The 66,768-nt window shown below is 33.9% G+C and overlaps 1 protein-coding gene across 1 annotated transcript; it reads left to right on the forward strand.

Annotated features, from left to right (window-relative positions):
- The first annotated feature begins 18,910 nt into the window (after positions 1 to 18,910).
- LOC148944870 (uncharacterized) lies at positions 18,911 to 59,070 on the forward strand. The gene is made up of 5 exons (XM_089098873.1): positions 18,911 to 18,987; positions 48,267 to 48,515; positions 50,516 to 50,660; positions 55,083 to 55,174; positions 58,990 to 59,070. The coding sequence occupies exons 2-5, from the start codon at positions 48,273 to 48,275 to the stop codon at positions 59,068 to 59,070; spliced, it is 561 nt and encodes a 186-aa protein (XP_088954999.1). The 5' UTR covers positions 18,911 to 18,987; positions 48,267 to 48,272.
- Positions 59,071 to 66,768: the final 7,698 nt, after the last annotated feature.

Raw genomic sequence — 66,768 nt, forward strand, 5'->3', positions numbered from 1 at the left:
ATGGTTAGCATGTCTCTTATTATTCATTACTAATTCTTTTTTCTGCCAGGACTAGTGGTTTACCACAAGATTGCAGATAATTTTTTAACACCTCACTTAAAAGCTGTGCCACCTTTTGCCTCCTTTAAGTTTGTCTTAGTAATTCCATTGTGACGTACAACATGTCTCCTTTTGGAGTCAAAAGCCTGGAATACATATTAATTTTACCATTATTACCTCCATGGTGGAAAATCCTTAACTGGATGCTTTAAATCCCCCTCTAGTATGCTCATTCTCTCAGCCGTTTTAGTAAGCAGAAATTAAAAATGCATAATTTAAACAATGGAATTTTTAGCATCAAATGAAAAAACGGAATTTTTAGCTTCAATTGTCAAAGATACCGGTGATAAAACGCCCTTCGGATTCTAATGGAGGTAGGGAATAAAACTTAAATTTATTGCGGTATTTTAAAAAAAAATCATATTCACTTTTTTAGTTTCATCATCTAAATTAAACAAAAATATTTTTGTAAGGCTAATTGTTTTTTTTTTTTTTGTTTTTTAAGAGCAAAAATCACTTTGAAAAATTCTGGGGAGCTTATGGTTAAACAAATTCCCACGTAAAATTAAAATTTCAGATGTCAGTTGAGGCAAAAAAACTCCAGGCCCTGCTGCAAATAGCAAAGTTGAAACTTAAAACTAACAAAAATCATTGTTTCTCAAATACATACAATTTATCAACAAAATTAATCCAAATAAACTACCGATATTAACTACCGAAGGTAAAAATACCTTCCGATATTTGTAGAATTGTACTAACTATTACTGAACTTTAAATTGAGCTTGCTTAATTTTCCAAAAAAATATAAATAGTAAAAGTTATCACAGCCTGCTTAAGTTTACTGAAAGCCTTATGCATTACTGTTTTTATTTGTCTGCAGGCTACTTATGGAATTTTCTACTCCTAAGAGAATATTTGGTTTTTTGGAGGTGGGTTTTGTGCTTTCAATAAGGTTTTAGAAATTAGAATTCCAAATACATAAAAAAATATAACAAGTCAGTCTATTTCAGCTAGTTTTTTAGACATATCTTGCATAATGTACAAAGCAATATGTTTTGTTTGAATAACCTTCAACCTTGCTCTTCAGTCCAGTGAGAAAAAACTTGGTAAAAAACATAAATTAATATCCCATAGGGTTGAATCAGCTTCTGTACTAAAATTAAATACAAAAAAACAAGTTTTTTAAACTGAAAGTAAGGAGCAACATTAAAACTTAAAACGAACAGAAATTATTCAGTATATGAAACGGGCTGTCCCCTCCTCAATGCCTCACTCTTTACGCTAAAGTTTTTTATTGTTTTAAAAAATAAAGTTGTGAGACAGAGTCAAACTTTAGTGTAAAGAGCGAGACGTTGAGGAGGGGAAAGCCCCTTTCATATACGGATTAATGTCTGTTTGTTTTAAGTTTTAATGTCGCTCCTTACTTTCAGTTGAAAAAACTTTTTTTTTATTTAATTTATGATCGTTTTTTAGTTAATGCAGCTTTTATTTTGGCTCGCCATCATTGAATAAGTAAACAAAATTTGCATAAAAATTTTACTTTTCTTTTGCTAAATGGCTGTCTCTAAATTTGGTTCTGACATAATTTACAAATTAACTTATGTAACAAACTTCTATATTCGTATATTTTTCTTCTGGCAAAAAATACAAAGTTGCAGATTTTTGCAGATATGAGCTTGAAACCTATGTTATAGGGTTTTCTGATACGCTGAATCTGACGGTGTGATTTTTATTAAAAATTTTTCACTTTTAGGGGATGTTTCCCCCCTCTTTAAAAAATCAGGTGAGTTTTCTGAGGCTCGTAGCCTTTGATGAGTAATACTAAACTTAATAAAATTCATATATTTAGAATCACTATTATAAACCCATTTTTTTGATACATTTATTAACATCAAAGTTCCATTTTTAAAAGTTTCGATAACTATTGAGCCGTATCGCTTGTTTTTTTTTATTATGTATATGTTATTACGTATATGATGGGGTTCTCCCCTTAGTCAATACCACGCTCTTTACGTTAAAAGTTAAAAAAAATTTTAATTCACAAACCCCTGAATCACAAAGGCCGTTTAATTAGAATAGATAGCTCTTTTAAAAGCACTAAAAAAAAACTGTAGTGTAAAGAGCGAAGTATTGACTTGGGGGAGAACCCCCTCATATACATAATAATTTCTGTTCATTTTAAGTTCTAATGTTGCTTCTTACTTTCAGTTGAAAGTACTTGTTTTTTTTAATTTAATTTCTGATCGTTTTTTAAATAATGCTTGGAAATCCGGTACCCTCTTCATAGAAATGTCCCTTACCCCAATGCAAAATCCTCCACAGAAAGATTCTCCCAAGTAACCCCCTTCTCCGCCCCCCCCACCAGAAAAAAATTCTTCCTGAAAATGTCTGTATACTTCCCAATAACCAATACAATATGAAAGCAAAGTTCATAACTTGCAGCCCTTCCCCTGGGAACTGTGGGGGATTAAGTCATTGTAAAAGACATATTTATTAGGTTTTTGACTATGCTAAACACAATGGCTATCTTAAAATTTTAATTGGGTGACTTTGAGAAAAAAATGAGCATGGGAGGGGGCCTAGTTGCCCTCCAATCTTTTTGGTCACTTAAAAATGGCACTAGAACTTTTAATTTCCATTCGAATGAGCCCTCTTACGATATTCTAGGACCACTGGGTCGATACAATTACCCCTGAAAAAAAAAACAAACAAACAAATAAACATGCACCCGTGATCTTTCTTCTGGCAAAAAATGCAAAATTCCACATTTTTGTAGATAGGAGCTTGAAACATCTACAATAGAGTTTTCTGTTACGCTGAATCTGATGGTGTGAATTTCATTAAGGTTCTATCACTTTTAGGGGGTCTTTCCCCCTTTTTTCGAAAATCAACCAAATTTTCTCAGGCACGTAACTTTTGATGGGTAGGATTAAACTTGATGAAACTTATTTTTTTGAAATCAGAATTAAAATCTGATTCTTTTGATGTATCTATTGGTACCAAAATTCCGTTTTTTAGAGTTTCGGTTACCATTGAGCCAGGTCGCTCCTTACTTACAGTTTGTTACCACGAACTGTTTGAAAGTTACAGACATTCAACATGTGATTTCCTTCTTGGCACCAAACTGTTTATGTACATTTGGCTACAGGGCATAGAGAAAAAGTTTTACAAAGCCTAACTTTTCTAAAACAGACTTGTTCTGGCACAGAGTATGCTCCCAGAAATTCTATTCCTGCAAAATTCATCAGGAGTCTTCTAACCAAACTCAGTCACAGTGTTTGTCAACTAAAAGGTGGCAAACACTATGTAGAGACAGTAACTCACACGAAGGGAACCTTAAATACAAGTTAGGCTGTCTTTTTTGTGGCTTAAAAGGCAGCACAAAAAAAGAAAATGAATGTGAAGCAGATAACAACTCTAGAAAGGCAGAATTCAGAAGCAGGTAGAAAGACTGAAAGATTTGGAACCTCAATTGTGGATGAGGTGTAAAGATGCTCCATTAGTGAGACTTGAGGCAAAGTACCATCAAAAGTGCATGGTGCTCTTCATTAATTGCAGCTGCCCTGGAGAAGCTTAAGTGCACTTCTGCTGCTCTGAATATGAGTCATACAATAGTTACTTGTGACCTTCAAATTTAAGAAATAGTGCTAGCCCTGAAATCAAAAAACTATATCTAGTCTATATCTAGATCTAGGCTATATCCAATAACAATTATAAGCAATTTTTCAATAAACTAATTACAACAGTTTATTCAATTTTTTTTTTTTTTTAATCACTAACTTGCTTACATTTTTGCTCAGTTATGTTGAGTTGCAGCTAAAAGGACCAAAATTTATTGGGCTGCAAGTGAAATTCACTAGATAGTACTGCACCCCTCGGAGGTACCTATTCCCGGGTATAATCACAATCAGCAGGTTTGATATGACTAGAAACTGCTGTCAGATTGCATGAAACAGATGTGTCATGGAGGTGTCACGTTTTTATGTCTTGGCACCTGGACTATAGGACTAAAGTGAATACACCATTTGATGCCTTTTTTTAATGCTTATAACAAATATAATAAGCATTTCTATCAGAAATGAACTACAGCCCCCACCTAAAAATTTCCTTACCGGGTTAGGTTAGGTATACCCGATATAGGGGGGGGGGGGCGGAAATTAATTTCCGAAAGAAATGCTTATTATATTTGTAGGCCTAATCAGCATAAAAAAAGGCATCGAATGGTGTATTCACTTTATTTGAAACTCAATACTATGATTTGGTATATATTAATCAAGATTCCTTCATTGCCATCATTTGGGCTTTATATCTAGGCTAATAGGGTGGAGGTAGGCCTATGTACTCCATTAATATAGCCTATATGTTAATCAAAGAAACAGCATAGGCCTGCAGCTTTTATTTGCTTATTAGCCTAAATTCTGTCAGAAGAGGCCAACAACTATACATTTATTGAAGATAGAAAGAACTAAGTGCTTACTGTTTTTTTCTAATAATATGTTTTCATTTAATAACTTAAAATTATGTTTTAATAACTGTTATCTACTCCTGTCAAATCCTAATGTAAAGAATAGCTTCGGGAAACTCTTAATGAAAATGATGGTACAAGCAGTGTTACTGCCATCACAATAATAAAATCCCGATTTTTCTTCCAAAAAAAATCTGAAATTTCGAAAAAATCCCGGAATACAGTTTTTTGGGTACTGGTGCGTTATATGGGCCTTTACAAGGATATCCGTCTCCTAATACCCGCCAGACGGGTTAATTCAAGAAACCTCTATAGAGCAATGTGATAGTGGTAGTGATATATTTAATTAACAAAAAGTTTAACTACAAAAATCAATATGATTCACCCAAAACCAAACGGTTGACATGGGGTGAAACAAGCAAAAAAAAAAAAAAAAAAAAAATAATACATACATGTAACATCATTCAAATACACTATAATAAGAAAGAAAGATAAAAAGAGACAAAAGAAAAGAGAGAAAAAATAAATAAAGAATAATAATAATAGTACAGGGACAGCAACTACATACCATATTCATGTTGTGGGGTCGCACTCACAAACCAACAAGCAATTACAACTTAATTTAAATTAAATCAAATCAAGTCACCTCCAAAACAAACAAAACTAGAATTCATACTTACTTAATAATTTTTCTTTCAATTTTCCTTTAAAACCACTAAAATTTTCAATTTTCTTCCTATCATTATCCAAATTATTCCATAAATTTATACCCTTTATAATAAAAGAAAATGTGGACCTTGCAGACACTATAGGTGGAGTATAATAATCATTTTTACCCCTAGTATTTTGGTTATGTATATTCCATCAGCTGTAAAACCAACCATTAAAGCACTCCGGCAGCTGCTTCATATTATATCTATGCATAAATACTAATATATAAAAATGATGAAGACCCGCCGCTGGCAGTATCCTAAAATCCCTATAGACTTCTCGAACCGAATCTCTTTCTGATTTTCCTGATAATACTCTAATAGACTTGTTTTGGATAATTCGCACAGGACTAACAATTGAAGAAAATGTACCCGTGTATACAGAAGAACAATACAAAATATAGGGATGGATTAACGAAAAATAAAGAAGCCTAAGTATACTAGTTGGAAACATATATTTAAGTTTACGAATCATCCCCAAATTAAGCGATAGAATCCGGGATAAAGTTTCAATATGGGATCGGAAACTGAGAGTCTCATATATAATAATGCCAAGATACTTTACTGCCTCTTGACGAGCAATCATGCCATCCTCATATGCTATATGCTGTATCCATGGATAATAATTCGATGTCCTCGAAAATATAAGAAAATTACTCTTAGAGGGGTTCACCTTTAGCTGATTCACTCTCAGCCATCTTGAAACCTCATTTAGCGATCCTCGTACACTCTCTAGGAGCAGTCTCTCTGACTTTGCGATCACCACTAAAGAAGTATCATCAGCAAACATAGGCACTGTAGCCGCGCTATCCTTTTTGACGATCTCACTCATTCTTGTTTCCAGTTTACTAACAGACTGTGGAAGATCATTCACAAAAATTAAAAATAATAAGGGTTCAAGTACCGAACCCTGTGGAACTCCACACTCAATACAATTTTCATGAGAATCCATATTACCAATTTGAACATATTGTTTTCTACAAGACAAAAAAGAACGTAAAAACGAAAGAGCTGGACCCCAAATCCCATAAATTTCACACTTCATTAACAGAATATCATGACTGACCATATCAAAAGCCTTTACAATATCTAAAAATACAGTTGCCACTTTATACCCATTATCCAGCGCCATATTAATGATGCTAGTCAAATATATGTTTGCTTGCTCAGTAGTGCAATCTTGACGGAATCCAAATTGTGTAGGAGTAAATATTTTCTGGTCTTCCAGATATTGATAAATTCTGACTGAAAATAATTTTTAGATTATCCTTTAAATATCTTTTAAAATCAAAACGGTTAAATAATTTTACGCAGCACGATTCGTCAATCATTTTTTTTTTTTTATCACTTCCTCTTATTTAAAAAGACTCAGAAACATTCCCTGTTTTAGACCTTAATTAATTATCAAAACAAAATTATAAGGTATCACATCCCAAAGTGTTTTTACTACTCTAATTGAAACAATATTAGAGCCAGAAGTGGTACATTTCATACAATAAACATTGTTTCGAACTTCAGATTCTTGAACTGGTAGTATATTTAAAGATATTTCCAACTTCTTATGATGGTAATTTTGAAAAGCCTGGTCGCCTGGTTTGATTCTAATCGACTCATTCACTCTCCTTCCAACTGTCGAAAAATGGTTAGCAAATTCTTCACAATTTTCCTCTGGATTTTTAAGGCTGGTTCCATCTTTACGGAGTATTTCCTGAGGGATTCCTCCAGATTATTGTCCTAAAGTGCTTCTTATCACATTCAATGTTTTCGACGGATTTCCAGATTCCTTTTCAAATTCCATTTTATAAAAATCTTGTCTAGCTCTTCGCAGGTGTCTGTTTAGGGCATTACAATAACTCTTACAAATTCGCTCATTTATATCGCAGGGATGACGTACCTTTTTCTCATACAAATTATTCTTCTTATTTATCGATCTCAATAAACTCGGAGTAATCCAAGGCTTCTTTGAAGTTTTTCTTCTATTGTTATTAATATTCTTAGAGCATTTTTCCAGAGATTGCTTAATTATTTGGTAAAAGACTCTGAACTTAGAGTCAATATCCGCAGAGATTGAAAACTCTGTATTCCAATCCTTGTTAGCTAGGTCATTTCTACATTTCAGAAGTGCATCTTTATCGAGTAACATCCTCAGCTTGAGACTGCTCTTATTCGTGGAATTTTTATTATCAACGCATACTGAGTAACTTGCAAATACACCAAAATGATCAGAAGTATCACTTATAAGAACGCTTGGACTACCCGACATATAATTTTAAAATATGTTATCCAGACATTTCGATGACGTCCTCGTAACACGAGTACTAATATTAATAGCAGGGATATAACCAAATGAAATCATCAAGTTTAAAAATCGGTCTGTATGTGATCCATTATCCAATAGATCAATGTTAAAATCTCCCATTATAAAAATAGGACTTCGATGTGGGATCTTTTCCAATTGTTCTTCAAGTAATTCATTAAACTCGATAAGAGATCCTGATGGTGGCCTATATACAACCAGAACATAACCACAACGTCCAGACAGCTCTAACTGCAAAATAAAAGACTTAAAACAATTTCTTTATATATTACAATATCCTCTCGGACACTTGCCCGTATATCAGAACCTATATACGCTGCCAGTCCCCCGTTTCGGCGAAGTTGACGATTTTTCGTGTAAAGACTATAACGTGAAATATGTAAAAGTTCCGAATTATAATCATTTAACCAAGTTCCAGTCAGTCCAATTACCTGAAAAAGAGATAAACTGGAAATTTCATTTATAAAATTTAAACTTGAATTCAATCCTTGGCAATTCTAATGGAACACATTAAATCTATTCGAAAAATTACTACATGCCATCTGCATTTGGTTTACGAATAAATATTTAGAATCTTTAAACTCCAACCTATAGTAACCACCAGGCCCACCACTTCCATCAAAAATTTCATTATACCTACTTTCAAAATTTACCTTCTTATTTTCCAGCCCCAATACGTTAATTTGTCCTGGAGGAGACTCCAATCTTTCATCCAACATCAAAGCCAAATCGACAAATTTGAGTACGACTCCACAGAGGACACAATTCAATGCACTCTAAATATAAATTTATTACATGCTGCCCAATAACAATAATAACACCAATAATAATAGTGAGATAAAAAAATAACAACATCAGAAAAAGAAATATTCAAAAAAAACAAAAACAACAACAATGACGCAAAAGGGCACACCTTGCATATTGGGTGCCTTCTCATATTTACATTTCTTCTACGCTACAAACAATCAACTATGAACTATATGAACTCCCTCAATTTCCCGCCAAAATTTACTTTTATCACCAATTAATCACCAGCTACTTCTTAATCAATGGGAACATGAATTCGAACAATTATTTTTCCTCTTAAGCTTCACTAATTACCGCTATGTTGGTTACGAAATGATTGATTATTCGGTGCATAATCAAGTTCAGGAATCAAATCATCTGGCGAATATTTAGCACGTGTTCCACTGGGACGATTGCAAAGTAACACAGACAGAAATGTTTTCGAGATCCAAGCGTCTATTCCTAGTTTGCGTAATTTTACCCTTTTAATCAACAAATCATTTCTTGCTTTGCGACCTTCAGCTGGGACATCATCACTGAGTTAAATATCAAGGAACGACGACACTGCTTTACCTTTTAATTTCTTGGCATTTTTCAAAATATCAATTTTCGATTTTTTATCAGATACTTCAACACGAATAAATTTCTGTTGCTCCCTCACTTGGGTTACCTTGAATGGCGGGACTGGAGCCATTTCGAGTCCTTCCGTAAGAATACTTTTGAAGATATCCTTCGCATTTTTTTCAGATTCACAAGAGACATTTCATACAATAATATTCTTTTCCAGTTTATCAAACTCCAGCCTGGCCAATCTTATACTCAAATTATTTGACTCTTTACTCTGAGCTATACAATCATCAGAAATTATTTTTACTTGGTTCTTTAGAGATTCTTTGACTTGCTCAAGCTGCCTCACTCGCTCATCATTTTCAGCCAGCTGCCTTGCAAATCCCACATGTGATATCTCCAAATTTGCCACTTTATCTTCAATTCCCTTAATCCTATTATCTAAAGAATCTAGCTTTTTTCCATTTTCTGTTACCAAACTGATAACAGTATTTAGACTCTCCACAACTGCTGAAATCGTGAATTTATTTGTAGAATCAGTGCTACTAGTAGTAACTTTGAGATCATATTCCCCTTCTCCCCTCCGAGTGTTTTCTGTATCATCTCCAATATTACGAGGTTGCTTTCTTTTACGTCCCATGATTAATTCCAGACAACAAAATTAAATTTAATTATCTGCTTACCTCATTAAGGACAATTTTTTTTTTTATTCACATGGGTCCATTACGTGCAATTTGCTAAGCCAGCGTTAATTTGGGCACGGCTTTCACCCCTCTTCATAAAAAACTGCTCCAAATAATCCAAATTTCAAATAGAAAAAAAACAATCCGAAGGGCCAATTAGAAAATCGTAAATCCACTTGTCATTAACACTAGGCACCCCAAGCAAGGGCTTAATCAATCAAACGCATAGTCGCAATCAATATGTTAACAGCTGGAATTCTGCACATGTGAAATGTCAAGTTCAAATAAATTTCAATAACTTTCACAAAATAATTTAAATTCCGTCAACTTATAATCCTTAGTTTCCGTTATATATTTAATTTGCTTTAGATGTTCACCTGATAGCAACTGGATAGCAAAAGTCAGCCAAACTGTCCTTAGTAGTGTTTCAAGGTGAACAAAAAGAATTGAAGGAATGCAATGTAAAGCGTGGTTTTCATTGCGTTTACAATTTTTAAATTGTTGTTTTATGGGGTTTATGGGGGGGGGGAAGGTACCGAGGTGAGGTTAGGTTACGTATTTAATTTATGCTATATCCAACACCCCCCTCAATTTGCAAATATTTATCACGATTTTGCTTATATATTAACTATTATATATTCATCCTATTTTTTTATTTCATCGGCAATTGACAAAACTGACTTATTTACAGGGTCGTTGCAAAGCAGCATAGCCTAGTTTGTTTTATATATAAGAGTTGAACAGTAAAGACGTAAAATAAATCCGCGGAATATGAAGTACGATCAAATGGGGTTTCTAGTTGTAACTAACAACTGATTGTCAATATTCCTAGCATTATTTCAACGTGAAAATGTACTGGTGGATTAGTAAAATCTACGACAGACATTTAAGGCCAAAGCAACTAACTAAAGTTCCAAAAAAACGTGTCGACGCATTTGTGTTTCATTTTTATTTGAACTTCCCACCCAAGAATTGAAGTCATGCTTTGCAGCCATATTGTGCGTCCAGACTATCTGGAGAAATGGGACGGAAATCTTTAAGAGGGAATGGTCGTCCTGAATTAGATGTTTTTTCAAAAACCTGGTTGTTTTTTCAAAAAATATTTATAAAAATTTATTAGCTCCAACAACTAAGTTGGCCGTATTAAAAACATATCTATAAAAACGAAAATTCATCATCATCGATATCCTTTGCTTTTTTCTGGTGAGAACAACAGTTTATAACTATTTTTATCTGGTCATTATTTTGTATAATCATTTCATACATTTGGTATTTTCTAGACAAGATATTTCTGCTACCACTTCCTTCCCATTTTCCATTTTCTTACCCTCTGATTATTCCGGCCCAGAAAACGGAAAAATGGAACGGAAGACCTGTCTACATTCCCAGATTTTCGTCCCATCTTTCCAGAAAATGGATAGTCTAGACGCGGTAATATTCAATATGGCTTGACAAGCGGTAAAAGTTGCTTTGTATCACATCTTCAGATGTCCCTTTCCCTTTTACCATGCCTGATTTTCTGTTTAGCAAAAGTCTCGCCAATCAAGAAACGGACAGCGGAACTATCATTCGTCTTACAAAAGCATCCTCTTGAGATCTCAAGGCCCAACTTCACTACCCAGAAAATCTGGATTCCAAACGTACTAAAATATGAGAGAAAATCCAAAGGATATCACTAAAACATTCAGTCTATGGATTCATCAGTGTATAAAAAAAAAGGAATTTGCTCCTTTCACATGAGAGGATCCGGAAGAAAAATATACCCATTTTTCTTGAATATGGGTATTTAGAGTCGAAATTTCTTGGTATGAAACCCGTCATTCTGGTATTTGAATAGAAAACAATAAGGCAACAGTCAGAAAAAACTGTTACTACCGAGTTATTAGTAAAAAGCGCTAAGTGAAGCAACCAACTAAAAAAAACTTGTTTTTTAGATAATTATTGTTACAAATCAGCAATCATTTTCGTAATCAGAGATAAAAATACGATCCTAGGAATCAAGACCAATGAGTATCATTGAATCAAAAGAAACTTGATTTGCACTCACATAAATACTAAGTCTTCTGGAAGAACGTAAGCCTGATAAACATTTTCAATTTTTCTTAGTTTATCTGGATACTCATCTGCGATCTTCAAAGTTTCGAACCTAAATACTGAGTGGAATATCATGAGCATGAAAGTGTCTAAAAATATTAGAAAAGTCTGTGGAATACGCTGATAGCGATCAGAGCGATCTTTTGAACCAATTGATGTACGTTCCTTAAACAGCACAAACTTACGACTACGTATATTGAGCATAAATTATTGGAACTTGCTACAACCTAAGGAAATCACAGAATGCTGGCAGATCATTTGGTCAAGACTTTATAAAACAAATTTTTTGCGAAGTTTCATCTGCAAAACAACGAACTAAAAAGACACTGGAGCTGAGCATAACAAGTTTTCCGATGGTATTTATCGCTTCCGCTACCCTAGATTTCTGAATACATTCGAGGCTCTCGAAATGATGTCAACAACTCCAGTCAATGTTTTTGTTTTGAATTCGCCGCTTGTCGTTACGCTGGCGTTAAATTTTCAGAAGTCAAATCCTAAACTAAAAAATCGTTGCCCCAGTGTAATAGACTAATGGCGCATATCCAGAGGAAACAAACAAAAACTGAGAATATTCGTGACTCCGCGGAGAAAATAAGAGAAGACTATCAGCCACAATCGATGAAAATCTCTTTTTAATCAAAAATCTCGGTTTTAGCAAAAAATCCCGTTTTTTTTAACAAAAAAGTCCCGAAAAACCCGGACACAAAAAAAATCCAAGACCGCATAAAAAAAATCCCGGAATACCTGAATTAATCTCGCCTGGTGATAAACCTCGATATAAGAGACCAGCTCTACCAGCCAATTTAGCCGGCTTTTTAGTGCATTTCATAGAAACTTAAAATACAAACTCTTTGGTGTATGTTCTTTATAAACCTTTTGGTGCATGGCCATCTTCAAATGCCAGAAACTAGTTTAAGCAGAAGAATTATTTTGCAAGGTTTCACTTTTTATAACATACAGATTTTTAAAGGTCATCAAAGGTTAGGACCCTCTAGAGGGATTAGGAATGGAGGTATGTACTTCAAAATACCTTCCCGGGACATACTTTAGCTTGTAAACCCATCCCTGAAAGTTTCATTTTCCTAACCTAACCCCTTTCCAAGACAGCCAAAAGTAGGTAAAGTAGAATTTTACCAATGCAAAGAATATGAAAAGATTATTTCACAGAGAATTTGGAATGTCACTAATCAAAAAAACACAAACCGTAGTGTCTTGTATGTACTACATTATAGTCACACTTGTCGATAAAATCAAAATTACGCACGACTATAGTGTCAATTACGTTTGCCGTTCGTAATTTCTCAAATGTACCATTTCTTAACTTTTAAGTATACATTTCTTTACTAACATATTAAGTTCAAGGTTCTCTGAATACTTATAAAGGAAATTTATAGATGTTTAATAATGAGGTGCATATAGTTAAATGGACTTGTACCCCTTTACATTAAACTAGACAAACATAGAGATGAGAGAAACCCTCTGTCAGGTTGAGCTTACTGTTCGAAAACTAATAAATTGTAATTTAAATATTTTGGTTTTTAAATAAGATTGTGATTTAAAAACAAAAATAATTGCATGTCATGAATGGCTTTTGGGCTGTATGTCTTTATATTTTTGACACTGATATCTCATAGAACGTGAAGTGACTAACATGTATCGACCTTCTGAAGATGTGCGAGTTAATGGACTTTGAACATAAGGTAAATTCAGAAATAAATTTTAAATTTTATATTTATTACATAATACAGAATATTTGATTGCAACTCCACTTTACTTTGCCCCCAACCCCTCCTATTGTGCAAATATGTAGCTCAAATTGTATATTTCCCATGCATGCTGCCAATGCGTCTCTCTTGTTTCAACCTGTGTACCCATAAATTGAATCAACTGAGATGAAATAAAAAAATGTTTTCTTAATTTTTTTTTCTCAATAGCCTCGACTCTATACTTTTACCCGTCCGTATGATTTTCCCTAGGCCGAGTTTGGTTTTCTATGGTCCCTGGATTAGGTATTCTAGTCTAGCTTAAAAAGATATGTCAAAGAAGAATAGACCAATATCTATTGTCGTCTAAAAAGAATTACAATGACTGGAATGAGAATAGGGAGAATTTACAATTTTGAGACCATAGCAAAAGTATTACCCGTGTGTTTGCGAACAGGGAAAATCTGAGGGAAAATTTTCACACCTTGGACAAGACAAACTTACCTATTAACGCTTAACATTGTGAATGTCGATTAACTGGAACGTTACTATACTGACTTTTGACGTTCTCACAGGTAATAATTGTGACTGTCAATATACTGACGGGTTGATGTTCTGACTGTCAATGTTCTGACGCGTAGGAATTGTAATCCACTCTGAGATTTGACCGTCCACTGCTGGCAAGTATTTACAATGCTACCACTCTGCCACATATATTATATGTGACCCCTTTCTGGAAATTATTGGCAGACCGTGAAAAGTCTAAAATCCGCTCTTTATTTTTCTGTTTTGCCAAGCACCTACTATAATTGCCACCTTGGACAAAAAATAGTTTTCTGATTCGGCGCTATAACCTAGCGGACCCAAATCAAGCTGTTGAGACACTTATTAGCCGGCAAACAACAAAACCATCAATTCTAAAGCACGAGTGGGCAAGTTTGCTTGTTTAATTTTCCCTCTTGTTTCCTTTTTTTTCCTCCTTTCAGAAGTTGTTGTCCTTGTTGCTATTTTCGAAGAATTTGTTGTTTCTATTGTAATTTTTGAGTATGTTATCTTTCTGTTTCCTCTTTTCGTATTATTTTGTATACTATTTAAAAAGTTGTTGCTTTTGTTCTTATTTTTTTAGTATGTTTTCTTTTTGTTTCCTCTTTTCGCATTTTTGTATACTCTATCATTGTACATTTATTGTTTACGACGGGTTTTCAATATATTATTATTATTAAACTATTCCGTATATGAGGAGGGCTGCCCTTCCTCAGCCCTTGTTCTTTACGCTAAAGTCTTAAAGTTTTTCAAATTCTCATTTAACGGCCTTGGTGTTTGAGCAGTCTTTCTTAAAGACTTGTGACAAAAATTCAAATTTTGGCGATGTTTGAGAATGCGGCAATTTAAATTCGAACTTTCGTATGGGGACTAGTTTGCGGTTTGAGGAATACTGTCCTTTGGAGACATCCAAAAGAACCATTATTAATTTTTTTTTTTTAATTTAAGCTACATATTCACAAAGTTTTTAAAACCGTAAAGATCAGGATCTAGCAAAGCTATGAGGCTCAAAATGCTTTCTTTGGCCCTCATTTGTGCTGTAAATTTACTTCTGAAAGTTTTCACTCTTAAAAAGCATTGTTTGTTTAAGTTGATAAGAAATCAGTGGACCTTGAAAGAGAAAAGGGGCGTGATATTCAGCCTAATTAAACTCCCCCATCCAGAACACATTTTGCATTCTGGATCCGTTCCTGAAAGTGTCCTTCACCTAGTTCAACTGCTTTCCAAGATTTTTTTTTTTTAAGTGAGCGTACCTAGGCCAGGTCACTACATGATTTCAGTTTTTTAAAGCGTAGGAAAAAGCAAACTTTGAGGGCTCTTTTGAATGGAACCAAGTCCATTTCTTTCTTTCTTTTTTATTCACTGATGATGATAATTGCCAAAAAGCTTATAAAATATGAATAAATACCAGTTAGATATGTAAGCATATTGCAGGCCATGGAGCCTTTGTGGAGACCAGCGCCTTGTATTTGTTGCACGATTTTTGTTTTTAATGGAAATTATATCTTCTGTTGCCCACTGTTGGTAATGCCGAGAAGAAAGGTCCTAACCTTTGATGACCTTTAAAAATTTGTATGTTATAAAAAGTGAAACCTTGCAAAATAGTTCTTCTGCTTAAATGATGTATAACAAAATTGGGTACTTGGGCACTATATGGGCCTTTACAAGGAAACCAGTCACAAAAACCCGCACATTCTCGAGACCGCTAGAGTAATGCAATGCTCAGCGTGGTTTTCATTGCATTTCCAATATTTAAACAGTTGTTTTCGGGGTTTAGGGGGGGAGGGTACCTAGGTTAGGCTAGGTTACGTATTTAATATATGCTATGCTTTACCGCCCCCTCCACCAATGTGCACTCACGAACGGTAGCCAGTAGAGCAAAAAAGAATGTCGATTCAGATTCCATACACAATTTGACAATAGATGGCATTCAGAACTTAATTTTTGTGGGATATCCCAAATACAACAATCATCCGCCAAGCTGACGTGAAACGTGACTTTAGAATTTGGAAATTATTTCACCAGTCCCAATATAGAATATCCACTCAATGCTTAGAAATAAATCGAAATTTCAAAATAAAAGATCATTTCTCGTGTAGGTACAATAAATGGTATTATAAACTGGGTTTATTGAAATGAACCACAAAAGACCACACCTTTCTCTGTTCCTGAAACAACATTTAATTCGAACGAGTAGCTACTCTTATCTTCATATGAGAAAATGGAAAAACAGTGAGGTTCTAGCTTAGCCATATTCGTTTTTCATGTTTTTGTCCACAAACGAAGGGATCTTGTTGTCATTATTTGCTAATCTAGAAAAGCCACTATAACACATCAACAAACAAGGCGTAAAAGAGCCATTCAATGGGTTTCATATGATGAAATAATCAATTTTCAAAGCTGTTATCACCAGCGATTTCAAAAATAGCTAGTCATATATAATTTTAAATTGTATATTACAATTTAAAATTGTTTAAATTGTGCATAAATTTGCTTTAGTATTACTTGAACTGGAGAACAAATAACCATAATATGAACTCTGGAAATCCAGTTACTCCCTTTATAAAACAAAGAACTTTAAGTTTTGGAGTGTATTCTGATTATTATTCAAGTTCATAATACTAACAAAATAGCTTTACTTTTAACATATCTCAGATGCCTCAAAAATTTTCCCTAAATGCCTTTTGCGTATATTGTAGTGTCCTTAAACCTAAGATTAAAGGGTTCACTTTTATTGTACCAAAATTCCTACATCATCAGTTAGTTTATTTAAATAGAGGAGATTGAGTAGCTTGAAAGAAAATAAAAGTGACTAGGATCAATTTTGCTGAATCGAATGACTTGACAATCGGCAACACCTAATTCAAGAAGCCATGTCTCATCTAATTGACCGAAAAGTACAATATTAGGTTTCAGAATACAAAAATCTTTTTTTCAGGTAAGTGTGTTCATTTTAATTGTCTTTGATGGTAATGGACAACTCTGAGAAATGTTAACGAATAGTCTTGGGGTTAGTAGAACAATTCGTAAAAAAAAAACTAGCTTAAGGCATTTGAAGATGGCCATGCACCAAAAGGTTTATGAAGGACATACACCAAAGAGTTTGTATTTTAAATTTATATTAAATGCACTGAAAAGTCGGCTACATTGGCTGGTAGTGTTGGTCTTTTATACCCATGGTTATCACCGTCCGAGATTAGTCCCGGTATGACCGAAAATTCCACTTTTGTCTGTCATTAGTATATAAAAGTGTATGTTTAATGTACTTGTACCAAATATGTTAACTCAGATCATATTGCATATCATGTAAAATGCATTCAACCAAACAATTGGGAAACTATAGCTTTCACCATTGGCCTACAATTCCAGGGGACTTGTTGGTTATAGGCTATATCAATATATTGACATGGTATTCCACCTTTAGACCACAAGCAGCCAAGCCTATTAGGCTTAGGTTTCACTTGCTTGCTGCTTTTAAGTCCAACCAAAATCAGTCCCAGATATTGTACATGTCTAGTGGACATTGTCTGTCACATGACAACCCAACATCAATCCAATCTTTCATCACTAAATTCTATGACCATCAATCTTAGTTCTACTAGGATCACAATCTTGGACTTGATTTAGCCTATTTAAAAAGAGTATTTAAGAGATAGGCTAATCTAATAAATTGTAAAAAGAGTATTCAAAATTCACGCAATTAATGATTGTGACAAAGGAGATGGGTTTTGTGTACTTCACAATGCTTGAAAAGTATGTCAGCACGTAACTGTATAACGTTTTGACCCGATTTGTTTGAAGGTCTAAATCGGGTCAAAACTTCCCAAATTCTCGTATATAATTTTTCCAAATTTCGTTCATATTTTCAACGAAATTTTGGTAATTTTTGACCCGACGGTCTAAATCGGGTCAAAACTTCCAAAATTCGCGTTGATAATCAACGAAATTTTGGAAAATTATCTACGAGAATTTGGGAAGTTTTGACCCGACTGTCTAAATCAGGTCAAAACTTCCCAAATTCTCGTAGAATTATCTACGAGAATTTGGGACGTTTTGACCCGATTTAGACCTTCATAAACTGAGGGTTTAGATTTGTTTTTATAGATTTTGGCTCAGGAAGACAGACTTGATGAGGATGGCTGATAAATTTGTACAAATATTTTGAAAAAACCACCAGGTTTTTGAAAAAACAGCCAAGTCTGGACGACTATTCCTTCTTCCAGCTTTCCGTCCCATTTCTCCAGATAGTCTGGACGCACAATATGGCTGCGAAGCGTGACGTCGATTCTTGGGTGGGAAATTCAAATAAAGATGAAACGCGAATGCGTCGACACGTTTTTTTTGGAACTTTGGTGAATTGCTTTGGCCTAAAATGTCTGTCGTAGATCTTACTAATCCACCAGTACGTTTTCACGTCGAAATAATGCTAGGAATATTGACAATCAGTTGTTAGTTACAACAAGAAACCACGTTTCACCGTACTTTAAATTATGTGCCTTGATTTTTACGTGATCAATGTTCAGCCCTATTTTATATCGCCTAAAAACGGTTCTGGTGCATTATATAGGCCTTTTTAAAAAGTCAAGTTTGGTTAATGCTAGTGAAATAAAAAAAATAGTTTAGAAACAAGTTTGGGCTATATATTTACAAATTGGGGGGGGGGGGTTGGATATAGCATAAATTAAATACGTCACCTAACCTAACCTAGGTACCTTCCCCCCCTAAACCCCAAAAAACAACAATTTAAAAATCGTAAACGCAATTAAAACCACACTTTGCATTGCATTGCTCTATAGAGGTTTCTTGAATTAACCCGTCTAGTGGGTATTAGGTGACGGATATCCTTGTAAAGGCCCATATAACGCACCAGTACCCAAAAAATTGTATTCCGGGATTTTTTCGAAATTTCAGATTTTTTTTGGAAGAAAAATCGGGATTTTATTATTGTGATGGCAGTAACACTGCTTGTACCATCATTTTCATTAAGAGTTTCCCGAATCCATTTTTTACATTTGGAGTTAGGACAGTAGATAGCAGCCAGCCATTTGGCTGGCTGAAAACATATTATTAGAAAAAAACAGTAAGCACTTAGTTCTTTCTATCTTCAATAAATGTATAGTTGTTGGCCTCTTCTGACAGAATTTAGGCTAATAAGCAAATAAAAGCTGCAGGCCTATGCTGTTTCTATGATTAACATATAGGCTATATTAATGGAGTACATACCTCCACCCTATTAGCCTAGATATAAAGCCCAAATGATGGCAATGAAGGAATCTTGGTCAATATATACCAAATCATAGTATTGAGTTTCAAATAAAGTGAATACACTATTTGATGCCTTTTTTTATGGTGATTAGGCTAGGCCTACAAATATAATAAGCATTTCTATCAGAAATGAATTTGAGCCCCCCCCCCTAAATCGGCTACAACAAACCTAAACCTGACGTGACCTATATAGGGGGGGGGGCGGAAATCCATTTCCTATAGAAATAGTTAGGCTATTATATTTGTAATCAGCATAAAAAGGCATCAACTGGTGTATTCACTTTAGTCCTATAGTCCAGGTGCCAAGACATAAAAACGTGACACCTCCATGACACATCTGTTTCATGCAATCTGACAGCAGTTTCTAGTCATATCAAACCTGCTGATTGTGATTATACCCTGGAATAGGTACCTCTGAGGGGTGCTTGACCCTTAAAAATGACCTGAAATATTAAATAGTACTAGCGAGTGAATTTCACTTGCAGCCCAATACATTTTGGTCCTTTTAGCTGCAACTCAACGTAACTGATCAAAAATGTAAGCAAGTTAGTGATTAAAAAAAAAAAAAAATTGAATAAACTGTTGTAATTAGTTTATTGAAAAATTGTTTATAATCGTTATTGGATATAGATCTAGATATAGACTAGATATAGTCTTTCGATTTCAGGGCTAGCACTATTTCTTAAATTTGAAGGTCACAAGTAACTATTGTATGACTCATACTTAGAGCAGCAGAAGTGCACTTAAGCTTCTCCAGGGCAGCTGCAATTACATCTGGATTTGATGGAGAGCCGGGTATGATAGGCAATTAGCCGATTCTTGACACAGGAATGTCTCAACTTCTGTTGCTACCCACCAATTCTTGACACAGGAATGTCTTGACTTCTGTTCCAACCATAACTTAAGGTTTTTAGAATTAGTACCATTACTAAGGGATATTTAAATAACAATGATAGATTATGATTTTTTTTTTCTTATATACCAAACTTTTTCATCTTTTTTCAGTCTGTCTTTTTATGAAGAGCACCATGCACTTTTGATGGTACTTTGCCTCAAGTCTCACTAATGGAGCATCTTTACACCTCATCCACAATTCAAGTTCAAGTTCTTTATTAATCAATAAAAAAAAATTTTTTGACAAAACTATCAAATTAATTACCCACAGTGAGAATAACTTGTGTGTGGGTTTATATACACTCAACAAAAAATAACTAATACTATCTCCAGATACCGTAATAAAAAGATTGCTCTTCAACTCTCCGTACGGTAACAACAAACAAAATCCGCAAAAAATCAAAGTAACCAAATAAATAAAATGAAATGAGGAGCATCCACCCCAAAAAATAAATCAAATTAATAATTACTAATTAAATGATTCATTAATCTAATTTTATTATTAACCAATGAATTATTCAAATCTATAAAACTATGAAATTTATTCCAAATATATATAATACTATGCCTTGGTGAAAAACGGGACCTTTCAGATTTTATTGAAGCCTGACGGACAACAGAACTGCCACGGGTCCAATATGTATGCAAAACCTGATTATCATCCTGAAAAAAATTATTATGCAAATAAAAATACTCAGGCAAAAGACCTTGAATGTGTTTAATCATATAAAGAACAGAATGGAAAGAAGAGAAAAGATCCAGTGGAAGGATATTTAAAATTTGATACATACTTTTTTTTGACGATTTACCAGGGTAAGAAAACGGACTAGGCAGAACATTTTTCAATATACGCAGAGCTTTATTTTGTTGCCTCTGAAGGGGAAGAATATGAATTTAAAAAGTATTCGAAAGAATAATGGGACAGTAATTTATATATGAATGTACCAGAGAATGATAAAGAGATTTCAGGACATAAAATGGCAGAATAAATTTCCGATGATTCATCATACCAATATTTCTTGCCAGTTTCATTCGAAGATAAATTGCATGTCTTTTAAATGGTAAACTTGAATCCAGTATTATCCCGAGATATTTAATATCATCAACTCTTTCAATTTCAATGGGTAGGCTTTGAATATTAATCATCATAATTTCCGGTGCTGTTTTCCCAGTACAAGAAAAGATGATGAATTTTGTCTTAGTACAATTAATAGTCAATTTATTTCTCGAAAACCATAAGATAAGCCTCGACAGTGCTGATTCCAACCTAAGCTTCAAAGATCTAGAGTCGGGGCTGCTGACATTGCATGCCGTGTCATTGGCAAATAATATGTTAATGCCAATATAATTTATGGTATTACTGATATCATTAAAATAGATAAGAAAAAGGAGTGGACCCAAAATAGATCCTTTTGGGACTCCAACTGACTGTTAGTGAGATACTGATGAGGATGAAGTATCACTTCCGTCTACAAACTGATTTTGGTTTTTTAGGTGTGACATTACTGAATCATTAACTGGTCCTCTTATACCGCAGTTATTAAGTTTAGTATGCAATATTTTATGGGAAATCGTATCAAATGCCTTTTTAATGTCAATAAAAATTGTAGCAGGAATATCACCTTTGTCGAGGGTGTCATGAACAAACTGAGTCATTGCCATAAGAGCATGCTCAGTAGAGTGAGACTTCCGGAACCCAAATTGCATCGGACTAAAAAATTTAGATTTCATTAGAAAGCTGACTATACGGCTATATAGGCACATTTCGAGCAACTTCCCAAATGTAGACAGGATCGAAATTGGCCGATAGTTTTTTGTGGTCTTTAGGTCCCCTCCTTCACACTATGAAACAATTTTTCCAAACTTGAAACAAGAAAGACATATTCCGGTTTTAAAACAGAGGGTTAACACATGGAAAAGTGGGTTTATAATATTTGGTGCTGTATATTTAATAAAATTAATCGATGACCCATCGATCCCTTCCGAAGATCCATTCTTTAAAAGGTTTTTTTTAAGTAAAAGTTCATCAGAGGTTACAGGAGTAAGAAAAATGGTGACACTGAGAGACGGGGGTGGGTATGATTGAAAGTCCTTTCCTGTTTTATTATCCAGATGATATGCCAAGTTGCTCCCAGCAGTTGACGCGGTTTCCTCGCCAATTTTTTCAAAGTGTATATTTAATGCATTGATAACTTCCACTTTCCCTGTAGCCAGTTTAGTTCCATCTTCAGCTATTAATTCATCAGGAAGATCATGGGTCTTATGTTTTCCTAAGCACTTATTAATTATTTCCCATGTTTTCTTGGGGGACCCTTCTGCTTCAACAAAGGCTTCGGCGAAGTAATGGCTTTTTGCTGATCTTAAATTTTTGTTAAATAATTTTTGTATCTTCAAAATTTAGCTAATTTAACTTCAGATTGATGAATTAAGTATGCCTTATATAATAGATTCTTTTTTTTTATCGATAACAGCAATCTAGGAGATATCAAAGGCTTAATCGGGTTTATACTATTTTTTCTTGATATTTGACGGAGAGGGAAAGCATTATTGAAACAACGTTTAAACTGATTCACAAAACATTCAGCAGCAAAATCAGGGTCCGAAGATTCTAAACAAGAAGAAAAGTCACTTGAAGAAAGCAATACTTTAAGTTTACTTAAGGAGTTTCTATTAGTCATCCTCATTTTTTTTTTAGTAGGCCTATTAAACTCTGTAATCAAGTGAAAGTCGGTCACAAGCATCAAATGGTCTGAGAAATCTTCAATAACCACATCACTAGACTTAAGTTCCAGATTCGTAAACAAATTATCAATAAAGGAAGCAGAATCTTTCGTTATTCTTGTTGGGACTCCATAAGCTGGTAAGAGACCACCGGATAAGCAAACTGATAACAAGTCAGCCCCGTCAGAAGATATTCCGTGGAAATTACCACTTGAATTATTAGAATTATGTACATCAATATTAAAGTCACCCATAAAAACTATTTTTGGATACTTTTTCAAGGCAATAAGCACAAAATCATCAAGAAGTTCCATGAATTTTGAAGCAGGAGAACTTGGAGGCCGGTAAAAAACACAAAACAAAATTTTCATACCATTTTAACTGACAAAAATTCAAACGCCATTTCAAGATATAAGTGATCAAATTCACTCACCAGATCTGACTGAATTGTTGATTTAATGAAAAAACCTACCCCTCCCTGTTTTTTATTAATCCGATTCTTATGAAAAAAGTATAATCCTGTTTATTAATAAATGACTTTGTCGAATCATTTAAAAATGTTTCACAATAGGCAAAGACATCTATATTATGATGAGAAATAAACAGGGATATTCGATCAAAAATATTTAGTAACCCGCGACAGTTCAAAAATGCCATTCTAAAATTAGAGCCTTTATTTAAAACATGGGTGGGGAGTAGATATTTATTTCAAGGAGGCACACTTGTGCCTCTATAAAGAGGCGACCCACCACAATGTTAAGCGATTTCAGGTCCTAGAGGTCGCAGAGAGACGGCGGTAATTGCATTTTGTAGCCCAAGCTCAAACTAAGAAACTTGCAAAATTTCATCCTCCTCCGACTTTATCTTCATGGGGTAAACTGGGCCGGAAGTTTGGACCCTCCCACCACAGCCCCCCGTTAACGTTGTCCGATTGGGCTGAAATTTATAGGTTAAGCTTTCCTAGGGCCCGGGAGCTTATCCTCGAAATTTCAGCTCAATCCGATCACTCCTTCCCTGTTTTCAAAAAACCAAATATAGCCACTTAAAATTCATCTCTTTTTTTTTTCTTAGCCACGCCTACAGGCCACAGTTGGCAACGGATCCGGTTGAATGAGGACTCATTCGAAGCAGAATTCGACCTGTTAGGGCCTTTTGATATTTTCAGACCGAAAAAATTATCCCCCGAATTTACATTTACGAAAAACCTCGTTTTCCTATATTAGCCCATGTTAATTTTTCCCTCCACAACCCCCCTTTAACGTTGTCTGATCGGGCTGAAATTTAGAGGATAAGCTTTCCTGGGGCCTGGGAGCTTATCGTCGAAATTTCAGCTCAATCTGATCACTCCTTCCCTGTTTTCCAAAAACCACATATCAAGATTTTTGGGAATTTGCTTGCGTCGAAAATACCTTCTATTTGCTAAACAACAATTACTATTGTGTTTGTATAGTCCAGCGGCTAAGATTCAGACTTTCAGGCGGAAAACTCGGGTTCGATTCACCATCAGAGCAACTTTTTTATATACTTTGAAAAGAAACTCAGTTTCTTTTTTAAATTATTTGAAAAAAATTACGTTTTCTAAAGAGTTAAAGAGGCTGAGTTACAAGGTCGACCCTTAAAACGTACAGGGATTAGGAGGCACAGTTGGGGGGCTGTTAAAGAGGCTGAGTCACAAGTTCGAACCTTAAAACGTACAGGGATTAGGAGGCACCCTGTACGACGTGATTTGAGTATTCAGGAATTAAAAGCCTTAACACAAGAATGTTCAAGAGCGGGGGTTTGGGGGCGGCAGCCCCCCAACTTTAACTCCTGACACGATCAGCTAACAGTTAGTCAAGCAATAATAAGTAATAAACTGTACAAAAACGTGCAGAAATTATTTGAAAAAAACTACGTTTTCTAAAGAGTTAAAGAGGCTGAGTTACAAGGTCGAACCTTAAAACGTACAGGGATTAGGAGGCACAGTTGGGGGGCTACCACCCCCAAACCCCCCGCTTTCGCAGCCTTTAAATATAAAAAAAAAATTTCTTTAAACTGAAAGTAAGGAGCGACATTAAAACTTAAAAAGAACAGAAATTATTCCGTATATGAAAGAGGCTGTGCCCTCCTCAACGCCTCGCTCTTTACGCTAAAGTTTTTATTGTTTAAAAAAGAGTTGTGAGAAAGTCAAACTTTAGCGTAAAGAGCGAGGCGTTGAGGAGGGCACAGCCTCTTTCATATACGGAATAATTTCTGTTCTTTTAAGTTTTAATGTCGCTCCTTACTTTCAGTTTAAAGAAATTTTTTTTTTATATTTAAAGGCTGCGAAAGCGGGGGTTTGGGGGTGGTAGCCCCCAACTGTGCCTCCTAATCCCTGTACGTTTTAAGGTTCGACCTTGTAACTCAGCCTCTTTAACTCTTTAGAAAACGTAGTTTTTTTCAAATAATTTTTTGGGATAGAATGAACCATCACATCAAAAACATCGTCATCATTGCATAAATTCTCAAATATTTTACCTAAATCAAGGGGGTGCTCCTCAAAATTACGAATTCTATTATCCATTATCACGATGCTGTGTATACTTATTGACAAAAAGTGACTTACCAACCATACGGAGAGTTAAAGGAGATACAATTGTAACCAGAACTTCATCTGAAAGAGACAAACATAAACAAAAAACTAGAACTTTATAACATGAAAACCTTATATAAGAAAAATCAGGAATAGTGTGGCACAAAGTAAAGAAATTAAATATAACAGTTTTTATAACAAAAAAAAACAAAGTAAGAAAAAAACAAATAATACTCATTATGATACTTTTGCGAACGGGCCTCCGAAAATAAGATAATCATGATCCTCAAACGATCATAAATTATCAAATAACTTTACAACCAGACCACTAAACACAAAATAACAAAATACTCCACAAAATCATATAAATCAACACTCAGATTACTACTATCCAATTCAGTTATTGATCAGCTCTCTCCCATATCACCGAACCATTTTTTTTATCTCAAGCCATACGTGGATTCCTTTATTTCTAACCCGAGAAGCAATAATCAGTCCACACTCCTTTATCTCTTTTACTTTATTGAGGAATCCTGTGCGTAAAGTGTTAAGTGCTGGAGGAAGGTCCGTGCAAATTCTTATTTCAGAGACCCTCAGCTTAGATATGTTTTTCATAACTAAATACGCTTCAGCTTCATTCCTGAGCCTAATTAGCACTGGATTAACTGCCGGTTTACGTGTCTGACTTTGATTACGGCGTCTATTCGTTATAGTAACAGTTTTTCCACCAAAGCGCTAACATTTGATAATTGACACATATAACTCAATAATTAGGGCATTTTTAAATAGATCTGTTTCATGATCTTCAAATATTTGATTCGGAGTAATATCTGTCGTTAATCTGTTTATGATCGAATCTGAGGTTCTTTCTTTTACTTCGATTAGTAGCATTTGATGGTTGATCAACAAGATCTTCTGTTTTTGCTCTTCCAATGACCTTTCTAATTTGGCTATTTTTCTATCTCTTTCTAAAGCCTCATTCTTTAACTCCTGTATTTCAGAAGACAAATTGTTAACTGCAGTTATTAAATCACCCTGCTTACTAAGTAGTCGGTCTAATTTTTCGTTTTGGAGCTCATTAGCTTGGTCAAACTTGGCTTTGAATACTGGAATATTCATTATATAATTTGGCGATATGCCCGAACACAATTTTTTTTTTTTTTAAACATCATTAAACGAGACTTACTCGCAAGGGGGGTGATTGACTACCCCCCGAAAAATCCAAAGAACGTGTTGTTGAAATAAAAATTTCTGTTGAATCAACTACAGTTCAGGTATCCAGTAATTGCGCAATTTTAATCCTTTCATTCACTCAAATGTTTTTCAATTAGGATAGCTATCTATTTCATATTTTGGTCTTCACAGTACAGGAGCTAGATTCATACTGAATCTAGCTTCCAAATCTTTCAGTCTTCCTACCTGCTTCTGAATTCTGCCTTTCTAGAGTTGTTATCTGCTTTACATTCATTTTCTTTTTTTGTGCTGCCTTTTAAGCCACAAAAAAGACAGCATGACTTGTATTTAAGGTTCCCTTCATGTGAGTTACTGTCTCTACATAGTGTTTGCCACCTTTTAGTTGACAAACACTGTGATTGAGTTTGGTTAGAAGACTCCTGATGACTTCGGCAGGAATAGAATTTCTGGGAGCATACTCTGTGCCAGAACAAGTCTGTTTTAGAAAAGTTAGGCTTTGTAAAACTTTTTCTCTATGCCCTGTAGCCAAATGTACATAAACAGTTTGATGCCAAGAAGGAAATCACATGTTGAATGTCTGTAACTTTCAAACAGTTCATGGTAACAAACTGTAAGTAAGGAGTGACCCGGCTCAATGGTAACCAAAACTCTAAAAAACAGAATTTTGGTACCAATAGATACATCAAAAGAATCAGATTTTAATTCTGATTTCAAAAATATAAGTTTTATCAAGTTTAATCTTACCCATCAAAAGTTACGCGCCTAAGAAAATTTGGCTCATTTTTGAAAAAAGGGGGAAAGACCCGCTAAAAGTTATAGAACCTTAATGAAATTCACACCATCATATTCAGCATATCAGATAACCCTACTGCAGAGGTTTAAAGCTCCTATCTACAAAAATTTGTAATTTTGCATTTTTTGCCAGAAGACAGATCACGGGTGCGTGTTTATTTGTTTTTTTTTTTTTTCCCCAGGGTTAATTGTATTGACCCAGTGGTCCTAGAATATTGTAAGAGGGCTCATTGGAACAGAAATTAAAAGTTCTAGTGCCCTTTTAAGTGACCAAAAGAAATGGAGGGCAACTAGGCCCCCTCCCACGCTCATTTTTTTCTCAAAGTCACCCAATTAAAATTTTAAGATAGCCATTGTGTTTAGCATAGTCAAAAACCTAATAAATATGTCTTTTACAATGACTTAATCCCCCACAGTTCCCAGGGGAAGGGCTGCAAGTTATGAACTTTGCCCATTGCTTACATATTGTCTTGGCTATTGGGAAGTATACAGACATTTTCAGGAAGAATTTTTTTCTGGTGGGGGGGGGAGGGGGCTGGAGAAGTGGGTTACTTGGGAGAATCTTTCCATGGAAGATGTTTCTTTGGGGTAAGGGACATTTCTATGAAGGGGGCGCCGGATTTCCAAGCATTATTTAAAAAACAATCAGAAATTAAATTTAAAAAAACAAGTACTTTCAACTGAAAGTAAGAAGCAACATTAGAACTTAAAATGAACAGAAATTATTACGTATATGAAGGGGTTCTCCCCCAAGTCAATACTTTGCTCTTTACACTACAGTTTTTTTTTAGTGCTTTCAAAAGAGCTATCTATTCTAATTAAACGGCCTGTGTGATTCAGGGTTTTGTGAATTAAATTTTTTTTTCAACTTTTAACGTAAAGAGTGTGGTATTGACTAAGGGGAGAACCCCATCATATACGTAATAACATATACGTAATAAAAAAAAACAAGCAATACGGCTCAATAGTAAGCAAAACTTTTAAAAAGGGAACTTCGATGTCAATAAATGTATCAAAAGAATGGGCTTATAATGATGATTCTAAATATATGAATTTTATTAAGTTTAGTATTACTCATCAAAGGCTACAAGCCTCAGAAAACTCACCTGATTTTTTAAAGAGGGGGAAACATCCCCTACAAGTGAAAAATTTTTAATGAAAATCACACCGTCAGATTCAGCGTATCAGAAAACCCTATAACATAGGTTTCAAGCTCATATCTACAAAAATCTGCAACTTTGTATTTTTTGCCAGAAGAAAAATATACGAATATAGAAGTTCGTTACGTAAGTTAATTTGTAAATTACGTCAGAACCAAATTTAGAGACAGCCATTTTGTAAAAGAAAAGTAAAATTTTTATGCAAATTTTGTTTACTTATTCAATGACGGCAAGCCAAAATAAAAGCTGCATTAACTAAAAAACGATCAGAAATTAAATAAAAAAAACAAGTTTTTTAAACTGAAAGTAAGGAGCAACATTAAAACTTAAAACGAACAGATATTCCGTATATGAAAGGGGCTGTCCCCTCCTCAACGCCTCGCTCTTTACGCTAAAGTTTGACTCTGTCTCACAACTTTATTTTCTAAAAAAATAAAAAACCTTAGCGTAAAGAGCGGGGCTTCGAGGAGGGAACAGTCCCGTTCATATTCGGAATAATTTCTGTTTGTTTTAAGTTTTAATGTTGCTCCTTACTTTCAGTTTAAAAAACTTGTTTTTTTTATTTAATTTTAGTATAGAAGCTGATTCAGCCCTATGGGATATTAATTTATGTTTTTTACCAAGTTTTTCTCACTGGACTGAAGAGTAAGGTTGAAGGTTATTCAAACAAAACATATTGCTTTGTACATTATGCAAGATATGTCTAAAAAACTAGCTGAAATAGACTGACTTTTTATATTTTTTTATGTATTTGGAATTCTAAATTCTAAAACCTTATTGAAAGCACAAAACCCACCTCCAAAAAACCAAATATTCTCTTAGGAGTAGAAAATTCCATAAGTAGCCTGCAGACAAATAAAAACAGTAATGCATAAGGCTTTCAGTAGTCTTTAGCAGGCTGTGATAACTTTTACTATTTATATTTTTTTGAAAAATTAAGCAAGCTCAATTTAAAGTTCAGTAATAGTTAGTACAATTCTACAAATATCGGAAGGTATTTTTACCTTCGGTAGTTAATATTGGTAGTTTATTTGGATTAATTTTGTTGATAAATCGTATGTATTTGAGAAACAATGATTTTTGTTAGTTTTAAGTTTCAACTTTGCTATTTGCAGCAGGGCCTGGAGTTTTTTTGCCTCAACTGACATCTGAAATTTTAATTTTACGTGGGAATTTGTTTAACCATAAGCTCCCCAGAATTTTTCAAAGTGATTTTTGCTCTTAAAAAACAAAACAAAAAAAAACAATTAGCCTTAAAAAAATATTTTTGTTTAATTTAGATGATGAAACTAAAAAAGTGAATATGATTTTTTGTTAAAATACCGCAATAAATGTAAGTTTTATTCCCTACCTCCATTAGAATCCGAAGGGCGTTTTATCACCGTTATCTTTGACAATTGAAGCTAAAAATTCCATTATTTCATTTGACGCTAAAAATTCCATTGTTTAAATTACGCATTTTTAATTTCTGCTTACTAAAACGGCTGAGAGAATGAGCATACTAGAGGGGGATTTAAAGCATCCAGTTAAGGGTTTTCCACCATGGAGGTAATAATGGTACAATTAATATGTATTCCAGGCTTTTGACTCCAAAAGGAGACATGTTGTACGTCACGATGGAATTACTAAGACAAACTTAAAGGAGGCAAAAGGTGGCACAGCTTTTAAGTGAGGAGTTAAAAAATTATCTGCGATCTTGTGGTAAACCGCTAGTCCTGGCAGAAAAAAGAATTAGTAATGAATAATAAGAGACATGCTAACCATACATAAAAAGAGTTTTCCTCCTTTTTCACGATACAATCAATAGATACACAATAGATACATCAAAAGAATCAAATTTTGATGCTTATTCCAAATATGCGAAATTCATCAAATCTAATCTTATCCATCAAAAGTTACAAGCCTGAGGAAATTTGCCCAATTTTTGAAAAAAAGGGGGAAACACCCTCAAAAATTCAAGTGATCTTAATAAAAATCACTCCATCAGAATCAACATACCAAAGAACCCGGATGTGGAGGTTTCAAGCTTCTATGATATTTATAATATTTATAATATTATAAAATTTATAATATATGGAATTTATAATATTTTCTATGTCTTTCTTCTTTTTTTCTAGTCCTATCGTGTTGATCAGACAATCATAGAAAGTTTGGAAAGGGCATGTTTTTTTATTACAAAGGGAGGGTTCATTTGGTCACAAATTATAACTTATGATGCCCTTCCTTGGGTTGAAACCAATCAAAGAGTATCCGACCTCACTTTTAACACCCTTTGTGTCCCGGTAACCCCCGAAGCTTTAAATGTGGAAAAATAGTAGCTCAGAGGATGATAAGAACTCCGTAACTCCTAGGGTGGCCCCTAATTATACAAATAGGGCACGCAAAATAGAGGCTGCAGAGATGCGTTCGAGTGAAAGCATGGCGATTGCAAGGGCTTAAAGTGAGACCATTGGGTTTATGCCCCTTTCAAACCCCAGCCTCTAGTTGAATGTATATAATAATGTTTCGCCTGTTTCTACTCGTAATCAAATGTTTAGGAAATATTCATAAATTATTAAATGTCAGCGTGTTTTGTAAGATTTATTACTTCAATCGCTGTAGCCATTTCTATTATCAATGTTATTATTATTATTCAAATTTATACTATTTAATTTGCAAGTGCTTTCTAAAGGTGCTAGACCCCCCCTCCCCGTGGAAAATTCCCTCCTCGCTGAAACTTTTCCCTTGACAAATCCTCGCAACATCCTCTACATAAGTAAAATGGTATATCCAAAGAGAAAAAGACAAATAAAAAGAATTCTGTAAATGAATCCAGGGAGATTCCTCTCGGAAAAATTCATCCTCATTGGAAATTCTCCCTGTGGAAATCCCTGGAATCTCCCAATGGTTGCAGCGATAGCCGTAACATAGTAAAGAGTGAACGATGGACCATAGTAACCAAAAACTTAAAAACACACTTAAAAAGTTTTTTGTTAAAAAATTGTTATTTGGAGTGGATTTAAGAATAATATTTTTTAGGAGAAATACCCCCATCTTGAACAACAAGCAAAATCACTTGCATAGGAAGCATATTCATTTGAAAGAATATCATAACTGAATCAATTTGATGACATCCCATGGGGTGTTCAATTGTGCAACAACTGGATACTTAATATACATAATTAAACAAATGCATAATTAATATGCATTTTTGTTGTTTAATTATCAGGATACTAATGTCATAGTAAACTCCGATATGCCATACATTGTTGCTGACCCCCCTCCCAATAATACAGAGAAAAAAAATATTATACATCCAATGCTCTTTAACTATCCAGATATAGACCCCTCTTACCCCCCCCCCCCCCGTAGAAAATTCCCTCCTCACTGAAACTTTTCCCTTGACAATTCCCAATTATTCCCTTGAAGCATTGACAATTAGGTACAACAATCTAATTATAACCAATACAGTATTTGGCCATAAAATGCCACATAAGTTAACATGGTATTCAAATGCTTCAAGGGAATTTTCCCTTGGAGCATATTCATTGAAAGAATTCATTTGCAAGAATATCGTCATATCTAGTACCTTTTTGAAGTAAAATCAAGAGATTGTGACACATCAAAGTAGCGTTTACTGTTATTTTGTTCCACTAAACATCAATTTTCACCCAGAGAAGGTCAAAATGCCGAAGAATACAAATTCCAGTAGAAACAAACAAAATTTATGGTCTTAAATCCTACACAAAATATTTTCAACCCCCTCCCCGTCTCGAAAAACGGCTCTAAAGTAAGAAGTGAACGCAGCAGTGAGGTCTGTTGTTATGCTTAAACCATCAGTTGGTAATCTTAAGTTCGAATTTTGTCCCAAATCTTTAAGAATTACTTCTGAATCACAAAGGCTATTCAATTAGAAAAAATAGCTCTTTTAAACATGCTAAAAAAAACTTAATCGTAAAGAACAAAGTATTGATGAGGGGAAGCCCTACTCATATATGTAATAATTTCTGTTTGTTTCAAGTTTGAATGCTGCTCCTTACTTTCAGTTAAAAAACTTGTTTTTTATTTAATTTCTAATAGTTTTTTAAATAATGCTGGGAAATCCGGCTCCCCCTCCATGAAACATTCCCTTCTGTCATGAAAAATTCTTTCATGTAAAGATCCTTTTACATACCCTCCCCTTGCCCTCCAAGCCCCCCACCACCACCAGAAAAATGCACCCTGAAAACGTCAGTATACTTCCCAATAACCAATACTACATGTAAACAATGGGCAAAGTTCATAATTTGCAACCCTTCCTCCGGGGACTGTGGGGGATTAAATCCTCCTCAAATACATAGGTTTTAGATTTTTCGACTATGTTGCACAAAATGGCTATCTCAAAATTTTTATCGGATGATTTCAGGGGGGAAATGAGCGTTGGAGGGGGGCTAACTGCCCTTCAATATTTTTGGTTGCTTAAAAAGGATACTAGAACTCTTGATTTTCGATTAAATGAGCCCTCTCTCGATCTTATAGGATCGCCGGTTACATGAGAAAAAAAACAAAAAAAAAACATAAACATGCATCCGCGACCTTCCCTTGAAGCATTATTATTCCCTTGATCCCAATTATTTTAAAGTTGACGCGATGACAACAGAGTACTTGAAGAACAACTTCATTCGACGTTTTACTTTCAACTAGCCTATAGTAATCTAGCAGGGGTGGCAAAGGGGTCAGTTGCTGCCCCCCAATAATGTGGAGAAAAAAATATTATAAATCCCATTCCCTTTAACTATCCAGATATAGACCCCTCTTGCCCCCCCCCCCATGGAAAGTAAAATCCTCCACATCCGGGTTCTCTGGTATGCTGATTCTGATGGAGTGATTTTTATTAAGATCACTTGATTTTTTGAGGGTGTTTTCCCCTTTTTTTTTAAAAATGGGGCAAATTTTCTCAGGCTCGTAACTTTTCATGGATATGATTAAATTTGATGAATTTTACATATTTGGAATGAGCATCAAAATTCAATTCTTTCCTGGATATTATTCTTTCCTGGGGGGGGGGAGGGGGTATTGTTAAATTTAAAATTCATTCAAAGAAAAAAAAACATATTAAGTGAAAAAATGTATGGAAAACAATCTGCTTAGGTGTGTTATGCACTCTTTGGGTCCAGAACAAAAATTGTAAGGAGTTTAGTTGCACAAATCTTTAAATTAAGTCTAAGGAGTGAAATTTAAAAACTCAAAATACACTTGAAAATGAGAATAGAAAAATCAATAAAAAGAATGGATTTTATCTTTATCTTTCTTCTGGCCAAAAAAATTAAAATTTCACATTTTTGTACATGGGAGCTAGAAAATATTATAAATTCCAGTAAATATTGTAAAAACTAGGAGATTTGCGTACTCAGCTGTGTATGCGTGCAACCGTATGATCCCCCCGCCCACAAACTAATATTCTTATTTTTCATCATTTACCAGTGATAAATTCATATTCATGTTAGGGTAAGCTATTGAATTTTCATGGCAATAACTTCAGTTTTTTTTTTTTTTGTCAAATTGCTTTTAAGTATTTTTCTTGAAAATAGAAACAACCAAACCAAATTTGTAGTAAACTTTTTTTCTTTTAAATGGGGAAATACTTCTCTATTTGTCTGGCATTAATAAGTTAACAATGCATTTCTAATTTATCTTACCTTTGAAAAATATTACCCATGAAGGTAACATTTGTTACCTTTACCTTCAGCTAAATCACCTACCCCCAACTTGTCAATGAGAAAAAAAAATTGTCATTTGTAGGTGACAAAGGAATGGTAAATAATAACAGAGAGTTAGAGTAAAATTTGCAGCTGGTTTAGGAAAGGTAACTTGTATCTCGATTAGTCTGGGCGCTGTATTCGTGCAAAAAATTGTTTAATTTTCAGTTTCAATGGTGAAAATAATTAATATTGCTAATATAATAAAGTCATTTAATAAGATTTATTAATTATAAATTAAAGAGAAAAACAAAGACGTAGCTGTTTTCATAATTTTACAGGAAGGCGGAAATAGGATTAAAATTTTTTTTACTAAAAGCAGGTTGTTCCCCCAGGATTTAAATATGAAAAATCTTTGAACATTACGTCTGCTTGTATTCCAGCGAATGGTACTGAAACATTTTCCACAAATGATAGCTAGCCCTTCCCATCTACTTTTTATTGAAGGTAGATGGCTTCCTCTTCCTCGGCTCTCGTCTGCCAAAACCCGATGTCGACATTGTTCAAGTTTTTGAAATAATTGCAAAATAGGGAGTATCTACTTTTTTGGGAAGGAAGAAATAGATGAAGATAAAGAGTTTTGTTAAGGGTTTTCCGAAGCCGGTTTAATTCCAGGCTTTTGCCACTTCGTTTTCTGCTGGACGTAGATATTTATAGGTTTCGCAATTCTAGTGTGTCCATACTAGGGTTTGGGTCTGGAAATCGGTGAAATCTGCTATCACTCTTGTAGACACAATTATCGTATCTAAGAAAGTATAACAGATAGAACACTATGACTTTTCAATTGAAATTCTCCTGTTAAGATTGATGGAGGTCCAATCTTAACTCAAAATAGAATCTTGAGTTTTTGGCAGCGGACAGCTGACTTCTACACAAGGGAACACTAAGTAAATCCCAAATAGAGAAATTTTGCTACTCTTTCGCTCATTTTCTAGAAATATGTGTGCTAGGCCTAGGTATTATTGACACAAGAAAGCAGTAGTCTCAATTGGAGGGGGATATGTGCCCCCTATGTTTCCCCCTAGATTTTTAAAAATACCATGTTCTGATATTTCCATTGAAAAATGCCCATTTTGTTATTTTCATCAAATAAATTGAATAGGCGACAAAATTCCCCCTTAGATTTTGAAACAATGTATTTTACCCTCCTCCCTAATTCTCATGAATTGACACAAGTGCGAGAAAGTGCTTTGAGATAACACTTTAAAACTTCTGAAGCAGCTTTTCCACTCTTCCGAAAGTTATATGTTTTAGTTGTGCCAGATCAAGTTTTGGATGACATGTGCAGTATGCTGGATGTATTTTTCAAATAATCATAATATCAGGCATATAAGTTAATCACAAAAAAATTATACATCTTAGACTCACATTCATCTTAGGCTTGAAAGAAAGAGAAATTCTTTGAGGAAATATTATGCCCAGCACACGTAGGACTTATCACCTGATTTTGCAAATATAGCCGTCCCCTAAGGTTAGTCACTTGCATTCAAACTACAAAAAGTATGTTGAAGTAATTAGCAAGTTTTTGCCTTCAATAACATATGCTAAGTTCACCAGATCACCTAGGGAATAGACTTTACGGTTTACATGGCGAAGGAAACCCAAAACTTGTTTAAGAACCGTTAGAAAATACAGGAAGAACCCCTGGAGATCTCCATAGGCACTAGAGCAAACCTTGTAATATTTCCCAACGAGTAAGAAAATAAGCAATTTTACAGGTGTCAAAGAATTATTTTCTGCTTTAATTTTATTATTTTTTATTGAATAATTATCACACAGCTGAGGTTCTTGGGGGATCTTGGATTCCCATTCTTTTAGATCTCAGAAGTCTTTAAGATTCGAGTTTGTCCTGTAATGTTCATCCATAATCCACTCTTTGTTTTGTTGATCTATCTGCGCTAAGCAATCAACCCTTTCTTCAAAAGATTTTATACTTATCTGCCTGGTTCATAACATACACAATTGAATCAAGCAATTCGTGGTAACGAGCTGTTAGTAAGGAGCAACTTGGCCCAATAGTAGACCAAAACTCTAAAGAAGGAATTTTTAAAACGTTTTAATATATCAAAGAAATTGGGTTTTTATGCTTATTATAAATATATAAAACTATTAAGGTTAATGTTATTCTATCAAAAGCTACGAGTCAGATAAAATTTGGGTGCTTTCCTAAAATGGAGGAAACGACCCCAAAAATTCAAGCAATCTTAATGAAAGTAACACTACTAGATTCAGCATGTCATTGAATCCTGTAGATTTTTCAAGCTCCTACCTGCACAAATGCGGAATTTTGCTTTTTCTGTACTACAAAAAAGATCACGGATGCGTGTTTATTTGTTGTCCTTTTTTTCGCAGGGGAATGCTCATTCGAACGGAAATAGAAAGTTCAAGAGCACTTATTAATTGACCAAAAAGATTGAGCCATGGGATATTGGCATTTTCAGCACTTTTTGGCCCTAAACTACGATTTTACCTAACAGAGGACCAAGCTGCTATCGATTGAACAATTCTGAGATGGCCAATCGGTTTAAAGTTTCAAAAACTATGCATTGAACTTCCCAGTTGCACAGGAAGCAATTGCGCACAGTGGAGCATTTGTGCCTTAAAAATCAAATTATCAATACAGGATATAAGGTTAATATAGAAATGTATCTTAATGCTTTATTTTCCTAAACTGATTCACCTGATTTTTCGTGAAATTCTGTCTAGTGGTGCATAATGACACATCACCTTTTATGAAGGAGGTGCGGCGCATCATTTTGTAGCTGGGAAGGGGGGCAGATGCCTAAAAAGAGCACATTTCAAGTCCCATAATGTCTAACTCTCCATGATACTTCAGATAAATGGAACGGGTAATAGAAGGGGGGACGAATTAGCATCCTTTCATTTAGACTGAGCCTGGATAACGGTACTCTGGGTGATACATCCCTTCTTATTGTAGAAAAATGTTTCTGAAATTTCTTTAGGGTTTGATTTTACTAGACGGATTTGCTTCATATCTCATAAAATTACATACGGTGATGTGTAAGTGCACATCTAAGTGGGAGGGGGCAGACGCCTCAAAGAGCGCACTCTAATGCCCAAATGTCCAAACTCTCCTTGAGCCTTCAAATAAAAAAGTATAGAATGAGTTTTGGGAAGGGATTGGGGAGAAATCGGTATTAAAGTTATATGCCCACCGGCACCAAGGTGGAAAAGGTATGATGGGGCATCATGAGTCTCGCCAGGAAATTTCTTGAGGGGGGATGGGGGTGTTAAGCAGGGCCGTATCCAGGATTTTTGTTCAGGGGGGGGGGTTTACTAATTTTTGACTTTTTTTTGGGGGGGGGGGGAGGGTACTAATTTTTTACTCAGTTTTCGACTAATTTTACTGATTTTTTCCTAGGTTTTACTAATTTTCGACTTATTTTCGAGTCGGTCAAAAATTTCGGGGGGGGGGGGGTTCAAACCGGGTTAACCCCACCACCCCCCTTGGATAAGGCCTTGGTGCTAAGTGCTATCAGGAGCTGTTTTCAGCGATTTTGAATGGTATTATTTCTCTTTTTCTATTTTACAAAAAATTCAACGTGTTTAAACATAAGTATACAATGTATTAAAACTCGGAGAATTCTGGTGTAGAGGTCGCGATTGCTTCAGTCGCGTAGAAGATCAAAAGTCACACAGAATTTCCATCCATGTGAAGAATAATACCCATTTTCTTTCACCCCAAATTCTATAGTAAAAATGTTACTCCAGGAAAAATTGAGAATTCGGTAGTTCCCCTGCCCCATTTATAATAAGATTCAGCTAAACTACAGTGCCAGTTACAGCCAGCACCGAAGTTCATTTATTTTCTAAAGAAATTTACTTAAAAATTATGGAAAATTTAGCTAATGCCAGCCAATAAGTGAGCTTCGTATTGAATCCTTGGCTGTATTAGCGAAAAAAGCCAACGGTGGATCAAAATTCTATTGTAAAATCTTATTATCAAATCCTAATGGCAGTATATTGAAAAATGGAAAGCTTTTTAATAAGGCAGTGAAAACTAAAGAGACCTTTTAATACAAAATAATAATCGAAGTCCGAATATTTTGGCTTTACATCTGGAAGCCTTTATAAACGGGAAAAGAAAACTAAAACACTAACCTGGACAATATATAAAGAAAACACATCAAAACACTACGAAAAAACAACAAGAAAAACGAAAAGAAAACTCGCATTTAAACAAAATCCAACACGGTAAAGTACGAAAGCACAACAATAAAGAGATAAAGCAAGACCTCTGCTCAGTGGCGCACTCAGAAAATAGTAATGTGGGGGGGGGGGCTTACCAACGGAAAACTTCAAAAATCTCTTTGAAAAAACGGTATTTTAAAGCATTGCTTTAAGTTTATTTAGCTCTTTGAATGCAAGTTTTGAGTTGGGACTAAGCAACAAATGATGAAACCGAGCATTTTAAATAAAATTAAAAACAGAATATAATATTTTCTTGAGGGGGTTGGGGGCAACACCCCCTTTAGCCCCCCCCCCCCGTGGGTGCTTAATTGCCTTTGCTGTATGTAGATTATTGTTTGTCCAAATTATCTTATGATATGGGATTCTAGCAAAATGAAACAGTATTTTTGTTTAAAAATTTTACGTATGCTTTAGTTCCTTCAACTGTATTTGGTTTAAACAGACTGTTCCATTCAACTAGAATCCTTATCAGAAGATAATTTGGACATACAAAAATATAGGTAGAGCAAACATCTCACCTTGTTCCTTTATTTTTTGTGCTTTGATGCTTTACCCTGTTGAATTTTGTTTAAATGCGAGTCTTAATGACATTTTTTTTTGTGACTTTCTGTATGTTTGCAAGTTTTTTTTCCCGGAATGTAAAGTTGAAATATTCAACCCGGTTTTAATACATTTTCACTGTTATTCAATAGAGACAATTAATAATTTGAATTAGTCGGAACTAGCCAGTCAGCAGATCTTTTGGGACCATGTGCAATATCAATTTGCGGGGCCCCAGTGAGCGCTACTAAGAACGAGGAAATCGTATTTATATCATTCACTAAAGTAAATCTTATTGTGTAGGTATTTTTGTGGTTTCAAATTTAATTTTAAGGTATATTTTTGCCGTCCAGCATGGGATATAGTTCTTTATGGTATTTCTATGATACACAAAGACGGCTGAACATTCGCGCGGCCTTGCATTTTTAGGTTATGCCTACACTCAAATTCGGAGCTCTTGGTGGCACGGGGTCCTGTGCAGCCACATAGGTTGCACATGCCTACCGTCACCACTGCCACTCAGATCATTCTTAAAGTGACCATTGTGATTGCTAGAATCTGAGCACAAGCTCAGCGCTAATGATATGTCGGTGTGAACAGACCTTTAGACATGCACTCAGAATTGTTCTGAAATAATCGGTGAAAGAGCAAGAGAAAGGCCAGATACACAAGGTCACACTTTGATGTGATTCCCAAACTGAACTTTGGGTGTTTCCTTGGATGCTGTCATAGCAGAACCTTTAAGAGAGTAGGATGGAGAGGGAACGGTTGTCAGTATCCCGATTTTGCTGCAATTAGTCTGGGCTGGAAATAATGATCAGGTAGATAATACCAGAAGTCCCAAGAGGTGCCGGCTGCTTTACTCTGCATTGGATAGGGACTATATGAATAACTGGCGTTATTCTTTGTTCCCAGTCAAAATATAAGTAAAACTGCTTGGGGTGGCATAAGAAATGACACACAATTTAAGTATTTCCGATATTCAGACATTAATGAATGATGATTTATACTCCGATTTATCAACCTCTATGCTTTTAAATATGTTTCTTAAAAGACAGAATTCAAGGCAATGTGACATCAGCTATGCATGAGTTACTTTAAATCAATATTTATGAATCTAGAATGAAAAATAAGTAAATATAAATTAATGCAGTTTGTGTGTAGTTACGACAAGTCCCTCGATACAAAGTGCCCTGGCCTAACCAAAAAATTAAATAAAATAAATAAAAAATTGTGCCCACATCACTCTTTACCTAGGCATCGCTATTGCGCTGCCCAAGATGACTTCCACTTAAAACCTTAATATGATGGGACTAATATAATTCTTTTCTGAATCACTTTGAGTTTGTTCATACCTTACAGAAAACTTATGCTTTAATTAAACTATTAAACTAAAATTAATTTTCAACGTTATCAACTATTTTAATTTTTATTGTTGTGTATAGGCGTTAAAAATGGCTTTGGTTAATCTAACTAAAAATAATAAATTAATTTTTTTCAAATAAAATGTTTTATGAAACAAAGGAATTTTTTATGTAGGCTTCTGCTAAGGCTGAATCTAAACAGATTACAGGAGAGGTCAATTTTTTGGGAGATTTGGGAGCCTCTGTGTTTCTGATCAATTCGTTGAGATTTAATTTTTATAGCATTTTAGGATTTCTTTTCCTTGTTATTTTTATTTGTTTTTGTTGGTGTTGAAGGTCCTTCAAAAAGTGCTGCCACAACCCTAATGGAAACCTCAAATTCTTCTCTCTCACCAGGACATCAAAGTCTCTCTGAGGGTGTTTCACCCAGGATTTCCACATCTTTTCCAGAATTTTACTCCCAGGAAGTGGGCCTCAATGACGAAGGCCTAATTCAACAAATAATGTTTCTGAATTATTTTTTAAAAGAATAACAATTTTTTTGCTAAGATAAAGCATGAAACATTATATAAAGCTTTAAATAGCGTTATTGAAAGATTTTACTTTCATAAAAAGTGTTATCGCGTTAAACACAAGGCGATTGTAAGATTTAGCGTTGAGAGCATTATTTAAGTAGGCTAAAGTTGTACAATGTCGGCAAAGTGCCGATTGATCTGCCATTCTAGTCTTTATTGAGCGAGTATAAATATGTTTCTATTCATAAAAGTTAACTACTAACTACTGTATATGAAAATCTGTGAACAAAACTCTAAATTTGTGAAATCAGTTTCGTAACAATCAAGTTTATCACTCTTAAATTTGTTCTGACCTCTTGTTATGTCTAGTTTTATAAGTTTTTGACTGGTATTTGCATGCTCTGTGGCTTTCATTCTTTCTGGGTGAATTATTCAGACAATGTTAATGTTCATCCATCTTCTATTTGTTTATTCTTTTCAAACAGTTCGTGGTAACGAACTGTAAGTTAGGAGCGAACCGGCTCAATTGTAACCAAAACTCTAAAAAACGGAATTTTCGTACCAATGGTTACATCAAAAGAATCAGATTTTTATTATGATTTCAAAAAAATAAGTTTCATCAAGTTTAATTTTATCCATCAAAAGTTAAGTGCCTGAGAAAATTTGGCTGATTTTCGAAAAAAGGGGGAAAGACTCCCTAAAAGTTATAGAGCCTTAATGAAAATCACACCATCATATTCAGCGTATCAGATAACCCTACTACAGAGGTTTCAAGCTTCTATCTACAAAAATGCGGAATTTTGCATTTTTTGCCAGAAGAAAGATCACGGGTGCGTGTTTATTTGTTTTTTTTTGTTTTTTTTTCCCCAGGGGTGATCGTATCGACCCAATGGGCCTAGAACATCGTGAGAGGGCTCATTCGAACGGAGATTAAAAGTTCTAGTGCCCTTTTTAAGTGACCAAAAACAAATGGAGGGCAACTAGGCCCCCTCCCACGGTAATTTTTTTCTCAAAGCCACCTAATTAAAATTTTGAGATTGCCATTTTGTTCAACATAGTCGAAAATATAATAAATATGTCTTTTACGATGACTTACTCCCCCAAGGATTCCAGGGGAAGGGCTGCAAGTTATGAACTTTGCCCATTGCTTACATATTGTATTGGTTATTGGGAAGTATACAGACATTTTCAGGAAGAATTTTTTCTGGTGGGGGGGGGGGCTGTAGGAGAGGGTTACTCGGGAGAATCTCCGTGGAGGATGTTTCTTTGGGGTAAGGGACATTTCTATGAAGGGGGCGCCGGATTTCCTAGCATTATTTAAAAAAACGATCAGAAATTAAATTTAAAAAAACAAGTACTTTCAACTGAAAGTAAGAAGCAACATTAGAACTTAAAATGAACAGAAATTATTACGTATATGAGGGGGTTCTCCCCCAAGTCAATACTTCGCTCTTTACGCTACAGTTTTTTTTAGTGCTTTCAAAAGAGCTATCTATTCTAATTAAATAGCCTTTTTTATTCTGGGGTTTGTGAATTAAATTTTTTTTTTAACTTTTAAATTAACGTGGGTGTTTTTGAATATGGTGAGAGCCCCCTAATATAATCAATAAAATATACGTAATAAAAAAAAAACAAGCAATACGGCTCAATAGTAATTCAAATTTGATGTCAATAAATGTATCAAAAGAATGGACTTATAATGCTTATTCTAAATATATGAATTTTATTAATTTTAGTATTACTCATCAAAGGCTACGAGCCTCAGAAAACTCACCTGATTTTTTAAAGAGGGAAACATCCCTAAAAGTGAAAAATTTTAACGAAAATCACACCGTCAGATTCAGCGTATCAGAAAACCATTAACATAGGTTTCAAGCTCATATCTGCAAAAATCTGCAACTTTGTATTTTTGCCAGAAGAAAAATATACGAATATGAAGTTCGTTACGTAAGTTAATTTGTAAATTACGTCAGAACCAAATTTAGAGACTGCCATTTAGCAAAAGAAAAGTAAAAATTGTATGCAAATTTTGTTTACTTATTCAATGACGGTGAGCCAAAATCAAAACCTGCATTAACTAAAAAACGATCAGAAATTAAATAAAAAAAAACAAGCTTTTTAAACTGAAAGTAAGGAGCGACATTAAAACTTAAAACGAACAGAAATTATTCCGTATAAGAAAGGGGCTGTCCCCTCCTCAACGCCTCGCTCCTTACGCTAAAGTTTGACTCTGTCACGCAACTTTATTTTTTAAAACGATAAAAAACTTTAGTGTAAAGAGCGAGGCGTTGAGGAGGGGACAGCCCTTTCATATACGGAATAATTTCTGTTCGTTTTAAGTTTTAATGTCGCTCCTTACTTTCAGTTTAAAAAACTTGTTTTTTTTATATTTAATATGTAAAGGAGCACTTCGTGTTTCCTGACACAATAGGCATAATTCTGGTTTAAATACTGCATTCTTTGGACCGTGCATCAGCTTCAGGCTTTTTGAACCAAGTTGATCCATTCTTCTGAAATAAATCTTGTTTCAATACTACTGGAGTAGTTTACATCTTTTCCTGTTACATGATATTGTAAGGTCACAATTTATGAAGAGAGAAGAATGTAACAGAAAAAGATATTTTGTAATGCTAGATTCATACATTCTTGCCACTTTTCAGGAAACTAAGCCCCTTTTTTTACCATGTTGTGCCACTTGACAGAAATCAATTTTTGTTTAAAAAAGAAAAGATTTGAATAAAATTTTATAGATTTATGAAAAAAGCTTAAAACAGATATGATTATTATAATTGGATAGAGTATTGATTTTTGAATCAAATGGTATGTTTATTTCTTAGGCTGAGCTCCAATCCACCTACCATGGTCAGTTACCATAGTAAGCTCACAACCTGCAGAATAATGTGGTAACAAGTGACCATAAGGTGACACCACTAGATTAATATCAAGACAAACATCACAATAAATAATTAAACAAGATTTCATCAGAATTTGCTGTTCTTGTGGAAGCAAATAAGTGAATCAAATGCTCAATCTTGATCTATTCAATCTTGTAACATATGCACTGTAACCCCAATACAATATTCTTGCTTTACAGTAAATCTCTGGTATTCCTAAGAAATAGCAAATATTAACCAGAGAAGTTTTTATTATCTGATCTATTCAATCTTGTAACAAATGCACTGTAACCCAAGAACAATTTGATGATACGAAGGAAATAACACATAAAATGTCTATGAATTTATGTAAAGGACCACTTTTAGTTTGCTGACACAATAGGCATAATTTAGGTTGAAATACTGTATGCTTTGGACAATGCATTAGCTTCAGGCTTGTTGAAGCTAGTTAATCCATCCTTTTGAAAGAACTCCAAAGTTAAATCTTAGAGTTAGACTCCAAAACTGTTAGAGCAGAATGAATCTTTTGTCCCTTATCTGATATTGCAAGGATTTACTTTATAAAGAATTTAATTTAGAAATAAAATTAAACAGAAAAATATACTGTAAAATGCAACCTTAGATTCAATTGGATCTACTTTTGATTAGTAGTATATCTGAAATGGTTAGTGTTATGTATAGTTAAAATGATTCAAGCTAATGAAAATCCTCTAAAGAAATTTTAGACAAATCTAATGGTTAACAATCTACATTCTATGTGGTATAATAGAGATTCTATAGTGCACTGTTGAAACAGTGATGAGCAATCCAAATGCTGATAGTCTTACTTTACTTCTTGTATGTGTGATGCTCCAAATTAAAATACATGATCAGACTCAAATCATTTATAGAATCAAGACCAAAATAGTATCAAAAGGGTGGAAAATGACATAAAAATGGAAGGAAACTGTATGATTATTACAATATTGGGTAAAATTATAGATTAAGAGTTTTTAACTATTTGGGTAAGTAGCCTAGTTGAACTAGACAAATAAAAGTTCAAGAAACAGATCCAAAGCCTCAACAATGTCATGGGAAGGTTTTTTGAAGTAGCCTTCTAGCCCCATCACTTTTTCTCTCCAGAGGACACTGAGGTATAAAGACTATGAGTAATTTTTAATGTTATAAAAGTAAAATTTTCAGATTTAGATTCACATCTAAAAAAAGGCACTAAAAGAACATTTTGAGCCTTGCGTGATCCTTGATATAACTTCAAATTCTGTAGTCACAATAAAAATTGTGCTTTCAAAACTTAGACACAAATAAATCAATAAGCTAAACAGCCAAAACTAAGGTAGATAATTTCTGTCAAAATTTACATTGCCTGTCTCTTAAAAAAAACTCCCAGGGGTATAGTCTAGCATATATTACACCCTTAATTCATTCCTGATAATATCATTTTCCTAACTAACTGCTATTTTACAAGATAGAAAAAAACTCATCTATAGCTCTGTCTATTGTTAAAAAGAAAGGAATTAAGAAAAGAAAAAGGACTGATAAAAAGGACTTTCATAGACGGATCTTTCGGATTGTCAGCAATTTCGAGAAGAGTAAAAAACGTTTCCTCTGAACATTACTGTTACCCTTACACAATCCATTTGTTATTCTTTTATACATCCCTGAGGTGTAAAAGCATAGAATTTACTCTTTACTTTAAATTTAGCTGTTGCTCACGCCAACTGTTTCTTTTTTTCCCCAATGTTGTATTTTCAATAAAGGGAGAATGCTTCATGCTTTAGAACGAAAGAAAAGGGCATTCAGGCCTATATACTCAAGCTTACAAATTTGAGCATCCTGCTCACGCCTCCTTTGAACACTAAAGCTACATGCGATGTGTGCCCACAGATCTAATCTACTAGAGAAGGGGGAGAAGTCTGAAGGAGAGAAATTTAAGCTAGGATTCCTTTTTTCCTTGAGTCTTTAAATAAATTATTACGGGGTGGGGGAGTTCGTCTAAGCAGTGGGTCCTGTATGACCTTACATTGACACTTCCAGTATGTTCTTTTTTTTCAAAAACTCCTTGCATGGTACAACGTTAAATTCAAAGCAAGATTGTAATTCCAGACCTGGTTAAATTCTGCTAAGTCGTCAATGAATTAGAAAATTATGCACCTTGCCATTGGATTGCAAAGTGCTATTCAGCAAAATGGGGGAATGCATTACTGATTGATTTTTTTTTTCGTTACACTTTTTCAGACCATTTTATTTTTTAACTATAGCCTTAATAGCTTCCGTTATAGAAATTTGAGGGTCATACAAGTAAGTTACTTCCATTATTGTAAATTTATCTTGTATTAGGCAAAATCGTCTCAATACACTTGCTGTTACAAGTATGGCACAACTGATATTCTTAAAGCATTTGCCAGTAATAAAGATACCGTTATAGGAAAAGTACATCCAAACTTCCAAACAATTTTTTTTAAATCAGATCTCATCCGAAACCCTTAGGACATAAAAAAGAAAAGAAAAATAAGAACAAGAAAAATAAGAGGCGAATTACCAGTATGTTTCTCAATTTGGAATCGGGCATTTGGTACCAGTAGCCTCCCAATCTGCCCAGCTGGAAGTTTTTGGGCTGGCCTTGTGACATCTCTGATCTAAGAAAAACACTATATATATATATATATATATATATATATATATATATATATATATATATATATATATATATATATATATATATATATATATATATATATATATATATATATATATATATATATATATATATATATATATATTATAGGTGTGTGTATGCATAGATTTTTTCTTGAAAACGGCTCTATATTTTTTTTTTTTTTTAATTGGCCCCCCTGGGATTTTCTGGCTTGAAATAACGATCTAGATAGGTCACAAATTTGAGAAAATTCGTCTTAGTCATAATGCAAAAAAAAAAAAAATCATGTGAGTGACGTCACACTTACACATTTCAAGAGCAAAAAGTGCATCATTTTCCCCAAGGAGTGGTCGTTTCGTTTTTAGTACCTATCACGTATGCATAATTATACAAGATGACAAATGACTCTGAACATCTAAAAAAAGGCATGGAATAAGAAACAGCAAAATCACATTCAATTGCAAACAAAATGTTGCATGGAATATATATATATATATATATATATATATATATATATATATATATATATATATATATATATATATATATATATATATATATATGTATATGTATATATATATATATATATATATATATATATATATATATATATATATATATATATATATATATATATATATATATATATATATATATATATATATATATATATATATATAGTACATTATAGAGTCAAGAAATTCCGTCGTGGATTCTATTCCTCCTTCCTGCTTAACGCGTCCCTTATTCAATCGCAATTTTCTGAAATATCTAAATTCTGCAATAGCATAATTATCGACTTACTCTTTGGTTTTAAGTTACGTTTTCGTCTACAATTCAATGTAATTGTTGTTGTTTTTTGTCCCAGTTCATTATCATTATCTGTTCAGCGTCATTTGTCATTTTGTGTAGTTTTGCACGTGTCATAGATATTAAATAGTAATTCCTATTTCTATCCTTTACAGACGCTTAAATAACAAACTCGTTATTCAATTGTAATTTTCTGCAAAGCAGTTAGCTATCTTGTGTAATTTTGCATGCGTCATAGATACTAAAAAAAGGTATGACCACTTCTGGGGCGGGAATGGTGTAATTTATGTTCTTAGAATGTGTATGTGCTATTGAATATGACGAAATGACGCGAAATATGAATATGACATAAATCTGACGTGCTCAGAAATGTAAGGTTCTAAACAAAATTTTGGCGTGAATTCAATTCTTCTTCCTGTTAATCCTTCAGAGAGTCATACATTTTATAGGATTTTTAGTCTCTTGGGATTCGTTGTGGTTCTTATATAATTATTTTTTTTCTATCCTTTTGGCCAAATTACCAGATCAGAACCTTGTTACAAAATGATGCCAAGCCAAGATTTTAACCCATAATTGCTCTGACTGTTATTGATTCAGAACCAGAGTAGAGAAAGTATACAGTATCGACAAAGACTATACTCTCCGTAAAAAAAAAAAAAAGAAAAAAAAGAAAAGTGAAACACATTTAAAACCACATAAGATTCATGCTCCGGCTTCACGCATGCGCGATTCTGATGTACACATCAGGATGAACCATTGAATGCCGAGTAGCCACTGAAGTAGGCTGTGACGACACGGCTCAGAGCCTTAATTTAAAAAAGTACACCTACACCTTTTGACTCTTTATTTTAACTTCTTCTGGTACTGAATATGCTATGGTACACTATGCCAAAGTATCCACCACAGTGCATATGTACCACTTTCACTGGACATTTGTTTGTTTTATATTCGCTGTGTACTGTGTTTTAAACAAACTGTGTTATTGTGAAAACTGTGTACTGTGTTATTAAAACAAAGACAAAGTGTATAGTTTTTTGTTTGAGGATTTACTTTGACATTTTTTGGATTTTCAAGGATCGTATGGAGAATTTCCGGCAGCGTCGGTCCAAGTCTGCCGACGGTGTGAAGTGGCTTGATCATACATCGCCAGGAGTTTCAGCACCGTTGGGAACTGTTCTACAACCTTTGCTGTGCCAAAGAAAATCGGTCACAGAGCTTGGATCTCCCCAGGGTGTTGGAAAGTGTGATCGAAGTGTGCTGACTGCTCAGGATAATGATTCTGGCGGGGAACTGGAAACCCCCAGCTCGTATTCCGATTTTAAGGTACATTAAAACTCTTCGGGCTATTTAGTCTGGTTGTCATTTCAGTTTTAAAAAACATTAAATAACCAATTCAATAACTCTAAATTGCCTCAAATCAGTTTAAATAAACAATTAGAATCAGTTACAGTTGCTACAACTCATTGCAGTACCTAGCCAACTGAGGTCAGTAAGCTGTGCACACTTTCGATCCATCCCAATCAGTTCATAGCTTCATTTTTTACTCCTTCCCATTTATTTTCTTCAAACTATATTTTATTACCCCTTCCAACTCAATTGGGAACCGACATGTTTGGCCCCAGCTGAATCGCCTGAAAGCTCGGTTTTTTCAACCTATCATGTGTAAAACGTGATTTGGTGTTCTTAACCTTTCTTTTGTTATAGCCCTAGGAAGCAGGACCGTTTTCAGGATTTTTATTTTTCAGGGGGGGGGGGAATACAAAAAAAACTTTAAAAACGCATCAAAAATATGTTTATATTCATTTTTACTACGTTTTTTATTAGTCAAACATTCATGGGGGGTTATTCCCCCCCCCCCCCCCGGGGATACGACCTTGTTAGGAAGTAGTATTGAACCATGTTTTTCGTATAGCTTATTGTTCGATGTACAGTCAGTCAAACTATTATCAAAACTACCCGAACATACACCCAAAGTACCCAAAATATACTACCCATATACAGCTCTGGAAAATATCTTGTTTATCTTCGTGAACTTTTCGAAGGATATTGGGTTTCCAATATCCTAGTCTTAGTTGGAAGACCTATATTCCTATTCATCTTAATTGCGAAAAATACCCTGTATCTTGGCTATTCTACTTTTACACCTGTACTGAATCCACAGTCTTTACAATTAGTTCTGCCCAGGTAATTGAAGCTTTAGACGATTTTGTAATTTCCTAGCCTTTTAATTGCGAATACCAAAATACCTTTTCCATCGTAGAAACGGAGAAAAAAAATAGCGAAAGAAGCTAAAATGGTACAGAATTTTTTCTGGACAGTTGTATAAGAATGTATTATGATTCCTTCCTTTGCTCTATTTCTTCCTTTATAGGAATAAGGCTCGGGCTATCTCTCTCCCTCTAATCTGTTTCTCTCTCTCTCTCTTTTTTCTCCTCTCTTTCTCTTTCTCGCAATCTTTTTTTTTTTTTTTTTTTTTTATATATATATATATATATATATATATATATATATATATATATATATATATATATATATATATATGTATATATAGGGCTTGGCTTTTCCACTTTGTTGGCTCTGATAAAAAAAAATATGATTAAATTTTTCTCTAAAATATACTAAAAACAGAATGAAGAGTGTAGTTCGGAAACTAAAGGAATCACTTCTTAGTCAAAGTCCTGGAATCACTTCTTGGGCAAAGTTTCTTTGATATTCAATAGGATACTCTCGAGTTTCTCATCATTATAGTGTGGATACTCATTCGTTTTTTGATAGCCGTTTTTAGAGACCAAGAGACTATTGGAACCCTTGTGTCTTCACTTAGCAATATTGAGCAGTGTTGAAAGAGGTGTCTTCTTAGACATCAAAAATATCTCGTCGTTGCCTGTTAATTTTTCACTCTTTTTTATGGCCGTTTATAAGGCTGAGAAACTGTTTTAACCGGTGTATTTTAACTTAACAATATTAGTTAATTTTTAATGATTAATATCTTTGCTAGCCTAACTCGAGGTATCTTGTACTCTTTACATTTGTTCGATAAAAGCGAGATATCGTAACAAATTAGTGAAAAAAACGATAGGCAAATAGTCAGTGCACATATGACTAATGTGAAAACAGTTGTATTTATAATTACCAATCAAATGTCAATAACCAACTGCGAGGAGTTATCTTGGGTCTGCCTCCCTCCTGTTTTACTGTTTTTATGTGCTGGCTCAATATAAAGTGCGGTTTCTTTGCCATTAAAGTACGCTCTATTGCTGTTGTTTACTATATTATAATTAATGTGCTACCAATACTATTTTTTTATTATAGTTTTTCTCTAGGACAACTTGAATTTGAAATGCCGTCGGGACAACAATGCTCACAGCTCCAGAGATACAAGAAGAAAGTCAACTCCCAACTTGGCTCGAGCTGGAGCTGTCTTTCAAATTATCACACAAAACACAACTCCAGTGATTCTAAGAAAAGGTTTCACGTCATTTCGACGTTTTTATTGAAAAGAGTTTGTTTGGTTCCATCGAGTTTATTTAACAAGGTTTAACAGAGTTTAGATTACAAACTTGACCAATTTCTGAAAGGGTGGTTTCAGAAATTGTATTTAAATCGTGGTTTAAATATATATATATATATATATATATATATATATATATATATATATATATAATATATATATATATATATATATATATATATATATATATATATATATATGTATATATATATATATATATATATATATATATATATATATATACTCATTTTTTTGAAATGAGTCTGTTTAAATCTGTTTAAATCCAGACCTTTGCGCGTCCCTGAAAAGTTCTTTTTGATCATTTATTTTTGAAACTCAGTTTGTCTCATCGCAAAGAGGATTAATGGTCTGGGTTTTCTAAAGAGTAGACATGGGTTTCCAAAACTATAGCTTATTTTCAGGTTAAATTACTAAAATCTTTGGACCATCTAATGTTTCTAGCATATTACGACATTAACGTACATATTTAATGGATTACCGGGTTGTTTGGGTTGGTTGAAGGGAATTAGACGAAGCTTTGGGAGGAATCCCTATCCTTCGATTCTCATATAGAAATTACTGTAGCTGATTCACTGATGCTTGTTTGTCTGTCTGGAAATCAGTTAGGGCTGGAACTTCAAAATGCTAGTCTGGAATGTAGTCTGGAAATGCTAGTCGTATCCAGCGGGGAATGGGTAGGGCTTTTGCCTTTAACTTCCTTTAAAATACAAACAAATATTTTTGAAATTTGAGTATTTGAATATTTTGAATATTTAATTATATTTGAATATTAAATATATAGAATTCAAATATATAGAATTTAATATAGAATTTAAATATATAGAATTCAAATATATTTGAATATTTTGAATATTTTTAAATATTTTATAATTGAAAATAAAATGCAGGCTGAAAAAAAACTTATTTGAGACCATAACAAAAATTACACAAGAAACACATATTCTCCCCTCCCCCAGAGAGATGGCTAGAAAGATCTGATGTATATAAATTAAATATTTAATATATTATGGCATTAATTCTTGAAATCTGAGCAAATCAAGATTATGTTTTTTGTAAAAAAAAAGTTTTTTTTACTGCATTTTGTATCTTTTTTATACTACTTTTCCGATAATAAAACTTTGGAAATCAAAAACGAACAGATATTAAATTTGAAAAAACTTTTATAAAAATGTTTATCACAGAAAACTAAAGATCTATTCTCTCTTAAGACAAACACAAATAAAGTCCTATAATCATTTAAACATAAAACAATCAGAACATACCATCAAGGAATAATTGAAACAAAACGAACAGAGGTTAATATAAACAATCACATCAACCATAAAGGAAACAGGTACTGATATATAAGAAAAATTAAATCCTAAAACGATTAAAAATTAAAATGAATACTCAAGCCAAACTTAAAACGACCAGAAATTACTACCAAAGGTAGTAACGAGCAAAAATTAAATAGAGTGCTCACGTTGAATTTAAAAAGAGCAAGAATTAAAGTGAGGGCTCACGTTGAACTTAAAACGAGCAAAATTAAAATTGAGTACTCAACTTGAGCTTAAAACGAGCAAAAATTAAATTGTATACTCACGTTGAACTTTAAACGAACAAAAATTAAGAGAAGTTTGGCTACTGCCCCTTTCCTCTCCCCTAACCGTAAAAGCTCTAAAGCCCATTGGGTATTCTGTACTTTATTGAAAACAGAATATATCATAAACATCTTTTTTATATATCTAGTTAAACAAAAAATGTAGTTTTTTTTTATTCAACCAGGACTCTGGTTGAAGTTCGTTGTAGTGACGATTCTGGGACTGTTTTTAAAATTTATAGTTTTAAAGGTCGTACTAAACTGTAATTAAATAAAAAAAAACAAGTTTTTTTCATTGAAAGTAAGGAGTGACATTAAAACTTAAAACGAACACAAATTATTCCGTATGTGTAATAGGGCTGTCCCCTCCTCAACGTCTCGCTCTTTACGCTTAAGTTTGACTCTTTCTCATAACTATTGTTTTTAAACAATAAAAAACTTTAGCGTAAAGAGCGAGACGTTGAGGAGGGGACAGCCCCTTTCATATACGGACTAATTTCTGTGTTTTTTAAGTTTTATTGTCGCTCCTTACTTTCAGTTAAAAAACTTGTTTTATTATTTAATTTCTGAACGTTTCTGAATTAATAAAGGTTTTGATTTTGGCTCACCTCAGATTAATAATTAAGAAAAAATTTTAATATTAATTTTAATTTTATTTGGTTAAATGTCTTTCTAGAAATTTGTTTCATTTTATTTAAGAACGTTTTGCTTAGTAATAAATATCTTAACTTACGAATTAACATACTTAACGTACTTCTATATTCATATATTTTAAATATTTAATTTATGGGGTACACCCTCTAGTCAATACCTCCCTATTTCCGCTGAAGTTCAAATTTTGTTCCAATTCTTTAAAAATGATCCCTTAATCACAAAGGCCCTTAATTAGAATAAATAGCTCTCATGAAAGTACTAAGAAAAATCTTTGGCTTAAAGAGCGAGGTAATGATTAGGGGCGAACCCAATCATCTACGTAATATTTTCTTTTGTTTTAAGTATTGATGTTGTTCCTACTTTCAGTTGAAAAACCTTTTTTATTTAATTTCTGATCGTTTTTTAAATAATGCTGGGAAATCCGGTACCCCCTTCATAGCAGTGTCCCTTTCTCCATTAAACATTCTGCCCTTCACATATCCGCCCAAATCCCCCGTGGCTCACCCCCCCCCCCCACCACTACCCGGGCAACTCCCTCCTGATAAATTCTGTATACGTCACAATGACCAGTACTATATGTAAAAATCGGGTAAAATTCATAACTTTCAGCCCTCCCCCCGGGAACTTTGGGGGATTAAGCTATCCTAGAAGATATAGTTATTATATTTTCGATCATGCCGAACAAAATGGCTATCTCAAAATTTTGATCGGGTGACTTTGGGAAAAAAATGAACGTGGGAGAAGGCCTAGTTGCCCTCCATTTTTTGGGTCACTTAAAAAGGGCACTCGAACTTTAATTTCCGTTCGAATAGGCCCTCCCACGATATTCTAGGACCACTGGGTCGATACGATCACCCCTGGGAAAAAAAACACGCATCCGTGATCTTTCTTCTAGCAAAAAATACAAAATTCCACATTTTGAAGATAGGAGCTTGAAACTTCTAGAGTATGGTTCTCTGATACGCTAAATCTGATGGTGTGATTTTCATTAAGGTTCTATAGCTTCTAGGGGGTGTTTCCCCCTTATTTTTGAAATTCAGGCAAATTTTCTCAGGCGCGTCACCTGAGATGAGTAGAACTAAAATGGATGAAACTTATATATTTGAAATCAGCATTAAAATCTGATTCTTTTGATGTATCTTTTGTTATCAAAGTTCCGTTTTTTTAGTGTTTCGGTTACTATTTCGCCGGGTCGCTCCTTACTTAAAGTTCGTTACAACGAACTGTTTGATTTTTTATATGTGTCTGTTGGCGTGAATGTCCGAAATCGGTGAATGTCGATATTCACCGCTGAATGTCCGAATTCCCCTTTTTTTTGGATTCAATCATCGTTGCTAATCAACTTTTGAAAACAGAATATATCATAAACATCTTTTTTATATATCTAGTTAAACAAAAAATGTAGTTTTTTTTTATTCAACCAGGACTCTGGTTGAAGTTCGTTGTAGTGACGATTATTGGACTTTATTTAAAAATTATAGTTTTAAAGGTCGTACTAAACTGTAATTAAATAAAAAAAAACAAGTTTTTTTAATTGAAAGTAAGGAGTGACATTAAAACTTAAAACGAAAACAATTTATTCCGTATGTGTAAGGGGCTGTCCCCTCCTCAACGTCTCGCTCTTTACGCTTAAGTTTGACTCTTTCTCATCTTGTTATTTATAAGAAAATTAAATGCCAATGTGTACAACAGATTTCTTAGCCTCAAGAGTTTAGCAAGCCACAAAAACCCGACCAAACAAAAATTTGACTGTGAAAAAAAAGTAAAAAAAAAGTATCTTGCTCCATTAAGTGAACGGTTTTAATAAACCGTCTTTTTTATTTCTTCATGATGTTTCGTTATCCTTCCGTCACGTGTTTTGATATTTTTTATTCTGCTTTCCTCTCGATTCTTTTTGGCTTTCAAAATGGTCGCCAGGCTTATTTGCTCGCCTTCATACAGATCATTTAAACGATTTTTTACTGTCCTTTACATTACAGTAGGCAGCCTGTAAGGTTGTGATAAATCTGTTTTTTTGTTGTTTAGCTTTTCTTTAAAGCTGTGAGATTTCCAAGAAAGTAGCTCTGCGTTAAAGCAAAAAAAAAAAACGGATAAAATGTTTTAATCGCTTTTCCTTTTTTTCCAGGATCATCGCAGGATTTGTTTCCTCAGTTAATAAATATCTTCGATAAAATGATCGAGACAAACAAATCACCGATTCCTCCAGATCCATCTAATGTATGTCACCAACTAGCAATATATATATATATATATATATATATATATATATATATATATATATATATATATATATATATATATATAGCATTATAGATTAGAATATTATCAAACTTGATAAGACCAGAAATAACTATATAGCCTCTGAAAACCAGAGCGTTATTTGCGCTTTTAAAAAACAAAAAAAAACGCAACTCAGCTGCTAAAAAAGAACATAAAAGAAAATGGATAAAAATCAATTGGTCAGGAAAAAAACTTCTCTCGAACTTTAAGATTGCAAAATTCCAGATTTTTTTTTTTTTTAATACAATTCTTCAGTTTTTGGTACACTTTATGCTTGGTGAACGAAATCTGGAAACAAATTTCAAACTGTGTCTGGTCGCATAACTCACTCTCGTTGGGTTTCGTTGCTCACATATAATACTAGCACCATTCCTTGTCGAATCATCACCATAAATTGAATTAGGCTTTAAAATATTCATTAAAAACTGGTGCAAGAGCATTCAAACACTGAAATACAAACACTCCTATTTTATAATCTCTTCTTTCATTAATCTTTAAGATATTCAGCTTTCTTGAAATTATCCCAGTGGCATCTGTACCATGATCATATCGATCTTATAAGCTTACTCTGCAGAACTAAGCTCGCCTAAAGTTGCAACTAAAATTTCTCGCCCAAATCAAGCAATACCTGATTGTTTCAGTTTAAGATACCTATTTTTGTTTATTCCAGTTTTTTGTGGAAAAGGATAAGTAAGAAGAAGATAAAGGAGAATCGTAAAGTAAACACTAGTAAAGTAAAGTAGTAATCTTAAGTAAAGTAAAATATAATAGCCATCGTAAAATAAAAGAATTTAAAGTAAACGCTAGTAAAGTTAGTAATCGTAAGTAAAGTAGAATATAATAGTAATCGTAAATACTTGTAAAGTAAAATAATAATCGTAAGTAAAGAAAAATATAATAGTAATCGTAAAGTAAAAGAATGTAAAGTAAACATTAGTAAAGTATTAATCGTAAGTAAAGTAATTGAAATAGTAATTGTAAAGTAAAAGAATGTAACGTAAACACTAGTAAAGTGAAATTGTAATCGTAAGTAAAGTAAAAGATGATAGTAATCGTAAAGTAAAATAGTGTAAAGTAAACACTAAATTGATCTAAAATCTAACTAAGCATGCAAAGAATTGATATAATGTTTTCTGGGATGATGTTCTCCTATCTAATTTATTGGAAAATGGCTTTTGGTGTATATGCTGTAAAAAAAAATTATGCTTTAGAATTTTTTAATTTCAATTTGAAATCTGGAAATTTGTAAAAATTTGTAGGCCTTAGGCGTAGAAAATTGCCATATCATAGGCAGCACGCTAGCGCTGCCTAAGTAAAGAACGATATGGGCACAATGTGTTTTTTTTTTTTTCATACCCGGGCACTGCGTATCAAAGGTGTTGTCGTATAAACTTCCAAAAGGGGTCATTCGTTAGGAAATTGGTCGGGGTTGTGCGCTTTTTAATAGTCGAAAGTAATTGGAGGGCAACTAGCCCCCCCCCCCCACGCCCATCATTACCCCACACACATCCAATCTAAATTTTGAGAGAGCTATTTTGTTAAGCTTACTTGATTTCCACATAGAAAATATCTTTTTGAGGAGGACACTCCCCCACAACCTTCAGGGCAAGGGTTTTAAGTTATGCCTTGAGGTCGTATAAGATCATTGTTGGCAATGTACAGTTTATTTTTTTTTTTTTCTTTAAAGCAGGGCACTTCATATAAAAGGGGCCGTCGTAGAGACTTCAAAAGGGGCTCATTCAATTGGAAATCGAGAGTTTTAGTGCCCTTTTTAATATTCAAAAGTGATTGGAGGGCAACTAGCCCCCCCCTCCCCTGACGCCCATCATTCCCCCAAACACATCCAATAAAAATTTTGAGATAGGCATTTTATTAGCGTAGATGATTTCCAGATAGAAAATATCTTTTTGAGGAGGACACTCCCCCACAACCCTCGGGGCAAGGGTTTTAAGTTATGCCCTGGGGGTATATAAGGTGTTTATAGAAGACGTTGTCGTAGAAACTTCAAAACAGGCTCATTAGATTGGAAAGATAGAGGGGGAGACAAGGCACAGATCCAAAGAAACATAAAAATTGATAAACTATACATCAATAAATAACTTGTAGGATTAATAAAATTGAAATACTAAAAGCCAAAGAGTGAGCCACTAGGAGTGGCAGGGATAGATTGACGCTTAGTCTGAAAGAGGGCTTAAATTACTAAGAATTTATCATAAAGCAACGCTTTAAAAAGAAAATACAATGATTTTATGAATATTGTATATAAAACATGGATTTTCATAATTCGACTAAAATTACTACATAAAAACGATATATTTTTTCCTAAAGATTATTCAATATGGACAATCGACTAATTTAAAACAATTCTCCGAAAATAAGATTTCCCTTCGAACATTCTAACAAAGATTGATAACACAAAGACCTTGACAGGTAGGTAAACACAAGGCTCAAAATGGTGGAAAAATAATAAGCCCGTTTTTTAGCACTAAGATCTTACATCTTTTTGCAAAGATTATCGTTTTTTCACTCATCTTTGTTCTAAGATCTTACAGCTCACTGATGTTAGCAAAAAGTGTGAAAACCGTCTCAGTTCTGCCATGAACAAGAAAGATGAGATAACTTTGATTATCTACTCATCAATCTTCTCGGACCGTTGATTAGAGCGGAATGATGAAAGACGTTTAAACAAAATTTACAAAAGATTGAATACAATATTTCAAAGATTTACATTTTAAGCGTTTTATGACAAGAGATGTAAGATATTAGTACATTGATGAGTTAAAAAAACGCCCCCAATACTGAACAACCTGAAAAGGTTCAGACTTTCCCCAGGCAGAACTATTGAGCTTTATCTTACTGTTGCTTATTCGGGACCAGTGACCTTTTTTTGTCAGTAATAATTTAAATAAATCTTATTTAGAATTTTTTATTGTTTTGGTTGTTAATGCTTCTTCTTTTTTTGTTTTTTTTTTTGTTAATTAAAAAATAATTTGCATTCAAAATATTAAAATTACTTTTGCCATTTTGTTATACCATAATACAAATAAATTAATTCATATTTATGTTGAATTATAAAGTATAAATTACTAGCAATATTTTGCTAATAACCTAACGAAGTAAGATACCTCTACGCATATTGAAATTACCTCCATACTTATTCAAAATTTCCAATTTACTTTTGTTAGTAATATTTGCCCAACAACCGAAGAATAATAACGGCACAACGATAGTGCTATATTAAGCCATCTCTATTTGTCCTTATTTACAGTAAAGGGTTGAACACACGTAGCTGAGTTCAGGAACTGATTTCCAAATCAGCGACGATTTTAAAAGAAATCGGCGTCGATTTGAATTGAAAAAAATTTCTAGTTTTTGGCACCGATGGGTGCCGATTTTTAAAATTTTAGCATGATCATTACAAAAAAATAGAGATATAAATAAATATTCAGCCAGAGCTGTCTGTGGTGAAAGATGCCGCTACTTAGCTGAGAACTAAACTGAGAACTAAGCTGAAATCAATCATTTAACTATTAATAAACTCCAGTTGAATATTTGTTCCATGATTTTTTTTTTTGAAAATCTCGCGCCATAAATTTTTCTTTCAACAAATGTTTCTTGCCACTATCCTTTTCCCAGTGATGCTGAAATTGGTTCCCGAAATCAGCTACATTTGTCCAGCCCTTAAGAGCCCATTTACACGAGGATGAAAACTAGATGGAATTCATAATATCCAAGTAAACCTGAGTTTTCAGGCTGGATTCGTTCGACGAAAGTACGTTTTTGCTTCCATCCTACTTCCTCAGTCTCTTGTTGAACCTAACGAAGAGCTCTAGTTCAACTTGACCTCAAAGTGACAAGATACAATGCATTTCTGCCATTTTGGCGCTTTTTTTAGGTAGGTGCTCATTGAGTTTTTCAGGTCGGCAAATTTTTTTACGGATTTACATTAACTTGCAGTCCTTTACCCAAGGACTGGGGGTTTCAAGCCGAGAATCATTGCTATTTCAGGACCCTCAAGAGGGAGAAGGAGTGGGGCAGGTACTTCAAAATACCTTCCAGGGACATGCTTTGGTAGGCCTAAATATTTACCAAATCATATTAGGCTATTGAGTTACAAATAAAGTGAATATAGCCTACCACTCAATGCCTTTTTTATGCTCTTTACAAATATAAAAGGCCTAATCATTTTTGTTGGAAATGAATTCCAGCCCCCACCCCTATATATACCAATTTAAGGTATATATTTGCACCTTAGGGGGGTGGGGGTACTGTTTAAACGTACAACTCATGTACATCAGAAATATAAATAACCCCCACCCCCTCCAGTGCAAAAATATGATATATATAGGGGTGGGGGCTAAAATTCATTTCTGGCAAAAATGATTATTATATTCATAAAGAGAATAAAAAAGCATTGAGTGGTAGCTATAGACTTATTCACTTTAGTTGTAACTCAATAATATGATTTGGTAAATATTTACCCATGCTTTAGCCTGTAGACCTGTCCCTGAAAGTTTCATTTTCCTAACCTAACCCCTTTCCAAGATAGCCAAAAGTAGCTAAAGTAGAATTTTACTAACATAGCCCCTCTCTAAGATAGCCAAAAGTAGCTTAAGTAGAATTTTACAAAAGTTAGTGTCCTGAAGAGTTGGGTACCAGGAGATTCTGGTCAATATATACCAAATCATATTAGGTATTGAGTTAGTAGTACGGGCGCCAATAGACAAAAAGATGCTTATTTTCAGGTCGTCATGACACATGTGTTTCATGCAATTTGCAAGCAGTTTCTAGTCATATTAAACACACTTATTATGATTATACCCAGGAATAGATAACTCAAATGGGTGCATTGACCCTTAAAACTGACCTTAAAGATTAAGAAAAAACTCTCTCGAGAGTTTTGTTTACATTTTTTTCAAGTTTGTAGCACTATCTGTTTAAGGCTTATGCAACGCGTGCAATTTAAAGTAGAAAGAAAATAATGGTCAACAAATAAAGTTTTAAACTTATTTCAGAAAATTAGTATTGGGAATAATCATCATATTTGGATAGAGTATTGAATTCCAAAGAAAAAATTATTATTAAGATAATTTCAACTCGCTACGTCATAAAGCTTACATGCTTCAACGCCGCCAGTTATTTAGTGTCAGCGGGAAGGCCCAAAAAACGAAAACTTTTAATTATTACAAACAATTATTCGCTGTTTGTCAAGGGATTGCAACAATTCAAAAACCTTAAAAAGGAAAAATTATGGTTTCAAGCTGAGTACATATATATACATAATAACAATAAGTACATAATAATCAAATATATTTGAACAGGCCCAGTATGAAAAGACATTATAGTGCGTAAAAAACAAAAAAATAGGTAATTGCAAAAAACAGGTAATTACAAGAACAAGCTGAAAATTATCAAGTTCGCTGCAGCTCCCTTCATTTAAAAAAAACCCTAGGTACTGCCGATGTTTTTAAAACTTTGATTTTACCGTGGACACCCAAACATGAAACTGAATGTTAATGTTAATTGAAATTTTAAGGCCTACGTCTTACATTTCTGTTGAAAATCTTTGAACTTAATAAATTTATGTAGTATTTATATAAATCTTTATTTTGTTTGTTTCAATTTCAGATGCCACCTTTTCAATAACCCCACCAGCCTATCTGCCATCCTGAACTTAGTCTATTTGCTGTTATTTTCATGATTTGAGTTATAGAAGACGTCAGTTAAACACAATCACTGGAAATAAAAGCATAGACTGCTTGGAATTACTAAAATTCGCCGGACACAATCACTGGATATAATAGCATAGACTACCTAGAATTACCGAAATTCACTTCATAGTCCTTAAAATTTGCTTCACAAAAACAAGCATCAGCTCCACCTATACTTTCTGTAGACCTCTTTTTAGTAAATATACTGACATTTCGGAAAATTGTATGCTTATGAACTTATGGGCTGTAGAGACAATTAAGAAATTTAAGGGTTGTTCAGGGTGACTTTTCGGTTTGTGGTTTTTTCTAATATGTTTTTTTTATCGAATATTTTTAGACATACCACCTCACTCGATATAGTTGTTGATTTCAAGCGTCAAAGCACAGTGTCTTATTTGGGTGTCTTATTTGGGATTCTGCAATATTTAGGCCTAGTTAAAAAAAACATTTTCCCCCAATAAAGGCCAAATTTGTATTCCAAGTGGATTGGAGCAACTTACCTATGCAATTTCTTGGACCAAGGGGGCCATATTGTATAAAAAAATGATTCAGCGACAAGGTCCATCTAAAAATCTTAGTTTTGACGGGTTTAAACCTGTTATTGAAATTCTTTGTTACAAAGATTATTTATAAACTTTGAATTTCTTTATCAATAAAGTTATTACATCTTCATGCACCTTTATTTTAACATTGTTATTTATGGGAACCTTTTGGACAAAATCAAATACCAACGAAACTAGCAATTCTATCCAAGACAAAAAAAAAAACTGAATAAACAATTTGAACTAAATCAAACAATTAAAGTATACCGATATAAAATGTGTCATATTCCATTCAGCATTCCATTTTGTTTGTATACTTCAATATTAAGGCTTTTAACTTGTTGACTCATAGGCGTCAGTCCGTGGAAATTAGAAGAGTTAAACGGTTTATGTGTAAATACGTATGTTTAAAATACATTTTTACAGTCCTCCTATACAAATGAGGAACTATTTCAAGACGCAGGTTCTGTTTTTTACATTTTATTCACATGAGTTCGAATACATATTAGTTTGAGTAGTGGCTAAAGCTGCCGCTCTTGTAGTTGTAGGTGTTGAATATCGCAAAACAATACATATATGTTCGAGTTTGACAGGTCAAAGTACGAATGATCCCAGTAAACGCTCTCCAGTACCTTGATGTTCGACGCAATCGGTGGTTTACCACTTAGTAAATCACTGGGACAAGAAACATCGGTTGAGCAGCACTGTTCAACTGTGGTAACTCAAAAGGTACTATGAAAGTCACCTAAATAATACACACCCCCTTCCATATAATGAATACTTACAACTATAAAATAGAAAGTCTACCATTGACACGCATATTCAACCTTGTTCAAACCATTCAAGGAACCTCAATTTTAAGCTTCACCTTTACTAAACATTGATTTAAGCTCCTACCTCTAAAATGAGTCAGATTCACCGATTGACCATCTCATTCTATCCAATGTGCTTCTCAAACATTTCATCAGTTTTTCGACTTTCCTAAAACTTGCAATGCTCTCTTTCTTCCTTCAAAGAAACAGTAAAAATCAAAGCTTTTTTATGCCAAAATAATTTTCCTTTTAATTACCATTGTTCGTTAGGTTATTACATTACTACAGTTATCATTCGGACCTCTTCTTCAGAAAGCCAAACAAATTGTTTAAGGTTTGTATAGTCACCATAAATTGTTTTGTTAATATTTTGGTTAGGCTTCTTTTAGATGACAAGATAACCATTTTAATTTTTCAGTGCGATAATAGTATTTGGAAATGTCATGAGATACTATTAGTAAGACCAAACACGTGTGCGAAAATTAATTAAAAAGAGATACTATATATTAACAGGGAGAAAGGGGAGAGGAGGCATCGATCCAAAAAAACAAACATTGATAAACTATACTACAATAAATAACTTGTAGGATGAATAAAATTGAAATGCTAAAAGTCAAAGAGTGGGCCACTAGGAGTGACAGTGATAGAGTGACGCTTAGTCTGAAAGAGGGCTTAAATTACTAAGAATTTATCATAAAGCAACGCTTTAAAAAGAAAGTACAATGATTTTATTAATATTGTATATAAAACATGGATTTTCATAATTCGACTAAAATTACTACATAAAAACGATATATTTTTTCCCAAAGATTATTCAGTATGGGCAATCGATTAATTTAAAACAATTCTCCGAAAATAATATTTTCCTTCGAACATTCTAACAAAGATTGATAACACAAAGACCTTGACAGTTAGGTAAACAGAAGGCTCAAAATGGTGGCAAAATAATAAGCCCGTTTTTTAGCACTAAGATCTTGCATCTTTTTGCAAAGATTATCGTTTTTTCACTCATCTTTGTTCTAAGATCTTACAGCTTACTGATGTTAGCAAAAAGTGTGAAGACCGCCACTGTTCTGCCATATACAAGAAAGATAAGATAACTTTGATTATCTACTCATCAATCTTCTCAGACCGCTGATCAGAGCAGAATTATGAAAGACGTTTACACAAAAATGACCAAAGATGGAAGATCTTAGTTCAAAGATTTCACTTTTAAGCTTTTTCTGACAAAAGATTTAATATCTTTTTATTTTGATGTGTGAAAAAAACGCCCCCAATACTAAACAGCCTGAAAAGGTTCAGACTTTTCCCAGGCAGAACTATTGAGCTTTATCTTACTGTTGCTTATTCGGGACCAGTGACCTTTTTTTGTCAGGAATAATTTCAATCAATATTATTTATAATTTGTAATTGTTTTGATAGGTAATGCTTCTTCTTTTTTTTTTTTGGTCAGTAAACAATAATTGGCATGCAAAATATTAAAACTCCTTTTGCCATTTTTTTATACCAGCTGACTAATAAATTAATTCATCTTTAATATGAATCATACCGTCTCAATGACTATCAATATTTTACTAATAACATAACAAAGTAAGATACCTCTACACATATTGAAATTACCTCCATACATATTCAAAATTTCCAATTTATTTTTGTTAGTAATATTTGCCCAACAGCTGAAGAATAATAACGGCACAACGATTGTGCTATATTAAGCCATCTCTATTCGTCCTTATTTACAGTAAAGGGTTGAACACACGTAGCTGAGTTCGGGAACTGATTTCCAAATCAGCGACGATTTTAAAAGAAATCGGCGTCGATTTGAATTGAAAAAATTTTCTAGTTTTTGGCACCGATGGGTGCCGATTTTTAAAAATTTTAGCATGATCATTACAAAAAAATAGAGATATAAATAAATATTCAGCCAGAGATGTTTGAGGTGAAAGATACCGCTACTTAGCTGAGAACTAAACTGAGAACTAAGCTGAAATCAATCATTTAACTATTAATAAACTCCAATTGAATATTTGTGTCCATGATTTTTTGTTTTGAAAATCTCACGCCATAAATTTTTCTTTCAACAAATGGTTCTTGCCACTATCCTTTTCCCAGTGATACTGGAATTGGTTTCCGAAATCAGCTACATTTGTCCAGCCCTTAACAGCCCATTTACACGAGGATGAAAACTAGATGGAATTCATAATATCCAAGTAAACCTGAGTTTTCAGGCTGGATTCGTTCGACGAAAGTACGTTTTTGCTTCCATCCTTCTTCCTCAGTCTCTTGTTGAACCTAACTGAAGAGCTCTAGTTCAACTTGACCTCAAAGTGGCCAGATACAATGCATTTCTGCCATTTTGGCGCTTTTTTTAGGCGGTTGCGCCTTGAATTTTTCAGATCGGCACATTTTTTTACGGGTAAATTCGTTTACTCGGCATATTTTTGCTAGAAAAATTCAACGGTTGATTCTTAATCGAAACCGAAGTACTAAAGGCCATGCGGCTCCAATATTGGAGCGGGCTGAGTAAAGTTAGGCTGAAGTGGGTGCTGCTTAACCTAATCGAATTTTTTGTTTGATTACCATGATCATGTTTTTCATTTACACAGAGGCATTTACTGGGGATTTATCTTGAATGGGGTTGGCCCTGTGTGGGGGTGAGAGTTATCAATTTAAAAAAGAACACAGGTTGTTAAACAGAATGTGCGGACCTCATAAGAACTCAAGATCTCAGAAATAGGGGTATAGGTCCAAACCTATTTTACAAAGACTATGGTTAAACAAATTTGAAGTAAATCTAGGAATCAACTTGGATATCTCCACCTATAACTGAAGGTGCTTTTCAATTTGTATAACAAAAAAACGCAGTTAATTTCAAAAACACATAGTACACTTGCATATTTTATTTATTTCTTTTAGTACTGTTGAAAAAAAAACAAAGATTTTGTGAAATATCAAACATATGATTAAATGATTACAATTGTTTATCAATTTAGTTCCCATATACTTTTAAAAAACATATCCTAGCAAATGGGGAGAAGTTTAGTAAATTGCACAAAACGCTAAAGGCGCGTTGAGAGGTCGTACATAATCTATAATTAGCGGACATTTGAAGAATTAGTGCTTAATCCAAATTTTGGGAACATTATTTGGTGAAATCCCTTACCTCGGGAGATTTCTATTATATACAGCTTAAGAAGTAGAATTCCGATACCAGGGTATCAATAAGGGAGGAAGGAGACGATAACTTATCCCTTGTGTTTTAAAAATACTTTTTTTGTTTCAAACAGTTTGAAGCAATGAACTGTAAGTAAGGAGCGACCAGGCTCAATAATAACCGTAACTCTAAAAAACGAAATTTTCATACCAATAAATATATAAAAAGAATTAGACTTTTGTCTTAATTTCAGATATATAAGTCTCATTAAGTCTAGTTGAATCCTAATTAAGTTTAGCTCCTATCTACAAACATGCGGAATTTTGCGCCCTTTGCCAGAAGAAAGAAGACGGATGCGTATTTTTTTCCCCCAAGCTTCATCGTTGGACACCACCTGCCCTCTCCCCGTTATCTTTTCCCCAAGTGCATCCAGACAAATAAGTGAGAAGACCCTTATGTCCAGAATAATCAAAATGTGAAGATAGTAAATAATTCTGGCTCTAGGTTTGATAAAACCTCAAATAACCCCCAAGGAAGGGGCTGTAAGTTTGGCACCCTGGTCAGTGTTCTCATATATGGTTTTTATTGAATGGTATAATCATATAAAATTTGGGAAATGTTCATTCGACTTGAATCTAAAGTTCTAGATCCATTTTTAATAGTCAAGAGTAATCAAACGGTAAGCCGCCCCCCCCGCCCTTTTATTCGTACTGCTTCTGTTAAAAATTTTTGGCTAAGCCTTTTGTTCAAAATGGTGCAAATGTCAAATAGAAATGATTCTAGGCTTGAACCCCCCAGCCCTTGGGTAAAGGGATGTAAGTTAATGTAAACCCGTAAAAAAATGTGCCGATCTAAAAAATTTAATGCGCAACAGCCTAAAAAAAGCGTCAAAATGGCATAAATGCATTGCATCTTGCCACTTTGAGGTCAAGCTGAACTAGAGCTCTTCGTTAGGTTCAACAAGAGACTGATGAAGGAGGATGGAAGCAAAAATGTACTTTCGTCGAACGAATCCAGCCTGAAAACTCAGGTTTACTTGGATATTATGAATTCCATCTAGTTTTCATCCTCGTGTAAATGGGCTCTTAAGGGCTGGGCAAACGTAGCTGATTTCGGGAACCGATTTCACTATCACTGGGCAAATGAGAGGTACAAGAACCAGGTTTTTTAATAAAATTTTATTTATTTAGATTTTAAAAAAATAATAAAATAGACACAAAATGTCCATTGGTTTTGTAGGAATAGCTTCCGGCTTGATTTACGAGTAGTTATCAGATCAGTCGCGTTTTTTTCACAATAAATAGCTGTAGCT

The sequence above is a fragment of the Artemia sp. Qi Xiang Cuo genome, chromosome 13 (assembly GCF_049724085.1).
Source record: "Artemia sp. Qi Xiang Cuo chromosome 13, ASM4972408v1, whole genome shotgun sequence".
Taxonomy (NCBI): Eukaryota; Metazoa; Arthropoda; class Branchiopoda; order Anostraca; family Artemiidae; genus Artemia; species Artemia sp. Qi Xiang Cuo.

Coding starts and splice junctions, on each gene's coding strand:
- LOC148944870 (XM_089098873.1), top strand. CDS start 48,273: ATGGAGAATTTCCGGCAGCGTCGGTCCAAGTCTGCCGACGGTGTGAAG. Junction 48,516..50,515: donor GCTCGTATTCCGATTTTAAG/GTACATTAAAAC, acceptor GTTTTTCTCTAG/GACAACTTGAATTTGAAATG. Junction 55,175..58,989: donor TTCCTCCAGATCCATCTAAT/GTATGTCACCAA, acceptor CTGAGTTTTCAG/GCTGGATTCGTTCGACGAAA.